Raw genomic sequence first — 69,840 nt, forward strand, 5'->3', positions numbered from 1 at the left:
CTTGAATGCCAAGGCCAAGGATTTTCTAAGAACCCTTTGTTTCCTGTGGGTACTGTAACAAATCACCACAACTTGGTAACTTAAGTGACAGAAATAAATATATTCTTTTACAGTTCTGGAAGCCAAAAATCTGAAATCAATATCACTGGGCCATAATCAATGTGTCAGTAGGCCAAACTCCCTCTGGAGGCTCTGAGAGAAGTCCATCCATTGGCTCCTCCAGCTCTGGGAGCTGTTGGTATTCTTCGGACGACGGTTACATCACTCAATCCTGGCCTCTGTGGCCACAGTGTCATCTCTTCTCTTCTATGGGAGGTTTGTAGTTACAAGAGGGTCCATCCTGATAATCCAGGATAATCTCGCTTCAAAACCTTAATCACATCTGTGAAGACGTTCCATTCAGGTAATACCCACAGTTCTCAGGATTAGTGCCTGCTGTGGAGAGCCACTCCTCCACTTGCTGCAGACCTTGTCTCACATACACCAGCCAGGGCTTCCTGGGTTAGGGGTTCTTTCTGCCCAGACCCTTGGAGGAGAGGAAGCAGGCTCTGCAATGGGGGTAGTGGATGCAGAGACTCCCCTAGGATTGGCCACAGAGAATTGGGGCGCTACCCAGTGATCCAGAGTTGGGAGGATCCCTCCCCTACTTGGCCGCTGCCTTTAATCTGACTTGAGTTTGGCTTCTCTGCTCAGCAGACACTCAAGTGCGAGCCAGCCCTTGTTCTCCGCGAGTTTAGCGTACTGTTGTCCCAAGGTAGGTAAGGGCAAATGGCACCCCCCTGCTCAGGTGAGACAATGAAAGGAAGCCCAGAAAGGAGGGCTGTTTTGCCTGCAGCTGGGCTGGCGCCAGCTCAGCAGGAAGACTCCGCAGCTTGCTCAATCCCCGGTCCCCAGCGCCTTCCGGTGCCTGCCTGAGATGTTGTCACTTCTTGTTTCCTCTTGGATTTGAAAAGTGAATAATACCACTCGGTCCCATCTTCCGTTAGAGGAGCTTGCACGGGAAGTGTCTCGTCCCCAGCTGTGCACCTGCAGCCTCGCCCAGCCGGCAGGCGGGAGCCGGGAGGACCCCGGGGCGGCGGCGCTGAGCTCCAGCACCCACTCGGGTTAAGTAGGGGTTTGCGGAAGGCGGAAGACTGGGGCCAGTCCCGCCTTCTCTGGCACCGGCTGTGGCAAGCCCCTTCCTTAAAACAGAAAAACTGTTGTGACACTTAGAGGGAGGGCCTGAGAGAGGGGCAGCCCCCTGCCCTGCCTAGAATCCAAAAATCAACCCTAAGACGGAAATCAGAACCAACACGTAAGCCAACATACGGGTTGGATGCGGAGGCTTCTTGGAATCTCAGATTCGCCTTTCTGCGCGGCTGGATGCGCGAAACTCAAAACCTCTATGGACCCTTTCCTTGCCTTCAGAACGGGTGTAGAAACGAAGGACGGCAATTGCACGACTACGCCTGGCGTTTGGCAAGCCGCCCCCGCGGTTCCGAGACCCCGCGGCGGGCGAGCAGCGCTCCCCGCGGGGGCTTCGGCGCGGGGGCCAGGCCGGGCGGGAGGCAGCGCGGCCAACAACTCCCGCCTTTAGGGCCCGTCCCCACGGGAGGGCGGCGCGCGTGGGCGAGGCGGAGGGCGCACGCAGAGCGACCCCCGGCGTTTGGGGCCACCGCCCCGCGGGCTCCGCCGCCCCGCCCCGGGCCCCGAGGCCTCCGCGCCCCGCGCCGCCCACGCGCGGACTGCGGCCGGCGAGCGCGGAGCCGCGGGGCCCACGCGGAGGGCGGGGCGAGCCGGGGCCTTTGTGTTCAAACCGACCAATGGGAGGCGGGGGTGGGCGGGGACGGCCGGCGAGGCCCGGCCAATGAGCGGCGGCCTGTCAGCGTTGACTGACAGGCGCACACATACACACGGGGCCACGCGCGCGCCGCCCGGCCCCACTCGCGCAGCGCGGGCTCCGCCGGCCGCATTGTCCGCCGCCCGCCCGCCCCGCGCCGCCGCGTCCCGCGCCCGGAGCCCCGGGCCCGCCGCCGCCTCGGCCCGGTACCGGGCGACGCCCGCGGATCCCGACGCGGGAAGGGGGCGCGCCCGGGCCGACCCGCCTCCGACTCCCCGGGCCCCGCACGGAGCCGCGGCGGCTGCAGGTAAGGGGGTGCGGGCCCGCGCGGCGCCCCGCGGGCCGGGCTGCCAGGCCGCGTCCCCGCCCCGGGCCCGGCTCCAGGCCAGCGCCCTGACTCAGCTCGGCCGCCCGCCCGCCCCCGGGGCCCGCAGCCCGCCGGCCGCGGGGAGGGCGGGACCGGGCGGGACTCCCCGGGCAGCCTCGGGGGGGCGGGGGCCCGCCGGCCGGGCAGTGCCAGGCGGCGGCGTCCAGGGCTGGCAGCCCCCCGCCGCCCGTCAGAACTCCGGAGAGCCGAGGGAGGCCCGCTTCGCTCAGCTCTAAAACCAAACCAAACCAAACCAAAACAGCAAGTGGGGGCGGGGCAGCGCGACTTGGAGCGAAGGCCAGCAAGGCCGCCTTCCCTGGCCGCGTCTGCCCGCGGGGAGCGAGGGAAAGGGCAGCCGGGCCGAGAGCCCGCCCGGGGATGGAGCGAGGGTCTGCGGCCGGGGAAGACGGCCGGGGCCAGGCGTCCAAGACCTAGGTGAAGTCGCGAGATTGGATCCGCACCTCTGTTTACATTTGTGACAGCGCAGGAATAGGGAAAGTGTGGACTTCAGCTCAGAAGGGGGAGAGTGCTCTGAGGACTTCCTAACGATCGATCGTGCCAGGGGGTATCTTTGTTGATGTGTGAAGGGCTTGTGCTCCCAGGGGCTCAGCTCTTGTTTGGGAAGGTGGGGCCTTGACCTTTTCCATCTTATGAAACTGGGCTCAGAGGTATATTTTTGTGATCCTAGGAAGCTGGAGGAAAGACCCAGATAAGAGGCTTCCCTGGAGCTTGGAGCTCAGGGAGGCGGAGGCGTGCTGGCAGTTTTTAGCACCCTCTCCCCCCTCGGTCAGAATGCTGAGAGTTTTGCCAGCAGAGGCCTGGGCACTGTATAAACATGTTGCTTTGTTTCTGCCCTGGGTGCAGGCTTCATCTGCTTCAGCAGGGCGGGGGTTAAGAGGAGGAGCCCTGTGTGGGCATCTGGAGCTGTCAGGTGGGGGAGGGCAGTGGGGTGGAACTGCCTGCCTTATAAGGAGTGGACTAGAGCCCAGGACCCAAGCCAACTTCCTGGTTTGGCTACTACCAATCCGTCCCTTTACCAACCAAAGCCAGGGAGGGCTGCCCGATGGGCATCCCACCTGGGCAGGTGCCAACTAGCCCAGACGGGAGGCTGCTTGTTTTCCAAAAGAGGAGGCTCTAGCTGGATGAACCTGACCTTCTGGTTTCTGTAGTGCGACTCGGGGTGCGTTAGTGTGTGCCCACCACACGGCGCGTAGATGGATTAGGAATGTCAGGAGTGAGGACAGTCACAAGTCCTGGACTCCTCGGTGGGCTTAGGCTGACGCCACGGCTCTGCAAGCCTGCTGGCCAAGCCTCCAGGTTACCACTCCTCACTTCGGTCACTGGAGACTTAGAATTTGGGTTTCTAGAGCTGAAAGGCTCATTACTCCTCCTCACGTGGTTCGGTGCCGCCTTGGGCCAGGTCTTTTCACTTTGGCCTCTTTTGTCCTCATTATCAGTTTCAGAGCCTCGGTTTCAGCCCCACGTGGTGATCAGCCTGTGAGCTGGGACCAACTGTAATGCCACACTGCCGCGCCACCTCCCTGTGTGGTTAGTTTGTTAACAAATATTTCTTGTGCAACCTCACAGTTCACAGCCTCATGCTGAGCATATGCGGGGCTGTAAAAGACTGGTTGGAACGCATGACACACTCTTGAAACAACTTGCAAACTTTTTGGCGGAGTAGAAAGACCCAGGCCCTGCAACCTGTCAGGTCTGAGCTCAGAGTCATTTATAAGGCTGGGTAACTGTGTGCGAATCACCCAGTGTCGCAGCATCCCAGGCTCCCCTCCTGTAGGCGGGAGTGGTGATACCCACCTTGCTTGTCAGGATCGCAGATGGGGCGTATGAGGAGTCAGGCACCGAGTGGGATCTAATGGTATTTAACGTCATTGTATCAGGAAGTCATAGCACAATGTGCCCGAGAGGGTAGGGCACTCTGAGGGGAGGTATACAGAGTCAAGGTGTGCAGGGTCCTGCATCAAAGAGTATGGCCGAGAGACAGGGAAAGGAAGCCCGCGGAGGGAGGCCAGCGCGCCTGGACAGGGCGTCTGCAGGTGGCTGGGCTGGCGCTCCTCAGCAGCGGGAATCAAAGCACCTGTCTAGCGCCCCTCAGGTGCCCGTCATGTGCCGGGTCCCCTGATACACTACACGTCAGCCTTGCCCAAGCGTGCTCAGTGTCGAGAGGGTAAAGACAAAGTGCACATTAGAAACCCCCATGGAAGTGCCGTGGCAGCGGCTCCGCAGCGAGCCAGCCGTGTAGGGTGCGGGCGCGGGTGTGCGGCGCTGGGAGATGCTTAGTGAGTGCCTGTCCGGTCTCATCTAGGGCTACTTTGGCTGAATGCACAGGGGGTCTGTCCTGTGGTGAGGCGGGCAGGTGGCACTGTCCAGGGAGGAGCTGGGACAGCCCCAGGCCTCATGTGTCATCGTCTTCCCCAAGTCTCTTCAAAGGAAGGGGCCCTGCCGCATCATGTCACGACGAAGTCAGCGCCTCACGCGATACTCCCAGGCTGACGACGATGGCAGCAGCAGCAGTGGGGGTAGCTCCGTGGCTGGCAGCCAGAGCTCCCTGTTCAAAGACAGCCCTCTCAGGTAGGGCTGCAAGGGAACCTGTCCATGGCCCTGCCCCAGAGCAGGGCCGGAGTTTTCCCGCTGTGGCCTTGAGGCAGAGACCAGATGTCTGGGTGTGGTTGGGGGGTCTGCCTTCTCCTCTCCCTGGGCCCCTGTGTGCTGCAACAGGAAGTGGGGAGAGGCAGCTTCAAGCCCGGCGGAAACCCTGAAGCTGCAGGCGGGGCTGCAGAGGTCCTGCTGCTCTGGATGGGTATGGCGGTCTAGCCATCCTTCCCTGGGCCCATGCCCACACCCGTGCCTCACCACACCGCCGGCCAGCAACCCAGGGCAACTACCAGCCGCCTCCTGGCCCTGCCCTTGCAGACCCGAGGGCCTGGGGCTGGGGCTTGCCCTGGGAGGCCGGGTCAGCTTTGTCTAGGTTCTCAGGGAGTGTAGAAATTAATAGTCCACTAAGAAGCATGGGAAAGAACTTTGGCTTTGAAGTTAGAGACCTAGAGTTAGGCTTCATTCCCAACTGATGACTAGCCTGTCACTTGTGAGATTCAGAGATAGCAAGAACAGAGAGAGGGCTGGGAGTGCAGCTCAGTGATAGAGTGCATGCCTAGCCCTGGGCGCAAGGCCCTGGGTTCTATCCCTAGCACTGCAAAAAAAAAAAAAAAAAAAAAAAGAAAAAGAAATACCTGCACTGCTAGATAGAATTGTTGGTTGCCAAGCAACAGGGCCAACCCACAGGAGCCCAGGGTGCTCTGTTGTGCTGGGTTGTGGCTTCCTTTAGAATCCCTGCTGGGCTTACTTCCCTGCTCCCTGTCTTTGTCCTCATGGCTGTCCATCCCACAGGACCTTGAAGAGGAAATCCAGTGGCATGAAACGCCTGTCCCCAGCGCCACAGCTGGGCCCCTCCTCTGATACCCACACCTCCTACTATAGCGAGTCCGTGGTCCGGGAGTCTTACATCGGCAGCCCCCGGGCCGCCTCCCTTGCCAGGAGCGCCCTCCTGGATGACCACCTACACAGCGAGCCCTACTGGAGTGAGTGCCCCAAGCCTTCCTCCCGGGCTCTGCCCCTCCCAGCTCCTCCTCCCTGTCCCCAAACAGAGTGTGCTTGTCGGAGCAGCCCCCTGCCCAGGGCCCACAATGCCCAGGCCCTGGGAGGCCTAGATGAGCCGGTCTTCCCCACAGGTGAGGATGTGCGCGTGAGGAGGAGGAGAGACACAGGTGGCACGGACAGCAGCAAAGTCAATGGGCTGGCGGAGGGCAAGGCCTCCGAGGACTTCCTGGGCTCCTCCTCGGGCTACTCCTCCGAGGATGACTTCATGGGTAGGTGGGGCCTCGTGAGAGCCAGGGCAGGGGGCGAGGTGAGGACCTGGTGTGGGCACTTCACGGCCTGGCGGGGCCTCCCTCCTCGCCGGCGTCCCCGGACCTGGCCATACAGCCCTCACACAGGGCTGTAAGCGCCCTGCAGGTGTCTGTCTGCCCGTCCTCACTCGTCTGAGTGACCCAAGGCCAACGGCAGCTCACAGCAGCAGATTAGAGCAAGCTGTACACACAGTGGTGTCTTGTAGTGCTTATCAGATGCCTGGGTGATGGTGCGGGCCAGACCGGGGGCCGCTGGTGAGGAAAGAGATGAAGCTCAGTAGCAAATAAAACGCCAGCGACCTCCCACCACAGTCCGTCTGCAGCCGCCTCCTGACCACCGTGTGCCGGGCCGTGTGCAGGAGGACGCTGACTTCAGCTCGAGGGCACAGTCAGGCTGATCCTGGCGGGCTCTTCGGAGGGGCCAGTCTCAGCGGGTCTCTCCTCTGTAGGCTACTCGCCTGTGGACCAGCACAGCTCAGGGTCCCGGCTGAGGCGCGCCGTCTCTCGGGCAGGCGCCTTTGTCTGGGCGGTGGTCACTTTTCCAGGTAGGTTCAGACTAATGTGCTCAGTTACTTTTGCTCCCTAGGCAGTGACTTCTTTGTGGGGACCCATGCTGCTAGGGAAAGGTCGTTCTAGAATATTCACTGGGAGCTGAGAGCAGGGAACACCCTCGCTGAGGGCGAGGGCAGGAAGTCTGCAGAGCAGGACTGAGGGTGCGGGGCGGGTTGGCGGCGGGGGGGGGGGGGGGGGGCACTGTAGCCCAGGACAGGTGCTGGCGGGTGGGCCCTGGGGAGGGGCGGGAAGCAGTGCACTCAACAAGACCTCCAGTTTGGGGCTTGATGGCCGCATTCTCAGGCCGGCTCTTCGGACTCCTCTACTGGTGGATCGGCACCACCTGGTACCGCCTGACCACGGCCGCCTCGCTCCTGGATGTCATCGTTTTAACCAGGTGAGGGAGACTCCAGCCTCGACAGCCAGTCAGCAGCCCAGGGACCTGCAGGAGCCACAGAGCGCCTCACCAGCATGTGGTCATTCCTCCCAGGGGTTTCCACCCCAGTTCATGTGCAGCTTTTAACCGGGAGCAGGGAGCGGGGAGGGGACTTGAGAGCCCGCTCAGAGGCGGGGACTCGAGGCAGGTTTTGTACCCTAAGAGGTCGCCTGTCAGAGTAGGTTCTTAGAAGAACCTACTTGTTGTGGTGGTGCTTTGTTTGTGGTACTGGGGATGGAACCCAGGCACTGTGTTCCAGCCCCAGTCCTTTTTTTTATTTTGAAATGGCCTTAGATTGCTGTGGCTGGCCTCAGAACTGTAATTCTTCTGTCTTAGCCTCCCGAGTACTGGGCTTACAGTTGTGCATCACCATACCCAGCTGAGAAGGGCATGTTTTTAGATCTGCCTGGACACTTCCTCCTCAGTGCCGCTCCCCACAGCTGAGCCTCAGAGTACCAGTGGCTTTCCTCACACTGGCTGGGCCTGAGGCTCCAGCCCAGATGTGGGTTCCAAGGAAGCCCCACTTCCCCAGTCTTCCCACTCGTGAACAGAAGGCACATAGAGGTGCTGCCTGCAGATACTGTGATTCCCAAGCCAGCAGAACCAGGATTTGGGAACCTGTCTCCCTTGGCAGAGGAAAGAGCACTGGCCTGGGAAGTCAGGCCCATGAGAAGCGCAGGGTTGGCCCCTGCGCTCCAGTTCAGGGCTCGGGGCAATCCTGAGCAACTTGCTGGGGGGCACAGAGCCCAGAGCCCCCTCCTCACCTGCTCTCCCCTCTGACTCCCGAGGTCCAGAAGCTTCACATCCCTGAAGACGTTCCTCTCCTTCCTCCTGCTGCTGCTGCTCCTGACAGGCCTGACCTACGGTGAGCCGGGAGGGCCGGGTGCCAGGCAGCGCCGGCCGGGCCCTCTCCTGACTGGCGCTGCCCTCCTCAGGGCGTCCTGGGCCAAGGGAAAATGCCTGGCTCTGCTGATCCTGCGCTAAGCTGGGGCAGCCGCCCTGAGCAGGACACACCCCAGGATAGGAGAACTCTGCTGCTATTATTAGTAGCAGTCATTTCCCTCTGTTCCAAATCAGGACACACTGTGAAAGTGAATTGTTTTTCCAAGATCAAGTTAAATCTTTCTCTGGCTGTCTTTAAGGTAAAAACAGTAAAAGAGAACTCATGGCCTTCATCTTTTTTTTTTTTTTTTGAACCCAGGGCCTTGTACATACGAGCAAGCACTAACCACTGACCCACACCCCCAGCCATAGCTGCCTCTCTTGACACCTGCGGTCACAGCCACCCTGCGGGGCTCTGGTCTCAGCCTGGGACTGTCTTATCCATCTTTGCATTTCATGTTTGATTTCTCACTCGATGACTTCAGCTGAGTTTCTTGATTTCGCGTGAATTGCCCACATGGCCCCAGGTTCACTTGGAGCAGTTGTGCCAATTTATAATTAGAGGCCATGCTTTGTTATTTTTTAAAGTTGGTTTTATAGTTTTAGTGTCTATTCAACGTGTATTTTTTTTATTACTAACAGAGTAGACATTTTTCCAAATGTTGGTTTCCTTTTGGCTTCCTGTTACAAGAACAGCTTGTTCACATCCAGTGGAAACTGGGCATGGCCCTTAAAATAATAGTGTCCTAGCCGGGCGTGGTGGCACATGCCTATAATTCCTATACTTGGGAGGCTGAGACAGGAGGGCTGCAGGTTCAAGGACAGCCTCAGCAAGTAGTGAGACTCTCATCAACCTAGCGAGACCTGGTTTCCAAATAAATAAAATCTGGCTGGGGGTGTACCTTGAAGGTAGAATGCCTCTGGGTTCAACCCCCCAGTACCACAAATAAAATAAAACAAAATAATAATCCTTCGTAATTGTACAGCGTTTTACCCAGACAGTACTCCCTGGGTGTGATTTCAGGCTAACTGGAGCTTCAGCATGGCCCCGTGGACTTGGGAAACCCAGGGTCTTAGTCATGTCACTTGAAGATGCTGGCGGGGGGTGGGGCTGCACAGGGTGTGTGATGCCTGCCACGGGGCCTGCAGCCCGTGGTCCTGTGCCGACTGACTGAGCAGCAGGCATGGAGTCATCTCACCAGGGCTGGCAGCCCTCGGCCAGCAGGGCCTCGTCAGGCTCCCTCCTTCCCTCCTCCTCCCCCACACCCCACAGCCCTGAGGAGTAAACACATCACAACCAAATGGCCCCCAAAGCAGGACATGAGCGCCTCCGCAGGCTGCAGCCTCGTGTTCTGCTTCTGGGGACACCAGCAGCCCGGCTCAGGGAGGTGCCGCATTCATCCCATCAGTGATGCTCAGAGGGCCTTGGGCCACCTGGAGCGCTTCCAAAGCCTACCCACAGGGTGCGCAGGCCAGTTACCTCCCCCTGTGGAGGGTGCAACCAGGCACTGGTTGTGTTTAGCTCCCCAGGGGAGCACGCTGTAAGGTGCCCTAACTTTTCAGAGCCATCCAGAATCCTGCCATCTATAGAATAGAGGAAGGACCCCTGGGGGGGTGAATGGGCATGCTCACCTGACAGCCCAGGGCTTGTGTAACCAGGGGACTGTGCTCTGCCCTCCTCGGTGGGCCTCCTGCTCCTCCAGCCTGAATAACCTGCCTCACCCTTGCACAGGTGCCTGGCATTTCTACCCCTATGGGCTGCAGACATTCCACCCCGCTGTGGTTTCCTGGTGGGCAGCGAAGGACGGCAGGAGGCAGCCTGAGGTGTGGGGGTCCAGAGAGCCGTCCCCACAGTTCCAGGTGAGTGTCTGGGGTGCCAGCACTCTACCTCCGCTTGCCTTTGCAACTGACTTGCCTGTGTGGAGCTGAGGATGTGCTGTCCTGTCTACAGCACCCTTTCCGTGCTGTTTTGGGTACAGGTGTTGGGGTGGCCTGCACTTAAGTATGACTCAACACTGTGTCCAAACACTGGTTGTACCCTAAGGACAGACAGCAGAAGGCAAGGGGCCAGCCAGGCGCCTTGCCGGCTTTTTCTCTCCAGTGTTGGCTGAGCCCCTTCTGTGAGCGAGCCAACCTCTCGCTAGTGCTTCTTACCACAGACAACCCGCCCCACTCTCTGTGGCGCTGGGACCAGCATCAGCTCTCGAGTCGGTAGGTCGGGTGGCCCTTCTAGTCTGAGCATGCTCAGGCAGTCTTGGCCGGGCCGCGTGTCCACACGTGCACACATGTACCTGAGCCCCGGCTGGCCCCCGTGTGCACCTTGGTCACCTCATGGCTGGCCTGGGCTCACTCTCCAAGCCAGGCAGGGCTCCAGGAGAAGAGGTGGCAGCGGAGACCTGGATTCACAAACCGCCCGTGTCAGTGAAGCCGATCTCAGGACAGCCCCCATTCAAGGAGACCAGAGGAAAGCCTCTGGAGGGGAGCCCAGGGCCAGCCGTGGAGGGGCAGGGTGCAGACACAGGAGCTGGCGGCTAGCTGTATAATCTGCCAGGGTCTAAGGATGAGCAGGCCCAGGCTGCGCCCTCAAGGCGCCGCAGGCAGCTGGAATGGGTGTGAGCACAGGTCACTGGCAATTCTTTACTCCGCCCCCCCCAGGCACTGCAGCAACGCCACAATCCCAGTGACTCAGAGGCTGAGGCGGGAGGATCACAAGTTCGGGGCCAGTCTGGGCAACTTAGTGACACCCTGTCTCAAAATAAAAAATGGCTGGGTAGCCGGGCGTGGTGGCGCACGCTTGTAATCCCCGCGCTTGGGAGGCGGAGACAGGAGGATCGCGCAGGTTCGAAGCCAGCCGCGCGCGCTGGCTTAGGAGACCCTGTTTCTAAATAAAAATATAAAAATAGGTCTGGGAGTGTAGCCCAGAGGTAGAAGGGCTTCCAGGAACCCCAGTACCACCAAAAAAAAAAAAAAAAAAAAAAAGGCTGGGTATGGTGACACATGCCTATCATCCTAGTGTGTGAAAGTCTGAGATGGGAGGATTGAAAGTTCCAGGGCAGCCTCAGCCACTGAGTGAGACCCTTAACAAATTAGCAAGACTCCATTCAAAATAAAAACGAAAGTAGGATAAGGATGTAGCTCAGATGTAGACTGCCCATGGGATCGATACCCAGCACCACAAATAAAGAAATACATAAAAAATAAAAAGGGCTGGGACGTAGCTCAGTGATAGTGTATCCCTGGTTTTAACCCCTAGTACCACAAGAGAGAACTTCTTTATCCCCTAATTGTGACTGTTTGAACTTTGCTCATACCCTGATGAATTTAATTTGGTGCCACATTTTTTATTTTTTTGGTACCGGGGGTAGGACCCAGAGGCATTCTACCTCCAAGCTACACTCCTTGCCCAATTTTATTTCTTATTTGGAAACAGGTACTCAGTAGGTTCCTGAGAGCCTAGCTAAATTGCCAAAACTGGCTCTCAACCTGGGATCCTCCTGTCTCGGCCTCCCATTTACTGGGACTACAAGCATGCTCCACCACGCCCAGCCAATGCTACATTTCCTTTCTTTCCTTCCTTCCTTCCTTCCTTCCTTCCTTCCTTCCTTCCTTCCTTTCTTTCCTTTTTGTGGTACTGGGGATTCAATCCAGGGCATTCTGTCTCCCAGCTACACCCCCAGGCAGATTTATTTTTTTTTTATCTTTATTTATTTTTTTGTGGGTCTGGGGATGGAACCCAGAGGCATTCGACCTCCAAGCTACAACCCCTGCCCAATTATTTTATTCTTTATTTTGAAACCGGGTCTCACTGAGTAGCAGAGGGCCTGAGTAGCTGAGGCTGTCCGCGAACCACGATCCTCCGGTCTCAGCCTCCCTAATGCTGGGATTACAAGTGTGCGCCACCATGCCTGGCTTCAGATTTTATTTCATTTGCAGAACTGGGGATTGAACCCAGGGGCATTCTACCTCCAAGCTACACCCCCAGCCCTATGTTTTATTCTTTATTTTGAAACAGGGTTGCAGAGGACCTCACTAAGTAGCTGAGGCTGGCCATGAACCTGTGATCCTCCTGTCTCAGCCTCCCAAGTACTGGAATTACAAGTGTGCACCACCATGCCCGGCTTTTTTTTTTTTTTTTTTTTTGTGGTACTGGTGATGGAGCTCAGGAGCATTCTACCTCTTAGTGATACCCCCCAGCCCTAATTTTTTATTTTTTTATTTTTTATTTTTTTGTGCTACTGGGGACGGAACCCTTCTACCTCCAGGCTACACTCCCAGACCTATTTTTTTATAGTTTATTTGGAAACGGTCTCTTAAGCCAGTGAGGCTGGCTTCGAACCTGCGCAATTCTCCTGACTCTGCCTCCCAAGCACGGGGATTACAAGCGTGCGCTGCCACACCCGGTTATTCTTTATTTTTAAAACAGGGTCTCACTGAGTTGCAAGGGACTTAACTAAGTTGAGGCTGTCCGCGATCCCCCGGTCTCAGCCTCCTAAATGCTGGGGTTACAAGCATGAGCCACCACACCCGGCTTATTTTTTTGTTTTGAAACAGGGTTTTACTAGGTTTCTGAGAGTCTCTCTACATTGTTGAAGCTATCCTCAAACCTATAATCCTCCTGTCTCTGCTTTCCAAGTACTGGGATTATAGATATATACCACCACGCCTGGTTTAATACTATTTTTGTGTGTTACTGGAGATAGACCCTAAGGGCGTTCTAACACTGAGCTACACCCTTTTTTTTTTTTTCTGGTGGGTCTGGGGATGAAACCCAGGGGCATTTGACCTCTGAGCTATACCCCCTGCCCGACTTCTTATTCTTTATTTTGAAACAGGTTCTCACTAAGTAGCTGAGGCTGTCTGCGAACTGCATTCCTCCGGTCTCAGCCTCCCGAATGCTGGGAGTACAAACCTGCACCACCACGCCCGGCTTCCTCTAGCCCTTTTTTTAAAAAAAATTATTTGTTTCGAAACAGGGTCTCACTAGGTGGCTGAGAGCCTCGCTAAGTTGCTGAGGCTGTCTTAGAACCTGCAGTCCTCCTGTCTCAGCCTCCCAAATACTGGGATTATAGGCATGGGCCACCACATCTGGCAATTTTTAGTCGTATGTTTTTGTGGGTATTGTTTTTCTCAGCATGATCTTATTTTATAAAATAATGACATTTTCTGTCACTACTTCTTACTTTTGTATAAAAAGGGGAATCATTTTTACATAAAAAATGTCTTTCTTAGCCAGGCATGGTGGCGCACGCTTGTAATCCCAGTACTTGGGAGGCTGAGACAGGAGGATCACAGGTTCACAGCCAGCCTCAGCTACTTAGTGAGGCCTTCTGCAACTTAGTGAGACCCTGGTTCAAAATACAGAATAAAAAAATAGGGCTGGGAGAGTGGCTTGGAGGTAGATGCCCCTGGGTTCAATCCCCAGTACAGCAAATATACATATATATATATATATATATATATATATATATATATATATAATTTATATATAAATTATATCTAATATATAATATAAATTATATATATAATATATAAATTATGTGTATGTATATATATATATATATAATCTTTGGTTGTATTTGAATAGAGACACACACCAGCAGCAACTGCTTTGCGGAAGGAGGTGGTGGTGCAGGCCTGGCCAGCGAGGGCGGGACAAGCCTCTGCTTTCGCTTGCTTTTGAGCCGTGTGAATGTTCTGCCTATTTGAAAAGTGGGATCTCTAAAAACCTCTGCCACTCATCAGCCCTTTGCCCTCACGTTAGAGCCGACAGGTCACATTTTATAAGTTTTCTTGGCTAAGATTTCGTGGTCATGCCAACAACAGTCTCAAAATTCATGAACGCTGTCAAATGCCACCTCAGGTCCATATGACAGCTGCTTCACCGTCTCCGCGGGACGTCCAGTTAGAGGAAGCACACGTGCTTCCTAATGGACGGGAGGGAGGCTGCTGGGAGCCCGGCCTGCGGGTCAGGTGGGGGCTGGGCTCAGATGGTCACTAGGTCCATCCTTCCCTTGGACAGCGCCTGCACTCACACCCTCTCCCCAGCCGCCGGCACTGCTCCTTCTCTCCTTCGACTCCAGCATGCACCCTCTTAGAGCACTGGCGTCTCCCTGGCACCTGCTCTGGCCACCCTGGTCCCAGCCCGGGGTTCCCGGACTCTCCTGTCTGTGGGGGGCTCTCCTGGCGTCTCACCTGTCTCTCCCTCCCCCAGGCTGAGCAGCGCATTCTGTCCCGGGTTCACGCCCTGGAGCGGCGCCTGGACGCTCTTGCTGCTGAGTTTTCCTCCAGCTGGCAGAAGGAAGCCATAAGGTTGGAACGCCTGGAGCTGCGGCAGGGGGCCGCTGGCCAGGGAGGCGGTGGTGACCTGAGCCACAAGGACGCCCTGGCACTCTTGGAGGGGCTCGTGAGCCGCCGCGAGGCTGCCCTGAAGGAGGACTTCCGCAGGGACGCTGCCACTCGCATCCAGGTGGGGAGCAGGATGCTGCAGACGTCCCCGGTGTCTGTGGGACGACGTGACCCCACAGAGCCCATGGAGGGAGACAGCGGCGGGCCATTTAGGGTCAGCCGGCTCTGCCACTAGGCAGTGTCCCTGGCTAAGCCTCCATTTTTCCTCTTTAAAATGGAGACGAGCAGGGTGTGGTGGAGCACACCTGTAATTCTAGTACTTGGGAGGCTGAGACGGAGGATTGCAGGTTTGAAGCCAGCCTCAGCAACTTAGTGAGTTCTTCTTTCCAAATAAAAAAACAAAATAGGTCTGGGGTATAGCCCAGAGGTAGAAGGCCCCTGGGTTCTAACCCCAGTACCACATACACAAAAAAGAAAAAGAAAGAAAAAAAAGAGAGAGAGAAGATGGAGACTGCCCCGTCTCCCCTTGCTCCAAACGTCTATCCACTGTGAGGTGTGTGAGTGGAGGGCCGGCGCGGGGCGGAGAAGCACTGTGGCCGAGGCCAAGACCAGGCCGGGCTCAGCCCCAGCCCCGGTGGGAGTCCCAGCTAGACCCCTCCTAGAGGAGGCGCCCTCCCGTGTGGCGGTCCCAGCTTCAAGCCTCTCCTCTGTGTCTGACAGGAAGAAGTGGCCGCCCTGAGAGCAGAGCACCACCAAGACTCGGAAGACCTCTTTAAGAAGATCATCCAGGCTTCCCAGGTTGGTGGGAGGGGGCGCGACCTGTACCGGGGTCCTGACCAGTTCCACGCCTTTTCTCAGACTGGGATTCCTTGGGCCTTTGCTTCTTCCAGGGGGCCTGCTGAGTGGGTGGGGTGCAGGCTCCTCCTCCTCTGTGTGAGCTGCGCTTGCCCCAGCTGGAGGACCCGGGGACCCCAGGAGCACACAGTGGGCAGGGACGCTGCGGTGGCAGACACAGCATGCAGGAGCGCGTCAGAAATGGGGCCAGACAGTCCGGTGGCCAGTTTGACCTTTGTTGCAGGGGCCAAGAGACACCCCAACAGAGTGGGCCCTCTGGAGGCTGACTGTCTGAGCTGGGTGTTTCTGTCCCTTCTTCCTGCTCCCAGGAGTCCGAGGCGCACATCCAGCAGCTGAAGTCAGAGTGGCAAAGGTAACAGCCCGTTGTGTGGCGCGGGCCCAGCAGGCCAGCCTGGCCAGCAGAGGGTGGCTGAGCAGCCGGGGACCCCTGTGAGCATCCTGGAGGCGCAGGGAGTAGCAGGGCTCAGTCAGGAGGCACCCTCCCTCCTGTACAGCCTCACATGTCCCCACATGTGGGGAGGTGGGCGAGGCAGCGCAGAGGGGATTATGGAGTCTGGACCTCGAATTGGGTCGGAATTAGCTCGGGCAGGCAGGTGTCCCCCGTTCCTGGCTGTGTCTGCCCTTCCTGCTCTCAGGAATGACAGGGACAGCCCTGGGGTCCTCGCTCTTCCTCAGTGCAGCCTTCCCTGTACCTTACTCCTCTCCCCCTGGGACTAGGATGACCCAGGAGGCCTTCCGGGAGAACTCCGTGAAGGAGCTGGGGCGGCTGGAGGCCCAGCTGGCCAGCCTGCGGCAAGAGCTGGCCGGCCTGACCCTGAAGCAGAGCTCGGTAGCTGACGAAGTGGGCCTGCTGCCCCAGAAGATCCAAGCTGTACGAGACGACGTGAGTTGGAACCACCCAAGGGACCTGCCGTGTACCCTCTGCCCTGAGGCCCATAGCCAGGGTCTGCACACCAGTAGCATCCTGTCCCCGGCTTCGTTGCTCCTGGGAGACCGCTGCAGGGCCACACGGTGTGGGCATGGGCCTTCTGAGGCAGGAGTGCTGCCCATTTGTCCTTTGTGCCCAGGGACAGCAGTTCATAAACCTTTCCTTCGGGGCCTCCCTTCCCCTCTCTTGCCCAGCCAAGCACACGCTCCCCAGGCCGGCTTCACTATAGAAGCCTCCGCAGTTCTGCAGCCCTCCCGGTGATGCCGTCTTTGGCCCTAGGTGGAATCTCAGTTCCCTGCCTGGGTCAGTCAGTTCCTCCTGCGAGGAGGGGGCACCCGCACCGGGCTCCTCCAGAGAGAGGAGGTGCAGACTCAGCTGCAGGAGCTGGAGAGCAGGGTCCTCAGCCACGTGGCAGAGATGCAGGGCAAGTCAGCCCAGGAGGCCGCAGCCTTCCTGGGGCGGACGCTGCAGAAAGAAGGCATGGTCGGGGTGACGGAGGAGGTAAGGAGCCGGTTCCCCACAAGCACGTTGCACTTCTCACTGGGGCAGTAGACTCAGAGCCTGCTGCTGGGCTGTGGGCCAGTGTGGTGGGTGCAGGCGTGCCCGTACTGCCCGCGCCTGCGCAGTATCAGCCTGGCAGGGTCAGTCCCGGGGACCCGGCCCGCGCAGTGGGGCTGGGGCAGGTGGTGACTGTCTCCGGGGCCCGTGCCTTAGCAGGTGCACAGGATTGTGAAACAGGCCCTGCAGCGCTACAGCGAGGACCGCATCGGGATGGTGGACTACGCCCTGGAATCAGGAGGTACGTGCGCCGCCTTGTTACGGTTCCCACAATGGCAGAGCCCCTGCATCTGCGGCAGCCATGGTGTTAAGCAGGCAGGCTTGGGATGAGCAAAGATCACCCGACCTTGACTCAAATCCAAAACAGGGGACCTCTCAGGGAAGTCAACAGGTGCCACACAGCGTCCCCGCCAGGAAGAGATGTCTCAGCTGCTCCGGGGTCTAGGTTAGGGTTGAAGGCTGGGCCCGGCACCTGCCCTGTCCTGGGTGACGGCAGCCCCTCTGGCTGCTTCCGCCCTCTGTGCTGGGCTCCTGTGGCTGGCAACCTGAGCTGGTCACCTGGCTCTCCCGGAGGGTGCCCACCTTGCCCTTCTTTTGTTTCAGGAGCCAGTGTTATTAGTACCCGATGCTCCGAGACCTACGAGACCAAGACGGCCCTCCTCAGCCTCTTCGGCATCCCCCTGTGGTACCACTCCCAGTCACCCCGCGTCATACTCCAGGTACGGCCAGTGAGGGGCCCGGCGGCTCGAGCACAATGGGGACGATCCCTCTGGCTCGGCCAGAGCTGGGCTCGAGGCCCTGCCCTGATGCGTCTTCCTCCCCTCCAGCCAGACGTGCACCCAGGCAACTGCTGGGCCTTCCAGGGGCCCCAGGGCTTCGCCGTAGTCCGCCTCTCTGCCCGCATCCGCCCCACAGCTGTCACTCTAGAGCACGTGCCCAAGGCCTTGTCACCCAACAGCACCATCTCCAGTGCCCCCAAGGACTTCGCCATTTTCGTGAGTATCGGGCTGTGTGGGCTGGAAGGCATGGGTGTCTGTCCTGAGGTTTGGGTTGGGGTCTGGCTGGGAGGGAGGGGAGCAGGTTTGGAAGAGGCAGAACTAGCAAGAGAGCACTGTAGTTCCAGTTAGCTCAGGCTACAGAGGCAGAAACAGATTTGATAGGGTTAAAGGACCATCCTGGCCACAGGCAAGTCCTGGGGCGGCTGTGGCTCAGACCAGACTCCCTTCAGTCCCTGGCCGCCCTGCCTCACCTGGCAGGGGTCAGCGCCGGCTCCTCCATCCCCTCCTGCTGTTTTGCAGGGCTTTGATGAAGACCTGCAGCAGGAGGGCACGCTCCTGGGCAAGTTCACCTACGATCAGGACGGAGAGCCTATTCAGACCTTCTACTTCCAGGTACAGGCCCCCCACGCCGGGCACTGGCTTTCCCCTGGCAGCAGATGAGCCCACCCTTACTCTCCAGGCAGAGATGAGCGAGGCAGCCCTGTCCTTGGGACACAGAGGTGGGGAAGGTGGCACAGGGAGGGCCCTTCCCGTAGGGCAGTTCAGGGCACCACTGAGGCAGGTTGTATGGGAGAAGGCTTGGGTCACTGGGAAATCCAGCTGTGAACAGCGTTCTAGATTAGAGCAGAGCTCCTGGTCTCCTTGGAAACCGATCCCCAGGTTCTGCTCCAGGAGAGTCTGAGTCATTAGGGCTGATGGGACCCAGGAATCTATATTTGAACCACCAGGAATTGAGCTGGCATGGTGCACACGTTATTCCAGGACCTGGGAGGCTGAGACAGGAGGACCAAGGGTGTATGTGGGAGGGTGTGAGAAGTAGGAAGGGGACAGGCCTCGAGGCTGGAGGGAGGCGTTGCTGAATTGGTGAAAGCCTGGTGGTATAAATGGTGAGCCAGAGGAGGTCAGACCTGGAGCCAGGCCAGATCGGGAGACTGAGGCAGGGGAGCAGGCCTGAGAGGGGGTGGGGAGCAGGGGTGAGCAGGGAGGGCCCTGGGACCAGGTGGGGAGCAGGGTGCAGGCTGCTGGCCCTGGCCTGAGGTGGGAAGGGGAGGTTTGCCTGTGGGAAAGCCCAGCTCCAAGGTGACGATGGGGAGTCACAGGAGGCCGGACTACTTGGGCAGGGTACAGGGCGGGCCAGGGGCGGGGATAGACAAATGGACGCCATACCTGTGGCCTCAGGTGGGGTGAGATATGCTGCAAATGCTGGCTCAAAATAGAGGCCAGAGCTGAGCGTGTGGCACACGTTTGTAATCCCCACACTTGGGAGGCTGAGACAGGAGGATGACACAGGTTCAAAGCCAGCCTCAGCTACTGAGTGAGGCTCTCAGCAACTTAGTGAGACCGTTTTCAAATAAAATATAAAATAGGTCTGGGAGTGTAGCCCGGAGGTAGAAAAGCCCCTGGGTTCCACCCTCAGTAACACACACACACACACACACACACACACACACACACACAAGCCCCTGGGTTCCACCCTACACACACACACACACACACACACACACACACACACAGAAAAGCCCCTGGGTTCCACCCTCAGTAACACACACACACACACACACACGCACACACACACGGGCACTTAAGGGGAAAGGACCACAAGGTACACCAAGCACTCCATGAAGGGAGTTCTGTCTACAGATAAAAATGATAAAACAGCGTTGGAATAAACCCAGACTGGACGGACTGTGCTGGTCCCAGTGCAGGCTCCTGGGGGTCGGCGGCTGCGCAGGAGCCCGGGAGCTCAGGTCCTTGGCCCTCTGGCTAGAAGCTGCTAGGAGACTGAAGGCAGGGGCTTTCTTTTTTGGGCAGCACTGGGGATTGAACCCAGGGGCCTTCTACCTCTCAGCTACACCCCTAGCCCTATTTTTTTTTTTTTTTTTTTTTTTTTTTTTTTTACTTTGAACAGTGTCTCACTAAGTAGCTAAGGTTGGTCATGAACCTGCACTCCTCCTGTCAGCCTCCCAGATAATGGGGTGCAAGTGTGCGCCACCACGCCCCACGAGGCAGAAGCTTTTGAAGCATGTTCCCTTCAGACCCCGGGGGCAGAGAGGCGCTTTACCCACCCTCTCTGTCAGTGAGGCATCAGAGGACTATGTGACAGCCCTTCTTCTCTACCCAGGCCCCCAAGATGGCCACGTACCAGGTGGTGGAGCTGCGGATCCTGACTAACTGGGGCCACCCTGAGTACACCTGCATCTACCGCTTCAGGGTGCACGGGGAGCCTGCCCACTAGCCTTTGAAGCCCAGCACACAAGCCCGCTCCTGGAGTGGGTACACAGCACCCACCACTGTCCCCACAAGCTTGGTCAGCACTCTGACTTCCAGCAAGAAAGAAGAGCCCCAGGGAGATGAGAAAGAGCGTTCAGGGTTTTGCCACGCTGTGGGGGGCTCGGGTGATTAGCTCCGGCGCTCCCTCCATCCCTCCTTCTGAGCTGGGTGCCACGGGGTGTATATATGTAGCATACCATGGGGGATGGGGAGGAGGCAAGGCCCCCACCCTTGCCCAGGGCAGAGAGGCTGGTCCCAGGGGCTCCTGGTGGGAGGCCTGTGACTAGCAGGTGCCAAAGCAACGGGTAGGCCAGGCCAGGGCCCGGGGAGGTGAGCTGGGAGAGCCGCCAGGCTGCTGCCATGGATAGAAGAGGGTGCTCAGCACCTCCCCGAGACTGTCCCCAGGTAGGAGGCGCCTGGCAGAGGCTCATGCTCTTGCCATGACCTAGGGAGCCCAGGCCCACGGCCCCTGAGGGGCTTCTCTGGAGGCCCAGATCTGTCCCAGGTAGAGGTAGGCCATGGGCCTGCAGGGGCAGGGTCCTGCTAGCCTCTCCGGGCTGCTGCCTGTGCCGCCTGTGGCGCTCCCCTGTGCCGGGACAGCCACTGCTTTATCTCTGATGGCAGGCAAGGGCCCGCTCTGCACCGCTCCTGCTAGGGCCTGCCTGTGCCCCTGAGCAAGCCTCCCACACTACCCAGGTGCAGGGGACCCAGGCCTGTCTTGGGGCCAGTAGCATCTGGGGGCAGCTAGAAGGAAGGGGGAGCGGGAGACTTCTGGGCTTTCCTGGTCCAGTGCTGATGACCACGACAGTGCCATTCAGGGCTGTCTGCCCTGAGGAGGGTGGGCTTCTAGACCCACAGACCCTGCTGTATTATGTACATATTTTTCCAGGTCTGTTTTTTAACTGAAAAGCTAAGGGCTTGGTTCCTGGCCCCGTTCTGTGGGGCCCTGGGTGGCGCTCAGTTCCTTGGCCTGCCGGCGTGGTAGGCTGGGCACTCGGCCGCAGGCTCGGGTGAGGCGGCGGCGCCGCACGGCTGCCGAGACCAGGCTCGTCTGCGCTCTCCTGTCACAAATGCTGCACTGCTGGTTCTTAGTTTTTTATCTTCAGATTCTAACTTATGCCTATGCAAAAAATAAAAAAACGCCAGGATCCACGGGACGTGCGTTTCATCTGGCTGCCGCGCGGGAAAATGAGGGAACAAACTCAGCCAAACCAAAGTCCCAGAGACTTGGTCCTCAAGTTTAGAAAACCAGGGCTTTTGGCTAAAACCCAGTTGTGATGGGGTTGGGACCCGAGGCAAGGCCCACCCAGTGTTTCTGAGATCAAGGGCTGGCAGGAGAAGGAGATAAGATGTCGTGGGTACCACACAGAGGAGTCTCTTCCTGTTTGGGTGTCACTGAGCAGAGGCAGAATGTCACATGCTTAGCTGCTGACCACGTCCACCCTGAGTGGTCCACAGGACCTGGACCTGTGGCTGGGATGGATGGACAAGGGGATAGGCCCCTGACAAGCCAGGATCTCCCCACTCAGGAGGAATCCTGACCTTCCTGGAAAGCAGCTCCCCGGATTCAGCCCAGGGACAACTCCCCAGCAGGACCCTGATGCCTCTCACTGACCACGGCACCTCGGCCAGAGCCAAGGAAATAAAGGCAGGAACTTGGTCGGTAGGGAGTGCACGGGGCAGCCAATGCCAGCAGAGGTGGTGGTTCCAAGTCTAGGGCCCGCGTGCCCGGCTTCTCAGCACACCCGGCTCTGGGAGGAAAACTTCTGGAACAGCCTAAGTAATGAGCGCCTGGGGCTTCCACGCACCCTCAGGCCAGGGCCCCATCGGGCACAACCCTCACCCCATCTTCTGACACTGCAGCTTCACCCAAACGCTCCCTGCAGACAGGGACACATTCCTGCTTATCTCTCGCTCTGCTGGAGCCTATCTCCGAAGCAGGATCTGGCCACCTCCATCCCCATCCGGATGTAAAGATGCCACAAACACCACTGCACACACGGGAGGGCCAGGCCTTGTATGTGCACGTTAACAGCTTTATTCTGTACCTACTTCAAACAGGCTGGTGTTTTGTTTCAAATGGGTATTATAGGAGGGCTGAGACCAGCAAAGGCCTTTGTAGTCCCTGTTGACAGTAAAACACTGAATTCAGTCAGCTCCCTGCTGGCAGGTGGCAGCCTGGGGACCAGAACCAGCCTTCTCAGTGTCTGAGGGCAAAGGCCAGGGTGTCTAGAGCTCCTGAACAAAACAAAAAAAATGGTTTTGGTGACCATCACTGCTTAGGGCCAAAGAGTTCAAACAAAATGAACCCCGCCCGTAGCGAGATCCTGTGGAGACCTCACAGCCCTGCCCGGCCTCCATCCCATTAGGAAGGCGCCAGCCTGAGGCAAGGAGCCACAGGCTGGGACAGCCGCAGGGCAAGGGCCTGGGCAGGGGTCAACACCTGCTGGCGATGCCCACGCCCTCGCCTCAGCAGTGCCTGCCTCTGAGTGTCCAAGGCCACAGAGCCACACGCAGCGCCTCCGGCTCACGGAACCGCACGACCATGCCGCAGGCTCTGCTTCCTGCGGTTGACGAGGAAGCGGAGGTTCCAGGCTGGGAGCCTGTCCTCTGTCACCCAGCGGTCACAGCCTTGCCTGCCTGCTGGGCGCCGCCAGGCACCGAAGCAGGCAGAGCCAGTGTCCTGTGGCAGCACCTCCACCGGGAGGGACTGTGCAGGGAACATGACACTGTCAGCTTGGAACAAACTTTTATTGTGAATGCTGGTCTGGCCAGTCCATGGCCACCGGGCAGTGGTAACTAGACAGTTGGAAGGAGGGGAGGACAGGAGAGGGCTGAGGACTGGAAGATGAGGCTGAAGGACCCAGCCAGCTGGGTGCGTGCCTGGCTGAAGGAGCACCTCTCCCGCTGGCCACCCAAACAGAGCTGTGGTGCGGCGCTAGGCCCGCCCGGACGGGCGGGTGCCACCATCTCTGGTGGCCCGCTCAGCTCCACCCGCACCAGGCAGCGAAGCTTTTCAAGGACTGAACACTGTCCTGGGCTTGGAGGGGACCTTTTCACTGCCTCACCTCCCCCACTGTACCCCACCCGGGGCCTTCAAATCTGGGGCGCAAGCCGTTCACCGCTGTGCTCCCGTAGCAGCGATGTTGGAGCACATGGTGAGGAGGGCGGGCCTCCAGGAGCACCCCGCTCCCACCCATAGAAGTGCTAGAAACAGGATCCTGAGCAGGCCCCTGCCAGGCCGCACAAAGCCAAAGTCCAAGCAGGAGGCGGCTGCTGGGCAAGAAACAAGCCTCCAGGCTGGGCCAGGCGGCAGAAGCCAGGAGTAGCCAGGGCCAGCCCAGGCAGGCAGGGATTGTCTCCAAAGGGAAGCCACCTGGTGTCTCTGGGCCTTGGAGGCCAGAGCCAGAGCGGGGCGAGGCCCACCGCTGCCACGCCCTCCACAATCACAGGCGCAAGAGAGCTTTTGGCATTACCTGTTTGGGCCTTAAGGGGAAAAGGAGGGAGAGAGAAAAGGGAAAGCCACTCTCCCTATTCAAGTCCCCAAGTCCTACACGGGGGCTGCCTGCTCCCACGGCAGAAGGTGACGTAGAATCCCAAAAGCTCCTGGGCCAGCCTGTGGAAAGGCCTCCAGTGTCAAGAGCAGCCGCAGGACGGGGAAGGCCGGCGCCTTCAGCTCCAGACGCCTACAGGCTCCGAGGGTCTCCCCGAGAGAGACAGACGGAAGGGCAGGTGGCCAGCTCCTCGAGGCTGATGGCCAGCCATGGAAGAGAAAAGGAGACTGGCAGGCTGCACTCCTGCACCTCACACTCACACACACCACACTCAATAGAGACAGAGAAATATAATAAAAAGAATAAAAACTAAGGGTCAGATGTACAAAAGACGTGAGGGTGGAGGAGGCAGGAAGAGGGCAGGAGATGGTCAGTCCTCTGGAAATCGGGCCGCCTTCCCCAGCTTATAAATTACACCCCCCTGGAAAATGGGGGTGGGACAATGGGGCAGCTCCAGCTGGGGCCTGGGGCGGGCAGGTGGCGCCAGAGCTGCTCTGCCCAGCTGGTGGGCGGTGGCCAGAGTAAGAATCCCTGGGTGGTGGGGACGGGCCCGGGGTGATTCAGCAGCCGCTGGCAGGAGTCACACAGGCCCCCTGGGACTTCACCTTGTGGCGCTGGCCCCCTCGTCGCCGGCCCCCACTGCTGGGCTTGGGCTGAAAGAGAAAGGAGGAGGGTGAGAAGCACTGGCCCCTCAGGAGCAGGCGCGCAGTGGGCAAGCAGGGCCATCCTCGCCCCAGCCTGGCCAGGAGCTTGGGAGGCGGCCTCACGTAGCCTCGCCTGCAGGGAGGGAGCCGGCCAGAGGAACACGAAGCCTAACAGGATGGATGAGACCGCTGACCAGAGGGGCTAAGGAGGAAGCAGAAGAAAGGCTCACTGGGGGAGAATGGGAGAGTATGCGCATGTGAACCAACAGGTCGGGAGGGGAGAGGCAGCAGGCACAGTGCAGACCACAAGGCCGCCGCCCTCACTCCAGGCCAGGACACCCAGAGCCTCGAAGGCAGCAGCCACGAAGCGGGGCTCCAGCACACGCACCTGCTCAAAATAATGGCTGCTCTTGCCACGAACAGGAAAAGTGATGTTTCCTGTTCTATTTCCTTAAGACCAAATTCTAGTCCGGACAAATTAAACTGATCTTAGGTGGGTCAAACCCCTTAGCTTGAGAAGCACAGAGTTAGAACTGGGCGCCTGTGTGGCGGGCAGGCTGGCCACACCTTCCATGCTTGGGCTCTCCTGGGGCCACACCCAGCAATCCGCCACACCCCTTCCTGCCACGAGGGCCCCAAGCTCACCTGTGACTGAAGGCTGCTGGCTGCTGAGGGCTGTGGGGCCCCTACAGAGGAAGTTTCCTCTCCAGGCGAGGGCGCCCCCCCTGCGGGCCCGCCTTCCTCTCGCTTGGGCAGGGGGCCCTTCTTTGTGGACTGCATCTTAATCTGCTGAGGCTTGGAGTTCATGGGGGAGTTGTTGGTGGTCTGGAGGAGCTGTGGGGGCCGGGGTGTGGGGGGTAGGGAGGCATCAGCTCAGCATCCTTCCCCATCCCGGTCCCCACCCTGGCCTAGCTGGTCCTGAGCAAACGGGTGACAGGAAGACCATGCCAGGAGGTATGTGTGGGTGTCCGCATCCCCACCAGGGCCAGGACTGCTGCAGCCCCGGGGCCTGTCCTCTCGCCTCCTGCCTGTGTTCCCAGAAAGCTCCTGGCCCCAGCTGCCGCTCCCACAGAAAAATCTCTGAACCTCTCTACCACCTTGCCTTTGATGCGGCTCCTCAGCCAGACCTAGCCTGCCCATGCTGCCACAGACACCAGGAGAGTGCCTCATCAGTCACCTCCTCTGTAGGAAATCTTAAAAGCTACCACTCAGAATCGATAGACTCAGAAGCTTCCCTTAGGCTGGGCATGGTGGTACATGCTAGTAATCCTAGTATTTGGGAGGCTGAGACATAAGAATTGCAGGGTTGAGGACAGCCTCAGCAAGTTGATGAAGACTCATCAACCTAGTAAGACCCTGTTTCAAAATAAAAATAAAATAGGGCCAGGAGTGCTGGCATGCGCTTGCAATCCCAGCATTTGGGAGGCTGAGAAAGGAGAATCTCAGTTGGCTGACAGCCTCATCTACTATTTAGTGAGGCCCTTTGCAAATCAGTGAGACCCTGTTTCAAAATAAAGAATAAAAAATAGGGCTGGGGGTGTAGCTCAGAGGGAGAATGCCCTGGGTTTCATCCCTAGCACCACAATAAATAAATAAAAATAGGGCAAGGGGTGTGGCTTGGAGGTAGAATCCCCTGGATTCTATCCCCAGTACCACACAACACAAAGGAGCTTCCCTTGTGGCCCAACTTCAATCTCAAGAACAGCAAGGCCTCTGAGTCCCGGGGACACTGCGGTCTGTGCTCTAGCCAGTCGCGGAGGCAAGTGGGCCTGGAGGACAGGAAGCCAGAGCCCCATGGTGGCCTGAGGAAGCCCTTCAGGAAGAAGGGCCAGCCTCCAGCCAGTTCCAAGCTCTCGGACATGAAGCTCTCTTCCTCTGTCTGGAGCAGGGGTCAAAACCTCCATCTCATGCCCTACACCAGGCCATCGGCGGCGTCTGTAGAAGGCAAAAGGTGGGTTCCAGGATGCAGGAACAGCTCAAGCCACAGGGAACCTGTGCCTACACCTGGGATCTGTGCTGCCCAGCGCTCACTGCAGAGCCCTCTTGGGCATGGCTCTAGCCAGGCCGCAGACCGGCCTCAGAGCCTGACCCTGGCTAGGCCCTGCCCAGACACTGCCCCACTGTTTCCTATGGAGAGACACCAGGCCCCAGACCCAGCCGCTCTCCTCCAAGGTCACCATCAGAGCCCAGGATGGGAGGCGGGGACACCTCTTGGGGGAGTGGGCACTGAAGCCACACCTCAGTGCTGGCCCAGCTCGCCAGGGCAGGGCTGTGCCTCGGCCCTGGGAGCGAGGGCAACTCCCGGGGTTCTCCAGAGGAGCTGGCGGTGCTCACAGCTGCTAGGCTGGAGTGGCCAGTGGTACTTCCTGGGGCAGGCGAGGTCTGCCTCCGCCATACCTTGGTGATGGTGCCGACAGCCTTGGTACGGCCTTCCCGGAACACCAGCCGCTGGTCTATGTGGAGGTACTCAGGGGTCTTAATGAAGCGGAAGTGGACAGTGGCCTTGTCCCCAGTGCGCAGGCAGTCCTTGTCCATGCTCAGAATGGTGGCTGTCTGCCTGATGCTCCCACAGTGCACTGCCAAGGGAGCCGGGAGGTCAGGACAGGCTTGGGGTACTCTGTGGCCTCAGGATGAGGGGAGGCAGCAAGTAAAAGCATGAAATACACTTGAATTACAGCACGGGGGGTGCTTAAGTCTAGGGCAAAAGACCTCTGGGAGGCACGCGCGCAGGGCAAGCTGGAGGCCTGCTCCTGGACCGTTCCTGCCTCGCACTTCCCAGCCTCTCCCGCCCCGGGCTCTGCAGACGGGGCCTGGCTCCTAGGACTGCAGGGCAGTTGTGTGCATGCGCCTCCTGGACTGTACGCTCCAGGAGGTTTGGGCCTTTGTTCCCAAGGCCTTGGCAACACCACTGTTTGCCCTGCGTGGTCCTTGAGAACAGGTCTGGGTCTCAGAGCCCCCAGTGAGCATCTGCAGGAGCCAAGAAAACAGGGGAGCTCCTATTAGAACTGAGGGGATGGCTTCAGTAAGCAGGACAGAGACATTTGTGGCTGTAACTGGAACAATGGGCCTTGGCTCACTGGAGCACCCTTTGGGGGGAGCTAGATCAGGGACCTCCTGGACTGGCAGGGCCCTGGACACCTACCCATGGCCTGGTAACGTGGGCTAATTGTGGTCGGGTGGTGGAGGACCAGAATCTCGGCCTCAAATTCCCAGGAGGCTTGGGGATTCAAGCGTGGGGAAACCATCACCATGCCCTTCCGGATGGATGAGCGCTTGATCTGAAAGAAAGGGGGATCTCAGACTCAGGGACAGCGAGGCCTTCTGCTCTCAGCCGCTGGTCCAGGAGAACTAGGAGTCTTCCTAGTCACAGGGACGGCACCTGCCCCCATCCCTCACCACCTTGCAGGGTGGACCACAGGCAGGCTCAGTGCCATGTGGACACTAAACACCACCGTTGGGGCTGGCAGAGGCTTTATGTAGAAACTGGCATTCCAGCTGCCGGGCCTTGAAGGACAGGCAAGGAGAAAAGGCAGGCAAGCATTCAGGAGGAAGGTGTGAGCTCCCCACGAGAGGACAGACTGCCATGTTTCCTGATTAATCTGGTTAAGAAGCAGGTAGGGAACCCCAGAGTCAGCACTTACCCCAAACTCAGGAGCCAGAAGACTGAATGGGAAGAGGATATGCACAGGGACATGCCTATCTGTCCTCACAGGGGCTCAGGGCAGTTGCTCAGCACCAGGAGGAGAGCGCGGCAGGAAGGCCTGGCTGAGAGCCCTGGTGCCAACTTTACTAGCTGGGTGTCTGGGCAAGCCACTGGGCGCTGAGCCTCAGTTGCCTTCTCTGTACACGAGGCTGGTCGTCTGCCTTGCAGAGCATCTCCAGGGCTGGAGACGGGGAGAGGTGCCAGCTGGAGCCTCGTACGGGGTCGACTGGCACACGCTCACCTTCTTCAGTGCGAAGGAGGCCGTCTGGCCCCCCCGCACCTCCTTGACGGGCATGCGCTTGCGATGGATCGACTTGACAGCGATGGACAAGAAGTTACCCAGGGGGTCTGGGCCCAGCAGCAGCGTGTCGTTCAGCTTGATGAGACCCCGCAGTGTTGTCCCTGACACCACCGTCCCCACGCCCTGCAGAAGAGAAGGCCCACCTCCTAAGTCCACCCACAGACCCTTCCTCCGCCGCCCCTGTGGGAAGTGCCCGCCAGCCACCCACTCTGCCCAGTCCCATCTGAGTCCACTCACCGGGACAGAGTAGGTGTCGTCAATCTGAAACTCGGCGGGCTCTTCCTCCCTGTAGCTGGTGCGGGGCGACAGGAGGTTGAGGAACATCTTCAGCAGATCCAGGTTCTCCCCTGTAACGTTGGAGATCTGGAATATCGGGCACATCCTGAGTGGAGGGAAGAGAAGGCAGAAGGGAGAGGGGAGCTCAGGTGGCCAGCTCCTGCCCTGCCCACCAGCCTCCCAGGCCTCACCCTCTACCCACCAGCCTGGAAACTGCGCGCCAGTCCTGCCCCCAGGCCTTCTCCGACTCAGCGGCCGCTCAAGCGTTTCCTCCTTCCACTACCGCCCTATTGCGGACCTCGCGCCTGCCTTTCCTTCTTCAAGCACACACATGCTTACTAAAATCCTGAGCCGCCTCTCCACCTAGGCACAGCACAGAGCACCCCTCTCCCAGTACCCTGGCTCTTCACACTCGGGTGTGGGCCGTCCTGTAGTCCTGGCTCCAAGTCCCTACCTCTAGCCACACCACGGGACCACCCCTGCCCAGGAGCTTGGCACTCTCCTGCCCCGTGGGGCACTCACTCGACCCTTCCTCCTCAATCCTGTCTCTCTCCAGGGCTCACACCCTTCTCGCCCTGCAGAGCTCATCTCAAACGCCACTCCTGCTATCACCCCTTCCTGAGTGCGTCCCCCAACTTCTCCTGGAGAGCTTCTGCTGTCTAGTACCCACAAGGACATCTGATTTCCCATTCCAGTCACATAAATGGATTCTCTCCTATTCAGGGTAAATGAAACTCCTTGAGATCAAGAATTACATATTCCCCACGGCCCCTGCATCATTCCAGCGTCTCCACCAGAGGCGGCACCACCAACTTGGGGACTTGGGGCATCTACGGCACAGACGACAGAATGAACGAGCTGGAGCAGGGCTGTCTAAAATGTGCCCCCTCTGCTGCCAACTGCTGGCTCTGACAACAGTGCCAGGCCTGAGGGACTGGCAAGACAGCCAGAGCCAGTCAGACCAAAGCCAGACCAAAGTCCTCCAAGGAGGACACCAAGACCCCAGAGGAGGAAGGAGTTAAGTTTGCTACTGTCGCAGTCTCTCCAGCTGGCTGTGGTGACAACCCCAGCACTGAGAGGCTGAGGCAGGAGGACCGCAGGTTCCAGCAACCCTGTAACTGATCCTCAGCCACCTGGCAAGACCGTTTCAAAACAAAGAATGAAACAGGGACGGAGTCTAGCTCAGAGGCAGAACTTCCTGGGTTCAATCCCCAGTACCATAAAAAAAGCGATGTGGTTCAGTGCAGTGTAATGTAGCTGTGTTCCAGGTTCCGCCCCCAGTTACACACACACGTACACCTTACAAATGGCTGTGTATCTACCACACTAGCTAGGCAAATTATACACATCACTTCAAACACTCTAAAAAGCTAACACTTTTCCGTTTCACAGATAAGGACGCTGACGCTTCGGCTGGGAATTCAACCCCAGCGAGCCCAGCGTCTCAGAATCTGGGCCACACGATCCAGCCTCAGGTCAACACTGACCTGGGGGTACCTTGTGTGAAGACAAGCACCTTCTATTTCCTCGGAATGATGCACCCATGGGATCTCATGGGTGGAGACAGCCACTCCGGGCCCGTCATCACCTCAGCCGGAGCTGGGGTGCCTGCCCGCGAACGTGCCGCCCACCCGTTACCTCTCAGAGCTGAAGTTGGAGGCCGTAACAATCACATCATCCTTGCTCTGCACCAGGACGGGGATCTTCCGGCAGCCTGGCGACTTCAGCAGGCGCTGTAAGAGCTTCAGTGTTTCTTAAGGGGAAGGGAACAGAATGAGGGACATAGCTTTCTCTCTGGCCAGGCTCCCAGGGCTGATACGAGCATAAGACAGACGGACAGATGGGCCAGCGCTCAACGCCACAATGCCTGGAGATGCAGAATCGAGGACTAAGACTTTGGATGGGAACATGCTGCCAGCGTAGAGAACGCAGGTGTGGCTTCTCTAGCCTGCGACTAGGCAGACTTGTCCAGTCTCTAGAAGACCTGTGTCCTGCAGACAGGTGACTCGGGCTCCTGAGGATGACAGTGTCCTTTCCAGAGTGCTTCGCTTCCTGGGAAAAAACTCATCTAACAAAGGCTATCCTGGGCTCTAGAAGTCTGCAGAGGACTTCTAACGAGACAGCACTCCACTTCCCCTCACAATTTGCGACAGGAATGAAGAAGTGCACAAAGGCCTCAACCTGCTGCCCCGTGTGGACACCTGGGTGGTAAAAGGTCATCAGACCCTCTGCCTAACGCCTCCATCGGCGGCGTCCAGCTTCAATGGCAGAGCCACTACCTGCTGCTGGGGTCATCAAAAGAGGAGCCTCACCCACACTTGGAACCAAAAATAACAAGGAGAGGAAAATTCTAGCTGTGCTCTGATCAAGAGCTGAATGGGGGAGGTTAGCAGGAGATTCTGGGCTAATGGAAATTCAGGCCAAGGTGTGAGCACGAGACGAGGAAGCAAAGATTCTAGGCATAAGCCCTGGCAGCAGACCACCACGGAGACACAGGAGGCGACAGTCCCCAGCAGAGACTGCTGCCAGTCAGAGGCTTCACTTACCTTGCAGGATGTTGGCAGGACACATGTCAATCTTGGTGACGACCACAAAGACAGGCACGTTGAGTGCCAACGCCAGGCCCAGGTGCTCCTTGGTCATCCCCACAATGCCAGCGTTGCTGCCCACCTGGCCCCAAACAGAAAGAACTATCAGAACAGGGAGGTAAAGAATGCTGCTGGGTCGGCACAGGATTGGAGACGGCTGTCAATGCAGGCCGGGCCAGACACAGATCACTTTAACCCTGACTCTGTGATATGAGCTATAAAAACCTAAGGAGAGCCGGGTGTGGTGGCACACGCTTGTAATCCCCGCGCTTGGGAGGTGGAGACAGGAGGATCGTGCAGGTTCGAAGCCAGCCACACTGGCTTAAGAGACCCTGTTTAAAAAAAAAAAAAAAAGTGTATATATATATATATATATATATATATATATATATATATATATATATATATATATATCTGGGAGTGTAGCCCAGAGGTAGAAGGGTTTCCAGGAACCCCAGTACCACCAGAAAAAAAAAAAACCAAAGGAGACAGCCAGCAGACGTGGTGGTGCACACTTCTAATCCTAGTACTTGGGAGGTCAAGACAGGAAGATTGAAGGCTTGAGGTCCGCCTCAGCAATTTAGTGAGACCCTGTTTCAAAATAAACAATAAAACAGGGCTGGAGGTATAGCTTGGAGGTAGAAAGCCCCTGGGTTCCATCCCAGTACTAAAAAAATAAATAAATAAAAAAAGTGGGGGAGGCTGGTGGGACATACCTGCAACCTCAGTACTCGGGGGGGGGGGGGGGGGCAAAGCCAGGACTGCAGGCTCAGCAACTTAGCCAGACCCTGTTTCAAAATAAAATGTTTCAAAATAAAAGACACACTAGGGCTGGGGATATGGCTTAGAGGCAGAGTGCTTCTGGGTTCAATCCCCAGTACCACAGGGGTGGTGAGATGAGGGTGTAGCTCAGAGGTAGGATCACTACCGAGCCCTGGGTTCAATGTCTAGTACTGAGAGGAAAGGAAGAAAGAAAGGCAAGTAGTACTGGATCAGTGCTTCAGAAAGCAACTAATGTAAGCCATCTGTGAGATGGTATGAATAGAGACTAGACACTGAAGGACATTGTGGAGTTATTCTTTTTCTTGGCTGTGATAACAGTAGGAGACTGTCCTTACTTTTAGAGGCTGTGTGCTAAGGTATCTGGGGTTGAAGAGGCACAGTGTCCATAAACTGACTCAATCAAAAAGAGAAAAAGAATCTGGGTGTGGAAGAGCACACCTATAATCCTAGTACTTGGGAGGCTGAGACAGGAGGATTGAAGGTTTGAGGAAAGCCTCAGCAATTTAGCAAAGCCCTTAGCAACTTAGTGAGACCCGTTTCAAAATAAAATAAATAAAATAAAATAAATTTTAAAATGGGGGTGTAGTGCAGAGGTAGGATGCCCCTGGATTCAATCCTTAGTATGAAAAAAAATAAAAGGAAAAGCATATATACACATATGCATCCACTACATTAAGTATCACTGAATCTAAATTCTGGGTTAGCTGGGCATGGTGGCACTCTTGTCATCCCAGTATTTGGGAGACTGAGATGGGAGGATCGTGGTTCGAGGACAACCTCAGCTACTATTTAGTGAGGCCCTTTGCAAATCACTGAGACTCTGTTTCAAAATAAAGAATAAAAAGCCGGGCATGGTATCACATGGCTTGCAATCCCAACATTCAAAAGGCTGAGACAAGAGGATCGTTGTTCGAGGCCAGCCTCAGCTACTTAGTGAGGCCCTCCGGAACTTAGTGAGACCTTGTTTCAAAATAAATAATAAAATATAGGGCTGAGGTTGTAGCTCTGAGGTTAAATGCCCCTTGGTTCCACCCCTAGTACCACAAAAAAAAAAAAAAAAAAAAAAAAAAAAAGAATAAAATACAGGGCCAGGTGTGGTGGTGGTGGACACTTGTAATCCCAGCATTCGGGAGGCAGAGACAGGAGGATCGCGGTTCGTGACCAGCCTTAGCTACTACTTCGTGAGGCCCTTCACAACTCAGTGAGACTCTGTTTCAAACATAAAAAGGACTAGAAAATAGGGCTGGGGGTGTAGCTCAGAGGTATAATGCTCCTGGGTTCCATCCCCAGTACTTAAAAAAAAAAAAATCGGGCTGGCAGGGGTGTAGCTTAGAGGTAGAATGCACCTGGGTTCCATCCCCAGTACTGGAAAAAAAAAAGGTGATTTAATGATATTCATTACAGTATGCTTTCAACTTTCATGCTTGCCTCAAATTATAGGGAGAGAACATATCCACATCGGCTGGTAGGCCTACAAAGTGTACCTGGTGGGGACACAGAAACCAGAAACACTGGTTGCCTCTGGTAGGAAACTGGAGAGAAGTGGACAAAAGACTTTTCACTCTAAGTTCTTTTTCTTTGATGCCTTTTTTTTTGGGGGGGGGTGGCACTGGAAATGGAACCTAGGGGCATTCTGCCTCTTAGCTATACCACTATCTCTATTTTATTTATTTTGAACCAGGGTCTCACTAAGGGAAACCTAGCTAAATTGCTGAGGCTGGCTGTGAACCTGCAACCCTCCTATCTCCCAAGTACTGGGACAACAAGCCACCATGCCCGGCTCTGGTACCTTTTATTCCTGCACCATATGAATGTGCTACTAGTTAAAATACAATTAGCCAGGCATAGTGGTGCACACTTGTAATCCCAGTACTTGGGAGGTTGAGAGAGGAGGCTCACATAGGTTCGAAGCCAGCCTCAGCTACTTAGTGAGGCTCTCAGCAATTTAGTGAGACCCTGTTTCCAAATAAAATGTAAAATAGGTCTAGGGGTGTAGCGCAGAGGTAGAAGGCCCCTGGGTTTTATCCCCAGAACCACAAAAACAAAATCACAAACTAAGAGAGCCTGCCAGGACATGTGTATGGTGTTTCATGCACTCCAGGGTGTCGTGTCTGCATGCTCTCTTCTGACACCACGGTGCCGGCGGAGTCACCCCCACGGCTGCTGTCCGGCTTGACTGCCCCCTTTCCTAGAGCAGGACACTTCCACAATCTTCCTCCTAACTCTTCCTAGTCCCTTCACCCTGTTTTCTGTGTATTTCAAATATGTTTTTCCTGGAAACTGGTTTTTCTACAGAAGTTTTAGTATTTGGAACATGGCCTAAAGTTGGATAAGAACACTGTAACTGGAGTGAAGACAATTCCATTCATTGGTCTTTCTATAGCTTGGTTTAAAAGTTGCTTCTTTTAATCCAGGCATGGTGGCCCATGGCTGTAAACCTAGCACTTGGGAGACTGAGAAAGGGGGATGGAAGTTTTGGAGCCAGCCAGCGCCAGCAATTTAGAGATTCTCAGCAACTTAGTGAGACCCTGTTTCTAAATTTAAAAAAATAAAAATAAAGTAGTGCTGGAGGTATAGTTCAGGTATAGAATGCCCTCATTTCAATCTCTAACAAACAAACAAAAAAAGTTTAGCTGGGCGTGGTGGCGCACGCTTGTAATCCCCGCGCTTGGGAGGCAGAGACAGGAGGATCGCGCAGGTTCGAAGCCAGCCACGCTGGCTTAAGAGACCCTGTTTCCAAATAAAATATAAAATAGGTCTGGGAGTGTAGCCCATTGGTAGAAGGGTTCCATCCCCAGTACTACCAAAAAAAAAAAAAGTTTATTCTAGCCAGCTGTGGTGGCACACACCTGTAATACCAGTACTTGGGAAGTTGAGACAGGAAAATCACAGACAGGTTCAAGGACAGTCTCAGCAACGTAGCAAGACTCAGTTTCAAAACAAAAGTTAGCAAGGAATGGAAGAAAGCTCAGAGGTAGAATGCCCCTGGGTTCCATCCCCAATACCAAAAACAAACAAACAAAAATGCTTATTTTTGCCAGGCGTGGTGGTACACAGTTGCAATCCCAGGACTTGGGAGGCCGAGAAAGGAGGATTGCAGTTCAAGGACAAGCTCAGCTACTTAGTGAGGCCCTCCGCGACTTAGTGAGACCCTGTTTCAAAATGAAGAATAAAAAATATGGCTGGGGGCGTAGCCCGGAGGTCGACTGCCCTGGGTCCATCCCCAGGAAAGAGCTGCAGTCTACATACAGCAATGACAAGAAGGGCTGGGGGCCCTTCAGAAGTACGACGTCGGCCCAGGGCCTGCAGGGCCGGGGTTCCGTCTTCAGCAGCATCACCACCACAACACAAACGAAAAGAACAGGAAAGGCAGGTATGCAGCGTATACACGTGTTGAATATCAATGTGGCTGGCAGCCTACGCGTGTGATCTCAGTACCTGGGAGGCTGAATAGGAGGAGGGCAGGTCTGAGGAGAGCTGGAGCAAGTAGTGAGACTCATCAACCCAGCAAGACCCTATTTCAAAATTAAAATTAAAATTAGGGCTGGAGGCATAGCTCAAAGTTAGAGTGCCCACTTCATTTGTAGTGCCACAAAAATAAAATAGATCATCAGCATGCCTTATACATTTATACAGTTATTACATGTGAATTAAAACAAAAGTTAAGAAAAGTGCTTATTTATTTACCTTTTGTGGCCTGCAAGCTTTTCTTTCTCCAGCATTGGGGATTCACCCAGGGTCATTACCACTGAGCTACATCTGGTCCTTAAAAACTTTTTTTTCTTTTTTTGTTATTGGGAATTGAACCCGGGGACATTCTACACCCCGGCCCTTTTATTTTTTTATTATGAAACAAGGTCTGGCTGAGGGTCTCACTACGTTGTTGAGGCTGGCCTGGAATCTGTGACCCTTCTATCTCAGCCTCTTAAGTACTGGGCTTATAGGTGTGCGCCACCACACAGTGCTTCTATACTCTTTTTTTTTTTTACTCTTCTTTATTTTATTTTATTGTGGTATTGGGGATGGAACCCAGGGATATTTTACCTCCAAACTATACCCCCTGCCCTATATTTTTATTCTTTATTTTTAAACACAGTTGCAAAGAGCCTAAATAGTAGCCGAGGCTGTCCGTGAACCTCGATCCTCCTGTCTCAGCCTCCCAAATGCTGGGATTACAAGTGTGCGCCACCTGCCCAGGTTTTACTCTTAATAGCGACTGCCCCGAATATGCCCCATGGATCTCCCTCTGAGACCCCTTCCTTACCTAGTCAAAACATCTGGTGATGGCCCTTTGCAATGTTCAGAGAGATGGGAGGTGAAATCACGCTGAGATCCTAAGAACCTCGGCCAAGAGCCACAAGAGCGTTCCTACGGCGGGTCCCGCTTCTCTCTACCACTCTCCAGTTTGGGAAAGTGGCCTGACAACCTGTGTTTGTGGAACAACTTGAGCAAGCTTGCTAGGGACAGATGCTTGTGTTCACCATACTTATTAACACAGGCAGCTGAGGAACTAGGAATGGGGAAGGGCTTTGGGAAGGATCTGCCAAAGGAAAACTTGACAATGGTGCGCTCACACACTGTCTCTCCTCTCCCGCCTCTGTGGAGGCTGAGGCCGGGCGCAGGGCCGCGGCCTCACTACGCCCACTCTGTCCAGGGGAGGCCCAGCAGGACACACACAGGCACAGCAACAGGCTCCGACACAGGCCCCTCTGCGTCCTCTCCTTTCCAGTGACCCTCAACAACGAGTTGCTCACAGACTGTCACGCTAGCCGGTAAGCTACGAGGAGCGGCAGGACAGCCTGCCATCAGCACGCCACGGCAGGCTACAGGAGGAGCGGCAGGACAGCCTGCCATCAGCACGCCACGGCAGACCACAGGAGGAGCGGCAGGACAGCCTGCCATCAGCACGCCACGGCAGACCACAGGAGGAGCGGCAGGACAGCCTGCCATCAGCACGCCACGGCAGGCCACAGGAGCCCGCAGACGGGCCCGCACGCTGGCAGCCATCCTCTCCCCCAAATGAAGACTCCGCCTGTCGGCCCCTGTGATTGCTGCCAGCCTCCTGATGAGGCGCTCCCACGTCTTCCCCAGGCCTCTCTCTGAGGGGCCACCTTCTCAAAGCACCCAATGCTCTGTCAAAAGAGGGTCCTCCCCATTTTTCTTCATGGTATTGGGGATTAAACCCAGGGGTGCTCTACCACTGAGCTACACCCCCAGCCCTATGTTTTAAATCTTGAAAATGAGTCTCACTAAGTTGTCCAGGCTGGTCTTCAACTTGCATTCCTCCTGTCTCAGCTTCCCAAATATTGGGATTATAAGCATTTATCACTAGGTCCATTTATTTTTCATTTACTTATTTACCTACTTACTTACTTATTTATTTATTTATTTATTTTTTGCGGTACTGGGGGTGGTACCCTGGGGCTTTTCTACCTCTGGGCTATACTCCCAGACCTACTTTATACTTTATTTGGAAACAGGGTCTCACTAAGTTGCTGAGAGCCTCACTAAGTAGCTGAGGCTGGCTTCGAACCTGTGTGATCCTCCTGTCTCAGCCTCCCAAGTACTGGGATTACAAGTATGCGTCACCACGCCCAAATGTTTAGAAAACATTTTTGAAGACAGTAAGTAAAACCCAAAAGACACCTTCCTCTTAGCCTCTCCAGTGACATCTTGGTTTTTACCGAGAGGAGCCTCCTGGTCGAATGCAGGGGAGAGGGCAAGGTTCAACCCTTGAGAAGACAACAGTACTCAGGGCTGCAGCGCTGAGGTCCCCAACTTGCCATCCTTCCTGTGTCAGAGCCTCAGTCTGCGACCCCTTGCGCACGTCCCCGGCAGCCCTGCCGAGGCCCCTCCAGAGGCTCCTCACACTTACCATAAGCATGCAGAAGTCAGGCAAATGGCCGGTCATGCCAAAGACGGTGGTCTTCAGGTACTTCTCGTGGCCAGCCAGGTCGATGAAGGTGATCACCTTTGTGGACTTTTCACAGATCTTGGTCCACTCCAGGCTGCCGCCGTGGCTGTCAGGCTTGTTCACCACGTTGCCTTCACTGTCGAACCCCAGAATGTCATTGCCCACACTGCTGGTGCGGCCAGACTCGATCTCATGCTTGTGGCGGAAGAGCTTCTGGCGGGCAAAGCCGCGGCCATTGTCCAGCTCGCCGTGTGTCAGGACGCCCAGAAGTGTGCTCTTGCCAGCGTCCACGTTGCCCACGACTGCTACCCTGCGTGCACATGGACCCGTACATTCATGTGAGAGTGAACAGGAAAGACAACTCAGAGCCCAGAAATGGGAGCCCTGAACCCAGGCTCAGCCCTGTGTCCCTTGGGTCCCGGCTGCTCCTGCTCCTGATGAGCACATTGGGAACGTTCCTAGAACTGAATCCAGGGAAGACAGAGCAAGGGAGTTCTGGACTCCCTCAGTGACGATTCCCCTGACTTTCACTGCTGGGAAGAGCCCCAAAGTGACCAAGTGCTCTCCCCAGAGCCCCGGCCCGGTCTTCCAGGCTGACGGGAGAGCAAATGCAGCCCAGAGTGTCCAAGAAAGCACGGCTGGGCCCTTCTCCTTTCTTCTCATACGGAAACAGAGGGGAGCCTCACAGCCCTGGGTTTTCCCTGCTCAGGAAAGGGAAGGGAAGGAGGGGAGGAAGAGAAGGGAGAAGGGAGAGCGCCGGTGTGTCCAGTGTCACAGGTCCTATCCCTACTGTCTGTGAAGCCCTAGCCCCCAGGCACTGGGACCTCTGAACTGTTCTGAGGCCTCCTCACCTGACCTCCAGGAAGTCATTGTCTCCTACACGTTTCCGGACCAGGTAATCACGCACACGGCCACCAGCTTCTTGACGCTCCCGCAGGAGGATGACATCGGCCTCTATCTGTTCCGCCATGCTCTTCACTGTGGCATAGGAGGCCTCCATGTCGGCTTCACTCAGCCCGTACTCAGTCCCATCTGGTGACAAGAGCCCAGACATCAGCAGGAGGGGGAGTCTTGACCAACCAGCCTGCCAACAAGCCAGCCAGTCAAGCACACCCACCAAAGGCCCTGCCCAGCTCCGGAGAACGGGTACTCTACCCAGGAGAAAATGCGGGCACACTGACCTAAGACAGCACAGTGCCACGGCCTTCCCTACCAAGCGGGGCCGAGTGACTCACTCAGCATCAGTCACCGAGACTTTCCCAGGTTTAAGCCCAGCCTCATGCTGGGTCCTGGAAATACGGGTGCCCTTAGCGAGCTCCAGCTCACTGCCCCTTGAGAGAGTCAGGAAACAAATTGTTGCAAAACAGTTTAAATGCTATGCGCAGAACTGATAGAGAATGTAAAACCAGCCTGGGGAGGTGGAGGTGCTGCCCGAACTGGGTGTCCAGGGCTGAGCACTGAGCCCACAGAGAAAGGGAGGAGGATGGACGCCTGGTCAAGAAGCCACGCACAGCAGACCATGGCACATTCAGGGGCCAGGAAGGCACGGTGTGCTGGGAGCAGGTCAGAGACATGGAATGGTGGGAGAGCAAATGGAAGTGGGACAGGCAGACAGCAGCAGGACACCTTTTGTACCAGATTGTGGGAATTGGGGTCAGGCAGGGGAGTGACATCAGATTGAGGAGGGTTAGGAGGATCTTCTGGGCCAGAGAGGGGGAGCCCAGAGAGGAAGTAATTCTAATAATCTACGCAAGCGATGGAGACGAGGAAAGTGGGAGGATTTTATGATCGCTCTGAGAGCGAGATTTCTAACTGAGGTGGCTCAGGCGGAACGTCCAGCAGACAGCCAGTAAAAGGGGCGTGAGACCTGGAGGAGGAGAGGCAGGCAGAAGGACAGGCTGACCACCAGCTTCCTCATGATTACCTGCGGCACCACACCTGCAGTGCTTCTGTGCAGAGCCAGGTTTGATTCCCACTGTCCCTCCGAGCCCTTCACCCCGAGGGGGACCCCCAGCAGCTTCGTTTCTTTTACCGCCTCTACAAAGCCTTGCTGCTCCAAGCCCGCTCCTTGTCTCCTCCCCTCCTTCTCCCCTCACGTACCAGCTCCTTCCCCTAAACCGCGAAGGAATCCCAGCCTCATCCCTCGCCCCAGTTCATCTCCTGAGCTAACATCTCTTCTGTTCTTCATCTGACCACCAGACGTTGCAAAAAGTAGCCAACCCTTGCTGATTCCCCACTCGCTCTGCATCAATGACTCTTGGAGAAACTGTAGTTTTGTTTTGTGGGTTTTTTTTTTTTGGGGGGGGGTGGTACTGAAGATTGAACTCAGGGGTGACCTCTGAGCTACACCCCCAGCCCTATTTTTTATTTGGAAACAGGATCTCACTAAGTTGCAGAAGGCCTCACTAAATAGTTGAGGGTGGCCTTGAACCTGGGATCCTCCTGTCTCAGCCTCCCATGTACTGAGATTAAAAGCATGTGCCATCAGGTCCAGCAGAAACTGCGCTTTGCAAACGTCTTCGATGGCCTTCTGGCCACTCTCCCATTCCTGTTCTGGACACCTACAGTATTCTGCACTGCTGGCCATCCTGCCTTTCCTCCTGGAAGCACAGCCCTCCACCTGGCATGCCCGCCGGCCTCTCCCATGTGCCTCCCGTCTATCTCCTCCGCTCCCACCCCCAATGCTAGTCTCTGCCAGCCACACGTCAAGGGCCTCTTCTTCTCTTTCCTCTAAAATTCCCCTTTAGTCTCCAAATATGGCTTCAACTATCATTTTGAAAACTATAAAACATTCATTTCTAGCAGCCAGTCTCTTCCTTGGGCTCACACTGAGTTTCCAATGGCCTGGAAGATGATGCCTGGCAGTCTGAGATCCAAACTCCAGCACGAGTACCGAAACAATGGCAAACGTGCTCAGCACGAGCAAGGCAGCGGGCCTCCTGGAGCCTGTGAGGCGGTGTTAGTGCTCCCGCTTAATGGTGGGGTCTCAGCTGGGAGGGAGCAGCGAGGGGCGTGTGAACTCTGATTCCACACCCAGTCTCTTCCGCAAGCCAGCGTCCCTCTTCCTTTCTGACCAGTCCCCTCCTCTCACCCTGCTGTAACGTCGACAGCGCCTTCCAGGACGCCAGGACGAAGGCCCATCCCAGCCCTGCTCGGCGTGCTCTCCCCTTCTTCCTCTGCTCTCTACCCTCTGGCTGATCCACTGCCACCGCCTGATCCCAGCCCTTATCCTACCTGAATCACCACAACAAGGGTGTGTGTGTGCGTGTGTGTGCGTGTGTGTGTGTGCGTGTGTGTGCGTGTGTGTGTGTGTGTGTGTGTGGCGTTGCTGGGGATGGAATCCAGGGGTTTTGTACCTCCAGGCTACATTCCCAGACCTATTTTATATTTTATTTGGAAAACAGGGTCTCACTAAGTTGCAGAGGGCCTCACTGAGTAGCTGAGGCTGGCTTGGAACCTGTGCGATCCTCCTGTCTCAGCCTCCCAAGTGCTGGGATTACAAGCGTGTGCCACCACGCCCGGCTGGCTGCAAACTTTTGGTCCTCCTGTCTCAGCTTCCCAAATGCTGGGATGACTAGTGTGTGCCACCATGCCTGGCTCACAATAGATTCTTAATGGGTCTTAGCAAATCAGGTTTCTATTCCCTCCTGCACAGACCCAGATACTTAAGCTTCTACATAAACCAGAGCTCTGGTAGTGTCACTTCCACATCAAAACCTCTGAGTTGAGGAATGTAGCTCAGTGGTAGAGTGCTTGCCTAGCATGCATGAAGTCCGGGTTCAATCCCCAGCACTGGAAAAAAAAAAAAAAAAAAGAGTGCTTGATTTGAAGCTGGGCATGGTGGCACATCCTTGTAATCCCAATACTTGGGAGCCAGAGACAGAAGGATCACACGTTTGCAGTCAGCCTAAGCTATTTAGTAAGTTCCTCTGCAATTTAGTGAGATCTTTCTTTCTTTCTTCTTCTTCTTCTTCTTTTTTTTTTTTTTTTTTTGTGGTACTGGGGGTGGAACCCAGAGGCTTTCTACCTCCGGGCTATACTCCCAGCCCTATTTTATTCTTTATTTGGAAACAGGGTCTCACTAAGTTGCTGAGAGCCTCACTAAGTAGCTGAGGCTGGCTTCAAACCTGTGTGATCCTCCTGTCTCAGCCTCCCAAGCGCAGGGATTACAAGCGTGCGCCATCACGCCTGGCTAGTGAGATCCTATTTCAAGATTAAAAAAAAAAAAAAAAAAAAGGTCTAGGGCTGGAGGAGTATAGTTCAGAGAGGGAATGCTCCTGGGTTCAATCCCAACACCACAACAAACAAACAAACCCCTCTAGCTTTTCCAGACCAGGCAGCATTCCAACCCCAATTCCTTAAAAACTCCCCAGTGTATTCCACATCTCCAAATTTCCCCCTGAAAGCTCTGTCCCGGGGCACATGGCCCAGTCTCCCTCTCCCCTGGATCCCCTGCATGGCCTCAGCTCTACACCTTTGCTCATGGAGTTCCTATCCCAGTGGCCCACAAACACTTGTCTCTACAATACTGGCACATACTGCCTTGCGCGGTCATGTCTTGGATGAGTCCCCCTGCAGTAAGCATCCTAAGATGGGGACCATATCTCAACCCTTCCCTAATGACCCACAAGGAGCTTTCCTATGTCAAGTCCTTGAATATATGTAAGAGAGAGCAGCTGGGCTGCAGAGTTTCTAAACGCATGGCCATGTGAGCTCTGGACACCTTCTGGGCAGAGGGCTTGAGGCGAGTGTTGCTGAGGGGCTGGTGAGCCCTGCCATCCTCACTGGACTCCCCAGTTCTACTTCTGCCCAACCTCCCCTGTCTCCATGTAAGGAAAAGCAATGCTTTTTTTTTTTTTTTTTTTATTGATACTGGGGATGGAATCCACAGGGGCATTCTATCTCTGAACTACACCCCTAGCCCAAATGTTTTTTTTTTTTCTTTTCTTTCTTTTTCTTTTTTGCAGGTCTGGGAATGAAATCCAGGGGCATTCAACCTCCAAGCTACACCCCCTGCCCTATTTATTTATTTATTTATTTTTGGTGGTACTGGAGGTGGAATCCAAAGGCTTTCTATCTCTGGGCTATACTCCCAGACCTATTTTATATTTTATTTAGAAACAAGGGCTCACTAAATTGCTGAGAGCCTCACTAAGTAGCTGAGGCTGGCTTTGAACCTGTGCGATCCTCCTGTCTCAGCCTCCCAAGCGCGGGAATTACAAGTGTGCGCCACCACGCCCGGCTCCCCTGCCCTATTTTTTATTCTTTATTTTGAAACAGGGTCTCACTAAGTTGCAGAGGACCTCACTAAGTAGCTGAGGCTGAGTGCAAATCACGATCCTCTTGTCTCAGCTTCCCGAATGCTGGGATTACAAGTGTGCACCACCATGAATGCTGGGATTACAAGTGTGCACCACCACGAATGCTGGGATTACAAGTGTGCACCACCACGACTCGCTTATTCTTTATTTTGAAACAGGGTTTCACTGAGTTGCAAAGGGCCTGACTAGCTCAGGCTGTCCATGAATTGTCCTCCTGTCTCAGCCTCCCAAATGCTAGGATTACAAGTGTGCACCACCACGCCTGGCTGAAAAGTGATGTTTTGAGGTCCTGCTGTGCACCCTTGTCCCTCAGGACTCTCAGGGGTCATAGTACCTTCTCCAGCAGCATCCCATTCCTTACCTTAGGAGAGACTCAGGCCGAGGAGAAAAGCCCAGGGGTCCAATTACTAAAGGCCACATTCTCAGCCATGCCCGACTCTAATCAGATCTCCATCCTGCCAGATCACTTCCACTTCCTGTAAGCATTCTTCTGCTCAGCTTGCTGCAAGGACTTCCAGACTCTGGGGATACTCAGTTCTAGGCCTGGCACTCAGGGACCCTGCCTCCCCTCCCCACACTCTTCACTCCTAGACTCCTTTTGACCCACTAAAGACTCTGGCTCCAGTGCCTCCACCCAGCCAGAGAGCCGTGGGGTAGCTCCTCTGTGTCTTCCCTGACACCCTACAGAGACGTGGCACTTTCCCTAAGTCCCTTGCATTTTCAATACAGTGCCTGGCTCTGTGAAAGTCATGACTCAGTATCTGAAAAACAAACAGGTTATTTTCTACAATGCTGAGGATAGAACCTGGGGCCTTGTGCACGCTGGGCAAGCTCTGTACCACTGAGCTACAACTCTAGCCCCACAAACAAGGTTTTTTTGTTGAAAGAAATCTCATGTAAATCCATATCCTGAAAAAAATTACTACAGTTAATAATACTCATTAACATTTATATGTCATTATTTCCTTCTCACTTATTCTTCACTATTTCACATATGATAAATTCTATTATTATCCACATTTGAAGACAAGAAAAAAATCAGCAGAGCCAGGCATGGTGGCACACTACTGTAATCCCAGTATTTGGAGGACTGAGACAAAATGATCACAGGTTTGACAGCCTAGTAACTTAGTAAGAATGTTAGCAATTTAGTGGGATTCTATTTCAAACCCCCCCCCAAAAAAATAAAGGGCTAGAGTATAGGTTAGAAGTTGTAATGACCCTGGACTCAATACCCAGTAACAAAACAAAACAAAAAACCCCAAAAATCGCCAGGTGTGGTGGCGCACGCTGTAATCTCTGTTCTTGGAGGCTGAGACAGGAGGATCGCACAGGTTCGAAGCCAGCCTCAGCTACTTAGTGAGGCTCTCAGCAACTTAGTGAGACCCTGTTTCCAAATAAAATATAAAAATTAGGTCTGGGAGTATAGCCCAGAGGTAGAAAGCCTCTGCGTTCCACCCCAGTATCACAAACAAAACAAAACAAAACAAACCCAAAAACCAAAAGCCAAAAAAAAAAAAAAAATATCCCAGCAGGTAAATCCAAAGCTGCCAGGATTCCGAATCCAGACCCTAAACTACTAGGCCATATTGCCTCGCTTTCTTCTAAAATACTAACTTTATGCTGGGCATGGTGGCCCATACTTATAATCCCAGTGCTTGGGAGGCTGAGACAGGAGGATCGCACAGGTTCGAAGCCAGCCTCAGCTACTTAGTGAGGCTCTCAGCAACTTAGTGAGACCCTGTTTCCAAATAAAGCATAAAATAGGTCTGGGAGTATAGCATGGAGGTAGAAAGCCCCTGGGTTCCACCCAAGTACTACTAAATAAATAAATAAATAAATAAATAAATAAATAAATGGGCTGGATAACCAGGTGTGGTGGTACACACTTGTAATCCCAGTACTTGGGAGGCTGAGACAGGAGGATCCAGGTTCACAGCCAGCCTCAGCTATTTAGTGAAGCCCTCTACAACTTAGGAGACCTAAATTTGAGACCCTGTTTCAAAAAAATAAAGAATAAAAAAAGCTGGGTGGGGTGACGGTGACGTACACTTGTAATCTCAGCATTTAAGAGACTGAAACCAGATGACCACAGTTCTCAGACAGCCTCAGCTACTTAGCGAGGCCCTTCACAACTCAGTGAGACCCTGTTTCAAAAATTAAAAAAAAAAAGCCAAGCGTGGTAGGGCATACTTGTAATACCAGCATTTGGGAAGCTGAGACAGGAGGACTGCAGGTTTGCAGAAAGCCTCAGATACTTAGGCCCTTTGCAACTCAGTGAGACCCTGTTTCAAAAATAAAGAATAAAAAAATAGGGCAGGGTGTAGCTTGGAGGTAGAATGCCCCTGGGTTCCATTCCTGGCACAGCAAAAATAAATAAATAAATAAATAAATAAATAAATATTTTTAAAAAGCCAGGCGTGGTGGTACACGCTTGTAATCCCCCACACACACAAAAACCCAAACCAAAACAAAACAAAAAACCCAAAATATGTATATGTAGGCCCTAGGTTCACTCTCCAGCGTACCCCTCAAAAAAAGAACAGATACATAAAAAGCACATATCTCTTACTGCTCAGAATAGTTCACTATCAGTTGGGCATAGTGGTGGACACCTGTAATCCCAGGACTTAGGAAGATGAGATAGGAGGGTCGCAGGTATGAGCCACTTAGCAAGATCCTCAATAGGCATCAAGACTCTGTTTCAAAGTAAAAATTAGCCGGGCGTGGTGGCGCACACTTGTAGTCCCCGCGCTTGGGAGGCAGAGACAGGAGGATTGCGCAGGTTTGAAGCCAGCCGCGCGCGCGCTGGCTTAGGAGACCCTGTTTCCAAATAAAAATGTAAAAATAGGTCTGGGAGTGTAGTCTGGAGATAGAAGGGCTTCCAGGAACCCCAGTACCACCAAAAAAAAAAAAAAAGAAACAAAGTAAAAATTAAAAGAGGTGGGGGTATAGCTTGGCGGTATAAGGCCCCTGGGCTCAATCCCCAGTATTAAAGAATAAATAAATAGAATGCTTTTAGTTTTTTAGTGTCTTAATTTGTCCATACAGAATTACTCTGAGATGGGGAAGTCCACCGTCCCTCCTTCAGAGGGAGGGCGATAAACACGTGAAGCATCAGGACACACAGGAAGCGGGTGAGGACGCGGACCCCTGGGATCTTGCATCTGGCTTAGTCCTCTGCCGCTCAACTTGTTTAACTCGTCCCAACCTCTTTCTGCCTCTGAAGAATTCCAGCAGGAAGGAGTCACTATAGCTCTAACAGCAGCCAACCGGTGGATGCAAGGATAATGCTTGGGTGTGGAGGAGACAGGCTAATGAGCGTTTGTCATCTTCTTATGCTTTACCACGAAAGGGTTAATTAGCTGTGAGTTTCCAGGGCATGGTAAAATTCACAGTCCACAAGACGACAGAGGGAGCCTTAAGAATCTGGGTCTTCAAAGACCAGTCCCAGCACTTGTCAAAATTGACCTTTATGTGGTTTCTAAAACTCTCCAAGCATGAAGTGATCTTTGGGTGGTTCCTCTTACTAAAGCAAGCCAGATATGTTCCTGACAAGCTTCCGAAAGGCTACCCACGATTTCTTGGTCACCAAGTAAATTCACCAAGTGCACCTGACACTCATTGCTGCCTCAGTAGCACTTGACAAGATGACCATCTCCCCATCTCTCTCTCTCTCTCTCTCTCTCTCTCTGTCCTCTCTTTTTGGGGTAGGGGACAGGGGAGTACTGGGGATGCTAACTCAGAATCAGCCTTTTTTGTTGTTGCTGGTTTAACTTTGACAGGGTCTCGCTTAGCTGCTGAACTGGAGATGTTTCTGTCTCGGCTTCCCAAGCCATTGGGATTATGGGTGTGTATCACTGCACTCAGCATCCCCTCCCTTTCTTGACATTCAACTTCTTGGTCTGCCTATCTCTTTGACCATGCCCCTTTTAGGTGATAAAACCCCTAAGTGGGATAGCAGCAAGAATGGGAAGGAAAGGAGAGATTCAAGGAAAGCACAGCAGTACTTGGAGATCAAGTCTTTCTTCCTTTGGTTCCGCCTGAAGCACTTCCAAAGATTGTCCCCTACTGAGGCTACTCGTTTAAATGCCATCTCTGCTTCTTGAAGCAGGGAGCAAACCCCCGCACCCTGTGGTGCTGTGGATCTAGCCCGGGGTTTTGGACAGCTGGGCAGGTGCTCTACCACTGAGTGACATCCCTAGCTCTTGCGACCAGATTTTAAGTATCCAAAAAAGCTTTGTAAGCCCTGTGGTGGTGCACATCTGTAATCCCCCTACATGGGAGGCTGAGACAGGAGGGATGAAGGTTAGTAGCCGGCCTCTACAACTCAGTGAGACCTTGTTTCAATATAAAGAATAAAGAATAAGGCTGAGGGTGTAGCCTGGAGGTAGAATGCCCTTAGGTTCAATCCCCAGTACTGCAAAACAAAACAACCTTGTAACAGTATCAAGTCTTAGAAGATACTTAATGATATAAGTCAAATATTTAAAGGATGATTTTGAGATCTCTTTAATCTTTTTTTTTTTTTTTTCCCCAGTACTGGGGATGGAACCCAGGGACATTTACCTCTGAGCTACACCCCCAGCTCTATTTTTTATTCTTTGTTTTGAAACAGGGTCTCGCTGAGTTGCAAAGGGCCTCACTAAGTAGCTGAGGCTGTCTGCAAACGACATCCTCCCGTCTCAGCCTCCCGAATGCTGGGATTACAAGCAGTGCACCACCACACCCGGCTCAGGAGATCTCCTCAATCTTAAAGTAAGACTACAAAAAGAGTTCTTACCTGCCTTAGCAAAGCCTACATTGGGTAAAGGAAACTGTTACCTTAATGATGCACCTAGGCCCATTCTGGGCTTCCTACAAAGATTACAGAGACAAGTGCTGGTAGAGGCTAAATTTGTAATCCTTAACAATCCCAGCTGTCATTGCAGCAAATAGAATATCATAATGAAGATTAAAGGTAAAGTAGGCCTTGTACTGGCACTGTAAACTAGGAGTGACTGGGGCGTGGTGGGGAATCCTACAATATTATCTGGGACTCGGGCATTGGGGTTGCTTTCCTCTAAAATAGGAGGCCTCGTGACAATGAATAAGCGGGCTGGAGGACAATAGCCAGAATGGTCACAAGCCTACATGTCTGACAGGACCGCGTGGGGACAGAAGGGAACCTCTGTTATCACAGCTAACCAGACTGAAATGAATGGTCAGTGTAGTTTGGGCCAAGGCAGGGAATTCTGGGAGTCTTTTCCTCGCTCACATCAAGAGGAATCAGGGGTTCTCTGTGAAACAGGAAACGAACAGGAATGGGATCCACACCAGGGCTTGGAGAGGAGGGCCTGGAGCCGCCGAGGGCAAGCTCAACTCTAGACCCAACTCTGACTGTGCTGTCACCTGGTAAGAAGTTTCTGTGCTCTGTGCTTCATTTCCTTTGATGCAAATGGGAAACACTGAGGTAGAAGGAAAGCATCTGCAGAACTGCTTGGAAAGGGAATCTTTACAGCCTAGCACATCATGACCACTAAGGAGAGAACTGACGTTCACTCTGCTTATCGTGTCCTCCAAACAGATGTGCAGATGCTGAACCATCAATGCAACTGAGACACATGAGCAGGAAAGTTGAGAAAGAGGGAAAATGTACTCTAAGTAATTGTTAAAAATAAATGAAAGGAAAACTATGCTCACCTGATCCCTGCCCAATGACATATATGGTCTCTCCGCATCCCTCGTCCATCCTCTCCCACATCTGCCGAAGTAGGCTGTCATACTGCTCTGATGTAGGGCTCACTAGAACCAGCTAGAAGAGAAACCAACAGCCTTAGGACCACACTTACTAGAGAGGACCACAGCCAAAGCTGATCACAGCCTAACCAAAGACCCCGAGACCCACAGTGCCCTAACTGAAAATAGCTACACGGCCCCTCACGCCCTCTCTGCCTTTCCTGACCCAGATGGTATACTAAATTGAGTATGTCTGAGCCACAACCCATCCTAGACAGGGAATGAGCAGCCTGCCTCTTGCTGCTTCACAGAGGGGCAGGACCCAAACAACTGAGAACCTAGCACTGCGCTAAGAAACTAATGAGCGGTGTTTTTATGCCTATGTGCCAGTCTTCTACCTGCAGTCTGTATCTGGAAGTCAAGGACAAAGATCTCATACAAGGCTATGCCCTCGACCCACAGGCCAATGACTCCCACCATAGCAAAAAAGAATTCTGTTTTAGGCCAGGCATGGTGGCACATACCTATAATCCTAGTACTTGGGAGGCTGAGACAGAAAGATCATAAGCTCTAGGACAGCCTCAGCAACTTAGTGAGATCCTCCGTGGTATAGCAAGACCCTATTTCAAAATAAAAAATGAAAAGGACTGGAGGTGTAGCTCAGAGGTATAATGCCCCTGTGTTCAATTCCGGTACAAATAAATAAATAAATATAAATAAGGGGGAGGAAGTCTGTTCTACCTTAACTATCCTGATTATTTGTGAAACAGCAATGAAAATTGCCTGCAAGACTCAGCTTCATCAACAAAACACCACTACCGTTTAAGTGAGTATTAGTATCACCACTAAGAAAATTTTTGTCAATACCCCTGAAGTACCAGCCACTTATTTGGGGAGGCCGTTCACTAAATGGCATCTCAGACCTCATTCTCCACTCCTAGGTGACCTTGGACAGAATTTGACCCCTCTAAATCTCAGTTTTTCAGTAATACTATCTTCCATTCTAAGGCCACTATAAAGATCGAATGGAATAAGAAGCATCTAGTCCACATCTCAAAAAGTGGTCATCACAAAGTTTATTTACTCAATCATTTCTAGAAAAATCTTCTTGCATGAAACTCATCACAACTGTTCAACTGCTCCTCACTTAGGATGCTTTTAGAGCCACAGACTCCCATATTTAATTGTAGCAAGAATATTAAATCTTTTCAAGACTCAATTTATTCTTTTTTTTCTTTTGGCAGCACTAGGGGTTGAACTTGAGGCCATCTACCTCTGAGCTAAACCTTCACCCCCATTTTATTTTTATTTGAAACAGGGTCTCACTAGGTTGACCAAGAGTCTCACTACCTGCTGAGGCTGCCCTCGAACCTGCGATCCTCCTGTCACAGCTTTGCAAGTACTGGGATTACAAGTGTGTGCCATCCATGCCTGGCTAGGACTCATTCAACCCATTCCTTCTCTCCCCAATATGGTCAGTTTTTCTTTTCAATATCATCAATATTTTGTATTTACTTTTTTGTTTTTGTGGTACTGGGGATTGAACCCAGGGACATGCTACCTCTGAGCTTTACCCTCAGTCCTATTTTATTTTATATTTTGAAACAGGGTCTCATTAAATCATTGAGGCTGGCCTCAAACCTGTGACCCTCCTATCTTAGCCTCCCAAGTACTGGGATTACAGGTGTACGCCACCGTGCCCAGCTTCATCAATGATTACATACATATAGTTTCTCAACTTCAAAGTCATGAGGACTTCCCCAGCTAGGAGGTGAAGTAACACTTCCCTATCCACGAACACTAAATAACCTGATCAGGAAATAAAGGTACCACCCTCTTCACAACTATGCTCTGAAACTTCCAAGTGCGCTTTCAGGTTTCTTCAGCACCTTGACCCTGTATTGACATCCAGCTTGTCCACTTTTGAGTCAGGTGCCTACCTTTTAACATCCTGAGCTGATTTCATCAGAGCTTGTAATTGTAACCTGGATGCTGCCTGGGTTACATTGCCTCATACCCCACCCCCACCCCCCAGCTTAGCCATCCTCACGACAGCATTAGAGGCACCAGAAAGGACCACTGTGACAAAAAGCAAGCTGGCTTCCAAGTGCTCAGCGGAAACTAGAAAGAAAAAGAACAGTTGAAAAGTTCCTTCTTCAAGTTGCAGGGAAAGTTCTCTACAGTTTAGGGTCAAGTTTCATGGACTTTGCCACCATAAGCTATGAAAAGTCCAAACATTTTCAAAGCTCCATAAAATATCCCTTGTAACTATCCTACAAGAGGTAGGTGGTACTGGTATTCTATCTTCCATCAGCGGCTATTTAATCCTCACTGAGAATGGCCAGCCATCCAGTTCACTCCAAGCTCCTGCTGTTTCCAGGATGGTGGACACTACACGAGGCGTCTCAGCATGCACTTCTACTTTGCAGTGCACCTGTACTTTCTTAGGACGAGGCCGCTGTAGGACTGAGGGTAGAGACGATTTCCCAAGGTCGCAGCGCCTTTTTAAATGACAGATCAAACCCAGCCCCATCTGACTCCAGCTTGGCACTGGGTAAGAACCTTCAAAACACCCGTCGCATCTTACACTTACTGTTTTATTCTCACAGAGGTGAGCCCCGTATTTCTGCCTATTCTCCACAGTTCGGCAAACACTTCCTAAAACGTCCACTATTCCACTCACACAAGCTAAGGCTCCGCTCCCAGATGGCAGGATTCTGGGTCACGACCATCTTCCCGTTTTGTCTCGGGTGGACTGGAGAAGGGGACAGGTCTCGGACACCCTTCTCCCCGACTGAGCGACTACTTTCTGTTTCCTTTCCCGACACCAGGAAGAGACGCGGCTGCTCCCCCCGCCGCCCTGGGGCGCCGGGTCCCGCCGAGCACCCCGCCCTCGGCGGCCCGGGCTCTCCGCGGCCGCCCGGGTCTCGGCCGCGCAGGTGGGGGCCCGGGCGGCGGGGGCCGGTTCCACGTGGCGGGGCCGAGGGCGGCGACCCCGGCGGGAGCGCGGCGGGAGCGCGGGGCCCGGGCGCTGCGGGGCCGGCAGGTGGCGGGCTCGGCGCTCCCCGCGCCGCGCTCCGGAGCCGCCGCCGCCGCCCGCCCCTCAGCGCCGCCGCCGGGCCTACCTTGCTGGTGAGGTCCAGCTCCGGCTCGCCGTTGAGCGCCTCGCCGTCCTCGCTGCAGTCCGAGTCGAAGCCATCGTGGAGCCGGGCGGCGGCCGCCGCGGCCCTGGCCGCCCCCGGGGAGCTGGGCTCCGGGGCGAACATCGAGGCCGGCACCGGGGAGTCCATCGGGGAGCGACTCCGCTCCGCCGCCATCTTTAATAACTTAGGCTAATTCGCAGCCGGCTGCCCGCCCTCACGGCTCATTTGACTAATACATGCGCGCCCCGCCCCTCCCTCATCTGAATAATGTATGTGCAGCCTCTCCCAGCTGAGACACAACCGACCCGGCTTCTCGGCCACCAATCGCTGCAGCCCTTTCAAATACCTGATGAATAATTAATGAGACCCAAACCCCAACAACAAATGTCTGAAACGTCACGCGCCCGGGCCCCTGCTTGGGCGGGGACAGCACGGTGTCCACGCTACCTGCCTGGAGCCTTCGCGCCAACCGGAGCGAAGCAGACTATAACTGACACGGCAGCCAACCAATGAGGAGAGACACTTATACAACATTTCTCCGCCCCGCCCCTTTACTCTCCCGCTTTCCAGGGGCGGGGCGAGGGCCCAAAGCTTACAGCAAAACAGTCGGCGCTGTGGGCCGTCGGATGACGGACAGACACGGGACCCAATCTGGTGCTCCCCAGGTCCCGCGCCTCCGGCACCGCTCAAGGAGATAGTAAACTGCACAACGAACCTCCCACTCGGTCCAGTGACTGAGGCAGTCGCTTGAACGCGGTGTCCGACGTGCTGGCAAGCGCCTGGGAATTTAATAGTAGAATCGATGCTGTGTATCCCAGGAGTTGTAATACTACAGTAGCCAGAGTGAGGCAATTAATTAAACGCTGACCTTAGGGCCAATTCTCCGTTCACTGGCTCAAAAAAGAGAACAAATAAACGACAAAAAAAAAAAAAATGCAAGCAAAAAATATAAGCCCAAAGCACCTCACCACATTTCTGATATGTTAAAGTAGTTTCCTACGGATTCTTTGTCCAGAGTGTCATCAGTGGTTAAAAAAAAAAAAAAAAAAAAATCCCGATCCAAACACCATCCAAAATGCAATTTTAGGGTCTTAAATTTCTCTTTGGAACATCCGAAAAACCTAGACCTTTACTGCTAAATTAGGTCGTAGCCAAGGTCTTCAAATGCTGGTCTTGGCCATCTGAGAAGGTACCTAAGATTTAAGGTTTAGAGAGCAAAAGACTGGGTTCAAAATAGCCTTGTTTCAGGGATCTATCGACCTGAGGAAAGGGGGTCTCGTCTTGTTCCTGTTTTCAGCTAGGTACCATCAAGTCTTATCTGTACAAGCACAGCTGGGGGATCTGGGAGAAGCAGCCACCCAGTTTCAATGGTCTTGATAATACTTCTGACGTGCTTTCTTTTTTCCTGGCAAAATTGCTCACCACCATCCTATATACTCTATATGATGCGACGAGGTAGTTAAAATGTTAAAATTTTGGTTAGAAAAGCTAAATATTAGCTGGGTGCAGTGACACACACCTTTAATCCTAGTACTTGGGAGACTGAGACAGGAGGATAACAAGTTTGAAGCCAGCCTGGGTAATTTTTTCCCCTCTTCTTGTCCTGGGAATCGAACCTAGGGACATTCGACCTCTGAACTACACCTCCAGCCTCTTTTAATTTTTATTTTTATTTAAAAGTCTCTGAGGAAAATCCGGGCGTGGTGGCTCACGCTTGTAATCCCAGCGCTTGGGAGGCTGAGACAGGAGGATCGCACAGGTTCGAAGGCAGCCTCAGCTACTTAGTGAGGCTCTCAGCAATTTAGTGAGACCCTGTTTCCAAATAAAATAGGTCTGGGAGTATAGCCCGCAGGTAGAAAGTCTCTGGGTTCCACCCCACCCCTAGTACCACCAAAAAAAAAAAAAAAAAAAAATTCTCTGAGGATCTTGCTGAATTGCTGAGGTTGGCCTCAAACCTAAAATCCTCCTGTCTCAGCCTCCCAAGAACTGGAATTATGGGAGTGGGCCATTTTGCCCTGCTTGGCCTGGGCAATTTATTCAGATCCCGTCTCAAAATAAAAATAGCTGGGTATAGTAGTATATACCTGTAATCCCAGTACTTGGGAAGCTGAGACTGGAAGATAGGTTTGAGACCAGCCTCAGCAATTTGCAATACCCTGAAACAAAAAGGGCTAAGGGTGTAGCTCAGAGGTAGTATATCCCTATGCTCAGTACAAATAATTAAATAAAAAAGAAAAATAGGGCTGGGGGCACAGTTCAGAGGTGAAATACTCCTGGGTTTAATCCCAGTACCACAAGAAGAAAGGAAAGAAAGAAAGAAAGAAAGAAAGAAAGAAAGAAAGAAAGAAAGAAAGAGAAAAAGAAAAAGCCAAACTTGGTGGTGCATGCTTATAATCCCAATACTTGGGAGGCTGAGACAGGATTACAGGCTGGAAGCCAGCCTCAGCAATTTAGTTAAGCCCTCAGAAACTTAGGCCTGTTTCAAAATAAAAAATAAGGTAGCCAGGTATGGTGGAGCACACTTGTCATCCCGGTACTTGGGAGGCTGAGACAAAAGAATTGCAGGTTCATGGGCAGCCTCAGCAACTTAGTGAGGCCCTCTGCAATTAAGTGAGACCCTGTTTCACATTAAAAAATAAAATAAAATGGGGGGTGTAGCTCAGAAGTAAAATGTCTTTGGGTTCAATCTCTAGTACCATAAACACACAAACAAAATAATAAATAAATAAATAAATAAGGCCAGGCATTGGTGGCACATGCCTGTAATTCCAGTACTTGAGAGGCTGAGACAGGAGGATGATCACAGGTTCAAGACCAGCCGAAGTAACTGTGTGTGTGTGTTTTCTACCTTCAATCTACGCCTCCCGCCCTATTTTATTTTCTATTTGGAAACAGAGTTTTGCTAAATGCTGAAGACCTGCAATCCTCCTCTCAATCTTCCAAATATCAGGTTTACAGAAATGCACCACCACACCCTGATACCATGTTCTTTTGGATGCTAGTAGGTCCACTGATGGGTAGATGCGGGTCGCAGAAAGACCATGGCAAGATTAGAGGGTCGGGATCCCCATCCCTCTTCAGCCTCTGGGCAGGGAAGGCCTGACGCGTAAGTTGATCACCAATGGCCAGTTATTTCATCAGTCATGCCAGTGTAATGAAGGTTCCATAAAGCCCTTGCAAAGGACTGAGTTTGGGAAGCAAAACACAGGGAGGTTCTCTTTGTTGTTGTTGGTACTGGGGATTGAATCCAAGGGCATTCTACCTCTAAGCTACACCTCCAGCCCTATTTTATCCCTTTTTACTTTGAAACAGGGTCTCATTGAGTTGAGAAGAGGGCCTCACTAAGTTGCTGAGGCTGGCTGAGAACCTGTGATGCTCCTGTCTCAGCCTCCAAAATACTGGGATTACAAGTGTGCACCACCACGCCCGGCTGAGGCGTCTAGGTAGCGCACTCATAGGGGCATGGAAACTTCGTGTCCTTCCCACAAACCTTGCTGCATATCTCTTTCATCTGGTGGTTCACTATCCTTTGCAATATTCTTCATAATAAATTGTCCTTTAAGTGTTTCCTTGAGTTCTCTGAGCTGCTTTAGCAGATTAATCGGACCAATGAGGGGATCGTGGGGACCTTGATTCATAGAGCTGGTCGCCAGAAGTTCCAGAGGCCTGAATTTGTAACTGGCATCTGGAAGTGAAAGGTAATCTTGTGGGCCGGAGCGCTTAGCCTCAGAGATCTGACACTTTCCTCAAGTATTGTCAGAACTGAACTGAACTGAAGGGTGCCTGCCTGGTGTCTACTATAGACCTGACTGGTGTGTGTGTATGTGTGTATATATGTGTGTGTGTTCCGCACACATTTTGGTGACCACTGGTGTTGTACTATGGTAGCTCCATATCTCAGAAGTGTGCTGACGTTTAAAACAGACTAAAGAATATGTACTTCCCACTACAGAACTTCGTTCAGAAAAGACATTCTTAGTGATGTTTATTGAATGGAATGAGAAATTCTTTTTTGAGTATTTGTGGTGCTGGAGATTAAATCCAAAGGTATTCTGCCTGCAAGCTCCACTTCTAGTCCTTTTATTTTTTATTTTGAAACAAGGTCTCACTAAATTGCAGAGGCTGGTCTTGAACCTGTGATCCTGCTATCTCAGTTTCCCAAGTACTGGATTACAGGCCTGTGCTAGTAGGCCTAGGTAAATGAAAAATTCTTTCCTCTTCCTTCCTCTCCCGCCTTCCTTCCTTCTTTGGTACCTGAAACTGAACCCAGGAGAATTCTACCTCTAAGCCACAAATCAATACTTCTTTCTTTCTTTCTTTTTGGTGCTGAGGATTGAACCCAGGGACATTCTATCTCCGAGACATACCCCAACCCTATTTTATTTATTTATTTATTTATTTATTTATTTATTTTTGCAGTACTAGGGATGGAACCCAGGGGCATTCTACCTCTGAGCTACACTCCCAGCCCTAATTTTTATTCTTTATTTTAAAATAGGGTTTCACTGAGTTGCAAAGGACCTAAGTAACTGAGGCTGTCTGCGAACCATGATCCTCCTGTCTCTAACTCCCAAAATCTGAGATTACAAGCATGTGCCACCACGCCCAGCTTCTATTTTATTTTTGAAACAGGGTCTCACTATGTTGTTGAAGCTGGCTGCAAACCTGTGAGCCTCCTTGTCTCAGCCTCCCAAGTACTGGGATTAGAGTCATGCACCACTGTGCCCGGCTATTCCTTATTTTTGAAACAGTGTCTAGCTAAATTGCTGAGATTGACCTCAAATGCAATCCTCATGTCTCAGTTTCCTAAGTACTCGGGTTATAGGTATGCGCCACCATGCCCAGTTGGATGAGAAATTCTACAACATTTCAGAAGCCAGGCATGGTGGCACATGCCGGCAATCCCAGTACTTAGAAGGCTGAGACAGAAGGATCGAAGGCTTGAGGCTATAAAATAGGGCTGGGGTGTAGCCCAGAGGTATAATTTCCCTGAGTTCAATCCCTTGCACCAAAAATAAAAAATAATAACAAAAACAAAAAATGAAGCCCGGAGTGGTTGCGCACGCTTGTGATCCCAGCATTTGGGAGGCTGAGACCGGAGGATCACGGTTCACGGATGGCCTCAGCTACTTAGTGAGGCTCTCTGCAACTCAGTGAGACCCTGTTTCAAAATAAAGAATAAAAAAAAAAAAATAGGCCAGGTGATGTAACTCGGAGGTCGAATGCCCCGGGTTCCATCTCCAGACCCACAAAAAAAAAAAAAAAAAAAACGCAAAATGGGAAAAACAACCCATTTTCATGGGAATCCCCTACCCATTTTTACAACCTCTTTTTGAAGACAAGTTAGCTTGTATCCACTTTGGACATAAGTGACCTCGAGTAACTCAATTAACTTCTTGGAGCTTTAATTTTTTTCTCAAAAAAGAGAAGTACCTATAGGATAAATGGCAGTAAATAAGTCAACATATGTAAAGCACTTACAACAGTGCTTGCGGCATAGCAAGCCCTCAACAACCACTCTCGTGTTAAGTATACCGTGACATCTGGATGGCTTGCAAATTACAAAAGCTTAAGATAATTCAAAGTAGTGTGCAAAAAGGTAACCCATGGTTAGCACTCGAGCATGTTAAAGAACACTTTTGAGTGAAATGGTCCCGCGTGTTGTGGTTTGTTAAGGCAGGGCCCAAAATGACTGACTTGGCAGTGTGATTTCTTTTATTGTTTTAGCAATTTCCCAAACAAAAAAGTAAAAAAAGGAGTGCAGCTACTATGGATAATGCTTTCACAGGCCCTGGGAGTAAAGGAAGAAAACCACTCACCTGCACCTGCCAGTAGTCTGCCAGTTTTTTTTGTTTGTTTGTTTTTGGTACTGGGGATTGGCCAGGGGCATTCCACCTCCGAGCAACACTCGCAGCTCTATTTTATTTTTATTTTGAAACAGAGATTAATGAGTTTATTTGCTGAGGCTGTCCTCAAACCTGCAACCCTCCTGTCTCCGCATGGACAACGATCCCCGGCTTGTCTTCTTTTGATTCTTCTTCTAGCCAGTCCTTGAGGAAATGCAGAAGAAAGTCCAGCGACAGCCACCATGAGCGGGGGTGCAGGGTAAAAAGGGCAGGGGTTTGTGTGAAGTGACCCGAAATAAGACACCAAGGAACTGAACCGTGACTCTCGGCGAGGCACTTACCCTCCCCGCGTTCCAGGAAAGGGCGAGGCCCTCGGGCCCAACAACCAAGAGATTTGGGCCCAAGCGCATCACTGTAGTCTTTTGAAACCACCCGAGCCGAGCACGGTGGCTCACACCTGCAACCCCAGCACTGAGGAGGCTGAGACTAGAGGACCGCGGGTTGGCGGGCCAACCTCAGCAAGTCGTGAGATTATCATCCATTTGGCGACACTGTGTTTCCAAACGAAAATAAAATAGAGCTAGGGGTGTAGCTCGGAAGCGGAATGACCCTGAGTCCAATCCTCGTTACAAAAAAAGAAAAGAAGAGAAGAGAAGATAAAAGAAAAGAAGAGAAGAGAAAAGAAAAGAAAAGAAGAGAAAAGAAAAGAAATCCCTCGGGTGAACCGCGCGCTGCACGAACATAAAGCCGTCTGGGCGGGAGACGCAGGCGGGGCGGAGGGAGCGCGGCCGAGAGGGGCGCGCCGCTGACGTCACGCCGGCGGCGGGCGTGACGTCACGGCGAGGGCGGGGCGGCGCGGGAGGCGTTTCCGGAGCGCGCGCCGGGCGAGGCGCGGGGCGCTGACGTCGGGCTCGGTGCGCGCGCCCGCCGGCCCGCGCGCGCGGCCCAGGTGGCAGCTCGCAGCTCCAGGCGGCGGTCGGCGGCGGAGGCGGGCGGCGGGCGGCGCGACCGTGAGCCGGCCGGCCGGGCGGGGCGGGGAGCCGGGGCGGGGGAGCCGGCGCCCGGGGGTCCCGGGCCGCGGAGGGCGAGGTCACCGCCCGGCCCCACCCCTCCGGGCCTGCCCCGGCGGCGCAGGAGCCTCCCGCGGGCAGGGCGGCCCGCCGCGCCCTCCCGGCCGGCCCGAGCCCGCCGCCCTCCCGCCGGGCGGAGCTGACCTGCCTTGTCTCCTCCGCAGGGCCGCGGCGAGAGGACCGGAGTGCCAGCCTCGCCACCCAGCCCGAGGGGATGGAGCGCTGCCCCCGAGGCCCCAGCGCGGCCCGCGACCCCAGGCCGGCCGGGCCTCGCTAGCTGCTCGGGTCGTGCGTGCTATCCGCCGCCCAGGCCTTGTCTCCTGAATCCGTGGTGTCGTGATTCGAAGGAAATGGAAGAAAAGGAGCGATGTGATCGAACCCATTCGGTCTTCCTGCATTGAGGCCTGGCTGGCATTTGCAGAGAGGAAAACACCGCAAGGAAACCGAGCCTTTTTGGTGGGGGAGAAGAAAGGGTGGGGAAAAGACATCCAAATCTTACATTTTATATGATTTTTAAAAAAAAATTCTGCACTTTGACAGTAGTAGTGAAATAAACCAATCCAAAAATTATTTTTCTACTGAGAAGAGAGAAGAGGTGGATTTTTTTTTTTCCCCTTTCGATTCCAACCTTTTCTCCCAGTGACAAAGCATAAATCATGGGCACCAGAGAATAAGGGGGATCTCAGGAATCCTGAAAAGAAGCTGACATCTTCCTCAGGAGGGAAGAGTGGGGTGTTTTGGCCCTCTCTGGAACCTAAAAAGAAAAACAAAAACATGAGTTGCGTGCCATGGAAAGGAGACAAGACCAAATCTGAATCCTTGGAGCTGCCCCAGGCAGCACCTCCACAAATCTACCATGAGAAACAACGCAGGGAGCTTTGTGCCCTCCACGCTCTCAATAACGTCTTCCAGGACAGCAACGCCTTCACGCGGGAAACGCTGCAAGAGATTTTCCAGAGGTAGGGCACCCCTTCTTGGCATCTTGATGCCCACTTCTTGGGCTTTCTGAGTTTGTGTGGGTGGGACAATGTCTGAGGTGCATAGGCCTTCAAACCCACAGGTATTAACTGGATAGTGTCCAGAAGGAATAAGGAGTGCAGGAAAGGGAAAGGTGACCATTGCCGTTTATGTGCCTCCACTTTGGAATAGGGTACGTTGTATTTTCCTCAAGTGATCTCCTCTACAGCCCCTCAGAACCCATGTTATATATGTTATTTCCATTTGACTAAGTAGAAAGGGCCCAGCGACATGCAGTCACGTGCCCAAAGTAGCATAACAGACCTGGGAGCCAGGGTTGAAGGCAGGTTTGGACCTCCGCTGTTGACGTCTGTGCTGGAATGCCTCCCGCCCCTCAAGTCCAGCCATCAAGGAGTTCTCAGTCTAAGGGGGACAAGATATGTCCACTTTCGCCTTTCATCAAAGGTGGGATGTGGTGGGAACCAAGAGAAAGGCGTACACGTAGCTTTTCTGTGAGGCCTTGTGCTGGCCTCGGGACTTTGCAGACATTGTTTTGTATGACCCCTCTCAGCAGTGTTGATAGAGAAGCAAACAAAAAGGTCAGGTAGTTTGTCCAAGTAGTTCCCAAACAGCAAAGCTGTGATTGAGGCTGACTCCAGATCCCTCCCCTTTCTACGTTATTCTAGATGTCCTTTCTTAAGTGCCACCCCACGAGCGGATTGAAGTTCAGCTTTTTGCTTTGCAAAGTCTTTTCCCAAAAGGTGTGAGAGTTCTGCAGGGCCTGGATAGACAGGACAGCGTATCCGCAGTCCATTGGCGGCGAGCCTATCTGATCACCCCACTCCACAGGGTTGGGCTTTCTCGGTCCTCAGGGCAGGGAAAGTGCAAGAATTCTGCAAGAATTCTTCACGTGGTGCCTGTTGACAGTCTCCAGGACCTGTTTTTGACTCCCTTCATTTGGAGATGAAATTACTGCAGCACAGAAACCTGAATTATGGCTGGAATCAACCTGTTTGTGGTCATTTGTGAAGCATGGGTGTGGACCGTTTACTCTAAAAGACCCATAGGTCTTCTCTTAAAAGACTGTTAATCAGAGTGTACTGATAGAGCTATAATGAGAACAGTTATTTTCCAATGCCAGTAATAACCAGAGTGATTTCTTTGCCTTCACAAACGAAATGTGTCATTTGTAGCATGACCACTATCTAGCAGCAAGTAGAGTTTGCTCTTTAGGGAAGTGGGGCCCTGGGAGGTAGATCACCAGGTCATGTGGCAGAAAGGACTCGGCCCATCGAACTGCTAACTTTTGGCTAGCCTTAATATTTTTTGTAGTCTTATTGGATAGTTGCAAATTGTTTCCTAATCTAAAGCTAGGGAGAAGGAAAGGATTCATGGCAAATAGCTGAGTGTGTGTGGTACTTCATAATGTGTACTAGAACTCCCAGAACAACACTATCATAGTGAGTGGTCCTAGGAAATTAAGACTCAGTTTACTAGATTTTCCCTTTCACCCACTAGTAAATAATGTCAGATACAACAGTTCTGTGTATGTAGTAGTGTTCAGGTAGAAGAGTGTATACTTCTATAAGTTTGGCCCCTAGTCTGGCCAGGGGAGTAACCATGAGGAGATCGTCACACACGAACACTGTGTGCAAGCACGTCCCGAGTGTGCCTTGTCCTCACACCCAGCTTAGGAGAGGGGCTCTGTTGTTTCCCATGATTCCAAATGAAGAAGTCACAGCTCAGAGTTCACAGACTGTTAATGGCAGGATTCCCACCCATGCTTTGTGGCTCCAGGGCGTGCTTCCCCACTGCCCGGGCTGCTCCATGAGGACTGGAAAGACTTGTCAGAGCTGTTGTAGCAGCAGAGCTGTCCCCTCGCTCGTGAGTGGGGCCAGGGTCACGCGTCTGAACTGTGTTCGTCAAGGGTGTGTGAGTAATAGCAGTCTTGAAGCTGTGTTTCCCCTGAATGCAAGAATGCTAAGTACTTGCTGAACACCCCATGGAACCGGGGTCTTGCTCCTTTTAAAGCATTTGTAAATTGTACTGCCTTCTCCACTCCCTGTCAGCGCAGTAGACAGGTCTGCCTCGGGTAAAAAGAAACCAGTACATAAAAGAGCATTCCAGAAGTAGAAGTCCAGATTCTATGCGGATAGGAAACCAGAGGAAAAAGCACAAGGAGAAAAGGTGAGAGCGAGAAGCTGGAATTTTTTGAACAAACATTGACTAGCCTGCGGTGTGCCAGGCAGTGCGAGACACTAGAGGAAAGCTGAGCAGGGAGCCGCGCAGAGCAGGCCTTGAGAAGACAGGCAGGCGCAGTGGGCGCCACGGGCCCGCAGTTCGCGCTCTCAGATCTGGAGGGAAAGAGCGAAGCTGGCACGTTTAACGAGACAGCTCTAAGTTCTCAGATCCAGTGGGAGGAAAACGTCCGTCCGTAAGTGCTGTTTGTTGATAGGAAGTTCATCCTAGCAGCTGAATTTCAGCCAGACAAAAGAGGAGAAATACAAAAGCAGGGTGGAGTTTCAGTGGAGTTGTGGATACGAGTGACTCATGCTGGTCTAGAAAGAAGTAGGAACTTAAAAAGAACCGAGCTAATAGCTGGTCAGACAACAAGGGCACAGGAAAGAGAGAGGTGAGGTGGGGCCAAGGCTCGGTCCAGAAGAAAAGACAAGCAGGTGTCATCAGTGTCTAAGGAGATAGGCGAGGGTATTTGCCTTATTCGTGTTACCATGTATGTGTCCAAACTTTGAAAAAGAAGGGTCTGAGGGTCAGATGATAGAGTAGCCGCTTTGCCAGGTTGTTTTGTTTGTTTGTTTGGTTGGTTGGTTGGTTTTTGCAGTATTGGAGATTGAACCAAGGGGCATTCTACCTCCAAGTTACAACCCCAGCCCTATTTTTAATTTTTTTAGTTTGAAACAGGGTCTCACTAAGTTGTGGAGAGCCTCACTAAGTAGCTGAGGCTGGCCTGGAACTTGCGATCCTCCTGGCTCAGCCTTCCAAGTAAGAGGATTACAATGCACCAGTTTTGTTTTTGTTTTTGTTTTTTGGTGGTACTGGGGTTCCTGGAAACCCTTCTACCTCCGGGCTACACTCCCACACCCATTTTATATTATTTTTATTTGGAAACAGGGTCTGTTAAGCCAGCGAGGCTGACTTCGAACCTGCGCAATCCTCCTGTCTCCACCTCCCAACCACGGGGATTACAAGTGTGCGCCACCCTGCCTGGCTCTCAGCCCATTTATTTATTTTGCGATACTAGGGATGGAACCCAGGGCATTCTACTGAGCTACACTCCCAGTCCTATTTTTTTATTCTTTACTTTGAAATAGGGTCTCACTGAGTTGCAAAGGGCCTCACCAAGTAGCTGAGGCTGTCCATGAACTGAGATCCTCCTGTCTCCGCCCTTCAAGTGCCGGGATTACAAGTGTGCACCACCAAGCTTGGCTTTTATTATTTTATTTGAAATAGGGTCTCACTAAGTTGCAGAGGGCCTGACAAGTAGCTAAGGCTGTCAGCGAACCTGCGGTCCTCCTGTCTCAGCTTCCCAGGTACTGGTATTACAGGTGTGCACCACCACACTAGCTTTATTTTTTATTTTGAATCAGGGTCTAAGTTGCTGAGGGCCTTGCTAAGTTGCTGAGGCTGGTCTAGAACTTTGATCCTCCTGTCTTAGCCTCCCAAGTACTGGGATTACGGGTGTGCGTCACTGCACCTGGTTTGATCCTGGTTTTTCAGGGATCAAGTGTTCTTGCAGTAGCTGGGCATGGTGACCCACGTCTGTAATCCCAGCACTTGGGAGACTGAGACAGGAGGATTGCAAGTTCAAAGTCAACCTCAGCAACTTAGGCTCTTAGCAACTTAGCAAGACCCTCTTTCTAAATAAAAAATAATATACATCTGGGGGTGTAGCCTGCAGTAGAATGCCCCTGAGTTCAGTCCCCGGTTTAAAAAAAATGATTGCAGTTATCTAAATGTTCCTTTTCCAAAATATAATAGCTATTAGAATCTAGCCAAAAACTAGCTTGGTACCAGGGGGAAAAGTAATGAAAGTTGGAAGGAACACAGAGATAAGGGATACTGGTGAACAACTAGCATTCTCTACCACAAAGGGTGAGTATTCCAGCTTCTCCATTATAAATTCCCCTGAGCAGGTGGAAGGGGCCACTAAAGTGTGGTGGTAGCTGGATGTGGTGGTGCACACCTGTAATCCTAGTATTTGGGAGGCTGAGACACTCAGCAACCTAGTGAGACACTGTTTCCAAATAAAAAGAGCCGGGTGTGTAGCTCAGGATAGAATGCCCCTGGGTTCAGTCTCCAGTACCACTAAATAAATAAACATGGTGGTTATAAAATTTAGAAAAGGTGCTGAGTATTAATTAACTTCTAGGGATTCGACTGCTGTCCAAGGCCAGGCAAGCATATAATAATGATGATAACAGTGAGAGCAGCTCACACAGACGCACCTCTGTCCCCGGCCCCGGGGTCTGTGCTTCAGTTAGAAATAAGTCAGGAAATCCAGTCATGTTTTGTAATGGTGTCTCTTCAGACCTAATAGGAAAGAAAGACTTAAGGAAGAAAAAGGATCTTGACGAAACAGCTCCCATCTCCTTTTTATTATAATCTAAAGTCATCCCCATAGCCGATGTGGTGGCGACCACAGGAGAGGACCGGAGACTCGCCTGAGGGTGTGGATGGACCCGAGCCGGCTGTCCTACTTCACTCAGCTCTCCCGGCTCTGACAACAAACAGGGAAGCTGTGGCACAGCCCAGGATTTCCATGGAAACCAGGAGACCCTCCTGAGCAGGAGCTTGCAAAGCAGTCTCAAGAGAGCTTTGTGGGGAGAAGAACGCACTCCCTGGGGATTCAGTGGGCCAGCGTGGTCACACACCCAGAGCCCTGCTCAACTGTCCCGGTTCAGAGGGCGCGCCCCAGCTCTGCCACCGCCAACGGGGCACGACTGTGCAAGTCACGTCAGCCTCCATTTAGGGGAGAGGTAGTGGGAGTCGACAGGGAAGGAGCTGAGATAGGCCAGAGCAGACAGGTCCTTGGAATTCTGGGCCTGAAAGGTGCACCCTGCGTGGTCAGATCCGTGTGGGAACTGAAGCATGTCATATAATCCCCTTTCCTGTGTGCTCGAGGTGAGGAGTAGCATTTCAGACTCCCAGAATTCCTCCTGGAAACCTGCTGGCTTGCTTGGTCCTCTCCGGGACTCAGCTGGCCTTTCCTTGGAGCAGCGCTACGCTCCCTCCTCCTCTGACTCCTGTGCTGCTTTGAGACAGCAAGCATCAGTGCAGGGTCTAGAGAACCCATTTTTTAATTTAGTTCTATCATTTGCTCATTGGCAAGTGAGTTAAAAGCATCAAGCCTCCGCGCCTGGGAGGCTGAGACAGGAGGATCGTGCTGGTGCAAAGCCAGCCTCGCTGGCTTAAGAGACCCTGGTTCCAAATAAAAAATATAAAACATAGGTCTGGGAGTGTAGCCCAGAGGTAGAAGGTTTCCAGAAAAAAAAAAAAATCCTCAAGCCTCAAGGTTTTGACTTACAAAATAGAAGATGGGCATAGTGGTGCACACTTGTAATCCCAGCATTTGGGAGGCTGAGACAGGAGGATTGTGATTCTCAGAGAGCCTCAGCTACTTAGTGAGGCCCTTTGTGACTCAGTGAGACCCCGTTTCAAAATAAAGAATAAAAAGAAAATAGGGTTGGGGGTGTAGCTCAGAGGTCCAATGCCTCTGGGTTCCATCCCCAGTACCTAAAATAAATAAATAAATAATCCATACCTTCATAGGTTTAAGGTGATGACTAAATGATACACGTATTAAAGTTTCTGCTATAGCTGGGCATGGTGGTGTACATTGTCATCGCAGTATTTGGGACCCTAAGATAGAAGGATCACAGGTTCAAAACCAGCCTCAGCAACTTAGTAATTGATACTCTCAGCAACCTGACAAGACTCTGTTTATTTTCTTGGTATTGGGGATTGAACCCAGAGGCATTATACCTCTGAGCTGTATCTCCTGCTCTATTTTTGTTTATTTATTTATTTTTTAAGTACTGGGGATTGAACCTAGGAGCATTCTACCTCTGAGCTATACCCCCAGCCCTATTTTTTATTTTTTATTTTGAAACAGGGTCTCACTAAGTTACAGAGGGCTTCACTAAGTAACTGAGGCTGTCTGTGAACCTGCAGTCCTCCTGTCTCAGCCTCTCAGGTACTGGGATTACAAGTGTGCACCACCACACCTGGTTTATTGTTTATTTTGAAACAGGGTCTCACTAGTTTATGAGTTTCACTGCTTGCTGAGCCTGACCTCAAACCTACTCTTATCTCAGCCTCCCAGATACTGGAATTACAGGTGAGTGCCACCACACCTGGCTAAGACTCTGTTTCAAAATGAAAAACAAAGTAGCCAGGCATGGAATAAAGTTCTGGGACAGCCTCAGCTACTTAGTGAGGCCCTTTGCAACTCAATGAGACCATTTCAAAATAATCAATAAAAAATAGGCAAGTTACTGAGAGTATACCTCGGAGGTAGAATGCCCCAGGGTTCCATCCCCAGTTCCGAAAAAAAAAGAAAAAATACAATAAAGTATAAGCCAGGCATCATGGCATATGCTTGTAATCCCAGCATTTGGAAGGCTGAGATAGGAGGATCAAGGTTTACAGACAGCCTCAGCTACTACTTTGTGAGGCCCTTTGTAACTCGGTGAGACCCTGTTTCAAAATAAAAAAAATTAAAACAAATAGGTCTCAGGGTGTAGCTCAGAGGTAGAATGCCCCTGGGTTCCATCCCCAGTACCACACATTAAAAATAATAATCATCATCATAATAATAATACTAAAGTAGAAGCCGGGTGTGGTGGCGTATGCTTGTAATCCCAGCATTTGGGAGGCTGAAACAGGAGGAATATAGTTTGAGGACAGCCTCTGCTACTACTTAATGAGGTCTTTTGTAACTGAATGTGACAGTTTTTTAAATTTATTTATTTATTTTTGGTGGTACTGGGGTTCCTGGAAACCCTTCTATTTCCGGGCTACACTCCCAGACCTATTTTTTAATATACTTTTTAAATTTGGAAACAGGGTCTCTTAAGCCAGCACGGCTGGCTTCGAACCCGCGCAATCCTCCTGTCTCTGCTTCCCAAGAGCGGGGATTACAAGCGTGCGCCACCACACCCGGCTGAGACACTGTTTTAAATTAAAGAATAAAAAATAGGGTGGGGATGTCACTTGGAGGTAAAATGTACTGGTTCCATCCAGTACTGCCAAAAAAAAAATAATAATATAATAATAAAGTAGGGCTGAGGATGTAGCTCAGAGATATAATGCCCCTCCCTGGGCTCAATCCTCAGTACTACAAAAAAGAAAAGAATAAATGGTTGTTGTATAAAGAAGTTTAAAAAAAAACCTTTCTGCTGGGCATGGTGGCGCACCCTTGTAATCCCAGCACTTGGGAGGCTGAGACAGGAGGATCACACAGGTTCAAAGCCAGCCTCAGCTACTGAGTGAGGCTCTTAGCAACTTACTGAGACCCTGTCTCCAAATAAAGTATAAAATAGGTCTGGGAGTGTAGCCCAGAGGTAGAAAGCCCCTGGGTTCCACCCCCACTATCACACACACACACAACAACTTCCTGAGATTTCTAGAATTGTCATCTTCACCCAAAGTCTAGATTCTCTTCAGGAGATGGCGTGTGGCAGCCTCCTAGACAACTGCCCTTTGCTTCTGTCCTGAGGGACTCGCCACATTTCCCCTCCTCCCTACACGTGTAGGTGAGAGCGTGCTGACCCTCCCTTAGGGCAGCCTTCCACAGCTCCTGGGCTGACATGCATGTGAGAGCACCACCTTAGAATGGGAACACCATCGAGCGGGCATGGTGGGCGCGCTTGTCATCCCAGCATTCGGGAGGCTGAGACTGGAGGATCGCAGTTCACGGACAGCCTCAGCTACTTAGTGAGGCCCTCTGCAACTCAGTGAGACCCGGTTTCAAAATAAAGAATAAAAAATAGGGCTGGGGGTGTAGCTCAGAGGTCAAATGCCCCTGGGTTCCATCCCCAGACCCGCCAAAAAAAAAAAAAAAAAAAAAAAAAAGGGAACACCAGTAGCACAGGCCTCCTAGGAACGGGGTGCCAGAGTCCCGGCAGAGAGGCTGAGCAGAGTGGGCCAGTCAGGGCTGTGATTGAGATTTGTTTGAGCGCTTTAATATTTTTCCAGGTGTGGTGGTGCATGTCTGTAGTACCGGCTGCTCCAAAAGCTGAAGCCAGACCATCCAAAATTTAAGGCCAGCCTGGGCAACATAGCAAGATACTGTCTCCAAATAAAAAGGGCTGAGGGTACAGCTTGATAGAATGACCTAGATTAAAAAAAAATTTTTTTCTATGTATGTGTGGAATGTCTGTAGTTGAGTTATGCATTCCAACTTAACATAGGCCTTAATACTTTTTTTGATGTGTGATACTGGAGATGGAACTCAGGGGCATTCTACTTCCAAGCTACATACACCCTCAACCCTATTTTATTCTTTTATTTTGGAACAGTGTCTTACTAAGTAGCTGGGGGTCTTGATAAGTTGCTGAGGCTGGTCTCACACCTGTGATCCTCCTGTCTCAGCCTCCCAAGTCTTGGGATGGCAGTCCTTTGCCACCTTCCCGGATTACAAGCGTGTGCCACCATGCCTAGTGGCCTTAATACTTTTTTTGCCTTATATCTGGCTCAAGTTTTTGCATTTATGTTACCTGCTTGGACTCCTATATGCATTTTTTTTTCCCTAGTACTGGGAATGGAACAGGGGCATTCGACCTCCAAGCTACACCCTTATCCCTATTTTTTACTTTTTTTTTTTTTTTGTGGTACTGGGGTTCCTGGACCCTTCTACCTCCGGGCTATACTCCCAGACCTATTTTTACATTTTTATTTGGAAACAGGGTCTCCTAAGCCAGTGCACGCGGCTGGCTTCGAACCTGCGCGATCCTCCTGTCTCTGCCTCCCAAGCGCGGGTATGACAAGCGTGCGCCACCACGCCCAGCTATTCTTTATTTTGAAACAGGGTCTCACTGAGTTGCAGAGGGCCTCACTAAGTAGCTGAGGCTGTCCGCGAACTGCGATCCTCCGGTCTCAGCCTCCCGAATGCCGGGATGACAAGCGTGCCCACCACGCCTGTCTATCCTGGATGCCTTTGAGTGTGTAATGATTACCAAGTGTGGAGGCCCTTAAATAGAAAGCACTAAAAACAGCCGTAACCAGTTACTGCTCATGGAAATGGAAACATCACGTACTGATTCCCACTGTTGAAAGGCTTGTACCAAGGCAGAGGTCCGCAATAGGAAGCCTGCAGCGGGCTGGGGGCTGCAGGGACGAGACTACTTCAGGGAACTTTGTGTCCATTGGCTTCATGTGGACATGCTTGACGTGCTTGCTTACTTTTTTTTTTTTCCTTTTTCTTGCAGTACTAGGAATTGAACCCAGGGGCATTCTACCTCCAAGTTATACCACCATCCCTAGGTTTTTTTGTTTGTTTTTGTTTTTGTTTTTTTGGTGGTGGTATTGGGGTTCCTGGAAACCCTTCTACTTCTGGGCTACACTCCCAGACCTATTTTTGTACTTTGTAAAATTTGGAAACAGTCTCTTAAGCCAGCACAGCTGGCTTCGAACCTGCGCCCTGTCTTCGCCTCCCAAGTGCGGGGATTACAAGCATGCACCACCACGCCCGGCTCCTAGTTTTTTTTTTTTTTTTTGAAACAGGGTCTCACTAAGTTGTGGAGGTCCTCGCTAAAGTAGCTGAGGCTGGCCTTGAACCTGTGATCCTCCTGTCTCAACTCACAAGTACTGAGACTGCAAGTGTGTGCTGCCACAGCCAGCTCTTGCTTGCTTTTTTTTTTTTTTTTTTTGTACTGGGGATTGAACCCAGGGGCATTCTACCTCTGAGCTACACCTCCAGCCCTATTTTTTTTTTTTTTTTTTTTGTAACAGGGTCTTGCTAAGTTGTGAAGGGTCTCACACTAGCTGAGGCTGGCCAGGAACCTGTGGTCTTCCTGTCTCAGCTCCCAAGTACCAGAATTACAAGTGTATGTCACCATGTCCAGCATCCC

The 69,840-nt window shown here is 52.9% G+C and overlaps 3 protein-coding genes across 11 annotated transcripts in view; 2 read left to right on the top strand and 1 right to left on the bottom strand.

The window, feature by feature from the left end:
• Nucleotides 1–4,653: 4,653 nt before the first annotated feature.
• On the top strand, nt 4,654–19,899 carry SUN2 (Sad1 and UNC84 domain containing 2; the record flags this gene model as incomplete). Of its 9 annotated transcripts, none has more annotated exons than XM_080705972.1 (17): nt 4,654–4,775; nt 5,592–5,782; nt 5,933–6,070; nt 6,559–6,654; nt 6,938–7,058; nt 7,892–7,962; nt 9,712–9,839; nt 14,191–14,445; nt 15,045–15,122; nt 15,488–15,531; nt 15,897–16,062; nt 16,387–16,608; nt 16,822–16,906; nt 17,269–17,384; nt 17,493–17,660; nt 17,964–18,056; nt 19,786–19,899. In XM_080705972.1, the coding sequence occupies 17 exons, from the start codon at nt 4,654–4,656 to the stop codon at nt 19,897–19,899; spliced, it is 2,208 nt and encodes a 735-aa protein (XP_080562098.1). The 9 variants fall into 9 exon arrangements, with proteins under 9 accessions (XP_080562098.1, XP_080562099.1, XP_080562100.1 ...); XM_080705973.1 differs by having other exon boundaries at nt 6,965–7,058; nt 7,886–7,962; XM_080705974.1 differs by having other exon boundaries at nt 6,965–7,058.
• Nucleotides 19,900–24,048: 4,149 nt separating this feature from the next.
• On the bottom strand, nt 24,049–52,053 carry GTPBP1 (GTP binding protein 1; the record flags this gene model as incomplete). The annotated part of the gene is made up of 12 exons (XM_080705983.1): nt 24,049–24,141; nt 24,778–24,966; nt 26,530–26,708; nt 27,275–27,410; nt 28,077–28,259; nt 28,374–28,518; nt 30,051–30,165; nt 30,959–31,082; nt 37,659–38,007; nt 38,549–38,729; nt 48,701–48,812; nt 51,862–52,053. 12 exons carry the CDS (start codon nt 52,051–52,053, stop codon nt 24,049–24,051), a joined length of 1,998 nt encoding a protein of 665 aa, XP_080562109.1.
• Nucleotides 52,054–59,569: 7,516 nt separating this feature from the next.
• JOSD1 (Josephin domain containing 1) overlaps nt 59,570–69,840 on the top strand; it is a gene marked incomplete at both ends in the record, with an annotated part of 12,101 nt that continues 1,830 nt past the window's right edge. The window contains one exon of the mRNA XM_080705994.1: nt 59,570–59,754. Within this exon, the coding sequence (XP_080562120.1) occupies nt 59,570–59,754 (185 nt within the window). The remainder of the gene's footprint in view (nt 59,755–69,840) is intronic.

Source organism: Muscardinus avellanarius (genome assembly GCF_963383645.1).
Source record: "Muscardinus avellanarius genome assembly, chromosome: 11".
Taxonomy (NCBI): Eukaryota; Metazoa; Chordata; class Mammalia; order Rodentia; family Gliridae; genus Muscardinus; species Muscardinus avellanarius.